The sequence below is a fragment of the Ixodes scapularis genome, unplaced genomic scaffold (assembly GCF_016920785.2).
Source record: "Ixodes scapularis isolate PalLabHiFi unplaced genomic scaffold, ASM1692078v2 PGA_scaffold13__105_contigs__length_92229423, whole genome shotgun sequence".
NCBI lineage: Eukaryota > Metazoa > Arthropoda > Arachnida > Ixodida > Ixodidae > Ixodes > Ixodes scapularis.
The window spans coordinates 14,597,829-14,669,917 of NW_024609839.1; the positions used below are offsets into that span (position 1 = coordinate 14,597,829).

General features: G+C 46.2%; 2 protein-coding genes across 2 annotated transcripts; both read right to left on the minus strand.

The window, feature by feature from the left end:
- Positions 1-29,712: 29,712 nt before the first annotated feature.
- Positions 29,713-30,444, minus strand: LOC115325651. The gene has a single exon (XM_040214471.3). The coding sequence runs from the start codon at positions 30,442-30,444 to the stop codon at positions 29,740-29,742; it is 705 nt and encodes a 234-aa protein (XP_040070405.1). The 3' UTR covers positions 29,713-29,739.
- A 750-nt stretch (positions 30,445-31,194) lies between these two features.
- On the minus strand, positions 31,195-33,165 carry LOC115326538. Its single transcript, XM_040214470.1, has one exon. The coding sequence runs from the start codon at positions 33,163-33,165 to the stop codon at positions 31,195-31,197; it is 1,971 nt and encodes a 656-aa protein (XP_040070404.1).
- Positions 33,166-72,089: the final 38,924 nt, after the last annotated feature.

A 72,089-nucleotide genomic window follows, 5' to 3' on the forward strand; every position in this document is an offset into this window, starting at 1 on the left:
GGGTCGTCTCATTAGTGAAACGAACAATGACGCCTGGAACTTTATCAGATCTAGATGCTAGCCGATGAACAGCGGATACACCATTCAAGGTCAAGTCTGGTACATCAAGCTTTTTGGCGGCTTCATTTACCTTGGCTAGCAGATCTCCTTTGTCTGCCTGGAGGATCCCTTGGACTTCTAGATTTAGTTTCCGGCTTCTCCATTCTGGGTCATTGACCTCCTGCCTTAGTCTTTTTATCTCCCCGTCAGCGTCACTTTTTTCAAGCGTTTTACTCGTTTTTGCAGTTCGTTTGTCTCCTTTTTTTGTTCCCTGACATCTTTTACCACTTCGTCGTATTTGTCCGAGAGTTCCTGCATAAACATTTTAATGCTCCCTACAGTTTCCTTAAAGTCCTAGAGACTATCTAATTTCGCAATTATGGTAGCGAACATGGCCGCCATTCCAGGCTCTATTTTTTCTTTGCTGCTCAAACTGCCACAACTGGATTTCACAGTTTTGCACGTTTGGCCTCGCCATGATTTGCGGATAGCACTGCACTTTGACCTAAACGTCGCGTCGGTGACACCGGAGCACGGGCTCACGTGATATGTGTATTCACATCCTGTACATAGGAGCCCTGAGTCAGCATCTGTCACTTCTTCATTACATTTTGGGCAAACAGTTTCCATACTTTCCAAAGTACACAGTCTCAGCAACAGCAGCAGCGGCAGCAGCGGCACGAAAAAGCCAGAATGCAAGCGTAAAAGAATTGAACCAACCTGCAACGATAGTATAGGTGCGATTAGTCCTCTGGCTGTGCGAACGTTGTACGCGCTGCCGCCACTGCTGATTTACTGACTCTGTTGACTTGGTGGCGGCGTGGCGGCGGTGAGGTACAATAAGAAGCGGTGAGCGAGAGAATGCGGGAACACCGCTGGGAGGAACAACCGGAGCGGTCGTTTTCGGAGGGAACCCATAGTTGGGCGCTATCTATCCCCATGCGAGTGAAGCGTTCGATGCGCCGAGCATAATGTGGCCACCGCATCAGGCAGTGAGTCATTACCTAAATGTTTTTCTTCCACCGTGGCTCACACAAAGTCAATTCACGGCATGACTTTGGGCCCACGTCAGCGATTTTCTTACGAGTAGATAATGTTGTATTCGGTTCCTGAAGGTGTATTCACACGGCTGACAAATTAAGGGAACCAAGTTCGCAGACCAGAGGAATGTGTGTATCACGTGATCTTGACACTCTTACAGATAAATCCGCAGGTTCGAGGACGTGACTCTATATTTCATGGTTACCGTGGACCGAAGTGAGGGCTGCAAGTTCGAGCTCATAGCTTCAGTTGCTGCTTTCGCTGCACGTGCTACCAAACAAGATCAGTACTTCCCAAAGTTGTGACCTTGCGCCCATAGCTTTCACTGCTTTCCAAGCTGCTAAGAAAGAGCCACCATACAGCGCACATGACTCTCGATTTGCACCCTGTCAGCGTCTGACCAATCTGCCATGAAGAAGGCAAAAATGAAGGGCCCCAGTGACGAAACGGCCTTTTTTATAATTTTATTCGTGGAAGAATTTCTTCAAATGCAATGCCTCCAATACGATCAGTATCGAAACAACGATATAAAGTGCCACTTCTGGCCTATTGATGATGGGATGTTGAAGAGGGTACACAACTGCCCAGACAACGGAGATGGTATTGGGGACGTCCTCAGCTGGTCGAGACGCCTTCGTCCCGACGAAGATGACTCGAAGACGTCTCGAAGACGACGAGAACGAAGACGTTGGCACCTAGGATAGAGGCCTCTAAAACAACACCGTAAATAGACATCGAAACAAAACACTCAGTTCTTCCCTATAGGTTTTTCCGCTGCGCAGCTGCACAATGCGACGACGAGGCTGAGCGCGCTGACGGCGTAGCCTCCGCCATAGGCCTCAGCGGCCGCAATCGCCGTAGCCTCGACATCAGCAGCCAGGCGCATCGGTTTCTCCGTTTCTCCCGAGCGAACAGTGTGTTTCGGGTCCTCGCCGCTCAAAAGCTGTGCGCTCGCTACCGAACTCCCTGAGAGATGTTCTGTGCTACCAGATCACCGCGCTCTAAATCTGCGACGGGCGCTCTATGGCTCCGTCATCGAACTGCCAGGCTTTGTGAGTATAGGTGGTATTAACTGGACGCCATATTTATTTGCGCTATTTAAAGTGCATGATCAGAACGAGACCACATTAATAGCCTGCTGTGACCGGCAATCTTGATGGTGTGGAATGCATGTTGCAAAAGAACTGTGGAATCTTGTCGTCAGCACGCGCTCAGCAGTCGTGCACAGAGCTATGGCCGCCAGTGAATCACCCGCTCGGAGCACGTGGAGCGAAAGCTCGCGGTGCAGAACCCAGGGATCCTGGGCTCAATCCCCACCGCTGCCCGTTTCGATCTAGATGAACATCGCACCGGCGTGTAGTCGTGTATCACTACTGCGTGCTGCACGTTAAAGACCCCAGGCTAGCGGTTGTACTGCACTAGCTAAATTTCACATCTACAGCGAGTGACTCGTCGCAACTGTGAAAGGGTGACCAACTACTCGCTGTTTAAATATCCACACCACCCCAATTATTTCAAAGCCACCGCTACGGTTGCTCCGTCGGCGTTGCACGCGTGCCCATGTTTCCTCAGCCTTCTCCTCCCTTTTTGCTTTTCATGGGCGGCGGTCCGCGCGGCCCTGCTATCCGCCGAATTCAGTCACGTGACGAGCCAAGCATTCCGGGCTGTGCAGGAAAGCCGGCGCCCCAGCCACCCGCCGAGGCTGAATGCGCGACTCTGCTACCGTAGCTACACTCCGTTCACTCTTAAGCTGAGACTAGAAGCTCCGCCTTCAGCACGAGCTTTCTTCCCTTGCCAACACAAGTGTGAACGCGCAGGCACGCGCAACCAAAGCGCTGTGTAAGCCAGCGAGCTCGCGCTGAAGGCGGAGCTTCTAGTCTCAACTTAAGGGTGAACGGAGTATAGAATGTTCGTCTTCAGCGCAAGCTCGCTGACTTCCGCAATGCTCTGGTTGCATGCGCCTGCGCGTTCACCCTTCTGTTATTAAGAGCAGAAAGTTCGGGCTGAAAGCGGATCCTTCTAGTCTTAGCCTAAGGGTCAACGCAGTATAGCTATGTACAGGAACTCTAGTTAGCTGCATATCAAGGAGTCAACTGGTGGAGCCATTTGCAACCAAGGGGACGAGAGGACATCTGAAAGCTGCGGCGCGAGTGATGTCTACACCTATATATAGACGCTGTACACACGAAGCACATGACGGCCGCCATTGCTGACCTCCTCTTGTCTTACCCACAAGCCAAGCCAATAAATCGGGCGTTGACCAGCTTCCCAAGGCTAATGCTGTGGAGAAAGACAGAGTAGTATCTAGAATGGCTATAACCTGCCCTGCTGTGGCAGTGGTGAAGCGAAGTAAACGTAATAGGTAGGAAAAAAATTAAAGGTCGGTTAGGGGGGCGCTTATGCGCAGGTGCTGCAAAGGCATCTTTTGCCGCTCGAGTAGAAACTTTGGCCTACTCGAACAAAAACAACACCGAAGCAGATGAAGAAGAATATTACGACGTCGTTTTACATTTTTGGTAGTGATTTCTACTTGTTTTTTTACTGAGAAAACAAATTCATGTGGTGTTACCAAACCGGTAGAAAATAATTAATCCACATTTCCTCAGTTGTGTATCTTGTTACTTCTCACAGATTTTCTGAGAGAGAAGTGTCCCAACCGCAACGGTTTTTCGAATTGGATGCAAGTCCCAAGATACACAACTGAGGAAATGTGGATTAATTATTTTCTACCGGTTTGGAAACACCACATGGCGAGGAGAGAGAAGACAATGACCAAACGCTCCCCACTCCAGAGCATCGGAGATGTCCAGTTGTCGGAACCAGCGAAGGAGGTACTTGTACAAGGACCTAAATATGCACTACCACCAAAGCTAAAAGCAGTCGAAAAGGTTGTGCTGGTGAGAAACATTGCAAATAAAGCTCAGGGTCAACACACTTCACAAATCATCAGTGAAGGAATGGACTGCCTTACCAACCTACGGAACCAAACACACGCCAAGATGAGCTTCACCTCAACAGTGCAGGAACTACGTAGAAAAGACCTCAAGCTGTGCACCTCCGACAAGGAGGGAGGTTTTGTGGTCCTTGATTCAGGAAAATATGGAGAAAAAGCACAGCAAGCCATGGAGAAGAATTTTATTCCAGTTGAAGAACAAAGATCAAAATCCACCAAAAAGGTCATCTTAAAAATACTGGACACAAACCATCTTACCACTCTCGCCACAAAGATAAAAGGAACAAAAGGAAGCCATTTATTTGTGTTCTTTTCAGATAAAACGCACAAGGAAGGTGTGCCGTTTCGCGCCATCGTATCAGAAAGAAACGCCTGGCAAGTCCATGTGCCGTCTTTCTTGGCTAAACATCTGTCCAACGTTCAACCACAGGACCCATTCAAGATCCTCAACTCTGGAAGTGTGATTGCTTTCCTCCAAGAGAAAGGGTGTCACATTACTTCTGGGTTTTCCATCGACATTGAAAATATGTATTATTCAATCCCACATACAAGCCTCCTGAAGATCCTCCAAAACACCATCGAGGAGCAGGGCACTTCGTCATTTCGAAACGCGGCTGGCATCAACTTGGATAGTTTCTTAGAGCTTCTAACCATCTACCTGAAGGCGACAGCAGTAGTACATCAAAACAAGCAGTACGTACAACGAAGCGGTATCTGCATAGGATCCCGGGTAGCTCCCTACCTCTGTGACATCTACCTCGCCGCATGCGGCTCTGCTATCCAAGACAACTTAAAAGATCCCCGAGTAGAGGCTATTTTTAGGTATGTGGATGATTTTTTAATCTTGTGCAACGCTCAGGTTCATGAAACAACCAACGGATGTCAGGAAGCAGTCATGACGTGTTTCGATCAAAGCTGCGCCGATCTTACCTTCACCCCACTGGCTCCCCGTTAACAACTGCATAAAATTCCTAGATCTCTCCTTAGAGTTTAGGAATAGACATGTATGCTGGAGATATCAGGCACGATCTTGCAAAGGATTTCTTCCTTTTAGCTCTGAACATACCAAAAATGTGAAAAGAGCAGTTGCGACCACAGCGCTCAATTCCGCCCTTAAGAGGTCATGTGAGCATCAGGTGCGGAGGAGTTTTGCGACACAAATCTCTAGGCTACAAGATGCAGGCTACCCTACGACACTTCTTGTTTCGATTTGTGAAAACATATGTGTAAAGATCAAGCGCCAAACTGAAGGAGATGGAACAACAACAACAAAGAAGCCTCGAACACCCCATGTGGTCGCCCCTTATATCCATGGGCTCACCCATCGATTAAAAAAGATTGCTGGCCGACAGGGCGTACAGGTCATATGCTCTGCGCCTAATAAGGCATACTCCATGTGCCGGAAGGTGAACAGGGAGGACAACAAGGAAGAGACAGGTTGCAGCACATCTCACAAGACCAGATACACCGAATGCACAAAAGAAGTCGTGTACCAGATCCCTTTGTCATGTGGAAAATGCTACATTGGTCAAACGGGAAGGTGCATTAACGACAGAACAAGAGAGCACGCAGCGTCAATGAAGGCCACCACAGCAGCAGGGCACCTCACGGCCCATTGTCGGGTGTGCACATGTGCGTCAAACCTTGCCAACATTGACATCCTGGCAAAAAATCGCACAAGGGTTGCTCGAGAAATTCTCGAGGCCCTTGCTATTGACGCGAAAGGGGATCATTTCGTGAGTGCACCGTCAATCGCGCTGCACCAGAAGGAATTGGTATACCTGCGAAGAGTCACACACTTGAAAGGCACATGAAAGAAGAGGAAGAGCGAGAGACGAAGGTTCAGATATAGAAGAACAGGAAGAATCTGTTTAGCTGTACACTATAGAAAAAGAAGATTTCATTAAAATAGTTGCTAGTCCAGCGGTGTGTCTGCCTTTTTTGTTCGTCTCTGTGTGTGTGTCCGTAAAACGTTCAGCTGGCACTTTAACTACCAAGAACCCCATTATCTTAGGAAGTGAAGCTCGTGCTGCAGAACCCAGGGATCCTGGGTTCAATCCCCACCTCTGCCCGTTTCAATCTGGATGAGTAGGCGTGCGGCCGTGTATCTCTACTGCGTGATCCACGTTAAAGACCTCAGGCAGCGGTTGTACTGCACAGGTTAAATTTCTGATCTACAGCTGGGACACAAGCTGCCCATTGAGACAGACTAAGTTCTAGGCTGTATAAACATATACACACCCCACTTTTTTTTTCAGAGCTGAAATACTTCGAAAACGCTATTCCTATTAGCTTTCAAGAACCAAACTTTGTGTTCTGGAGCAGCTACTGGCGGCGCATTGACGCATAGTTCGGTCAAACTGAAAATAATAATAAAAAAGACTGGAGTATTTTTTGTGTTTTCGAAGTGTTTGGCTTAGAAAGCAACTTTACCGAAATCAGGCACACACTCGCATTTGCAATGTGTTGCCAAGTGCCACCCCCCCCCCCCCCCCCCTTTCCCCCGACAGTAGCCCTTAGTGAATATAAATGCTCCCTAAGTCTGCCATTCAAACATCGGCCCATCTGGCCCACACAAAACTTATTACAAAATAGTGAGACTTTGTGAACCACGGACGGAACACTAGTTGCAAGCGGTTTTCGGTGCGCTGTATAGTGCGCTTAGATTTTGGACGGCTATCCCCGTCTCCAACCCTGGAACACGCTGGGTTCAATTTCGAAAGTGCCTAGGACACCACCGGTCCGCAGTACCGCCCTTCGTTTTTCAGTTTATGAGTCGTGAGGGAGGTACGGAATGATGACCATGCGTTTCTTGTCAGTGTTTGTTTGACCCTGTCCACACCTTTAGCCTTTTTCAAAAGGAAACTAGCTACCTCTGTCAGAGGGTCACCAAAAAGCGCGACGCCCTTGGTTTTTCTTTTTGCGCCCTGAAACTGTGGATCATCCTGTCGGTGATCTGCAGTTTCTTCTTAAAACCGATGACCAGTTGACGCTTCCCACTTTTCCCTCGCTTCCTCCTCTCCCCCCTTCTACCCTGTTCACCGCTGCCTGTTTCCTTTCCCCCCATGATCAGGAGGATCTTCTGCCTTGCAGAATCTCGAGCCTGGTCGTCGGCCCTGAAAGGGATACTTCAACGAAATTTGAAATATTCCCGTCGTGTTCCAAAATAGGTTGAATATGATCCCCAATATCCGTAAAAGACAGTCGAACGTTTGTATTTTGAGCCTGGTGGCTGTATTTTTCGTTATAAATGGCCCACTCGGGCAAGCGCTCGGAGAAGGCCCAAAGGAGACCGCGTGACATCCAACGCAATCGTGACGTAGGCCGTCTCGGGACGAGCAAAGCTAAGGCGAGGCTGACGTCGAGAGGATGGCCTAGTCGTTCCAGCCACCGAAGCGGCTGCTTTTGTAAACATTTTGAGTGACGGTTTAATCTTCTATAATCTTGTAGGGGGACAATAGCGACTTCTGCGAAGCACAGAAGGGATTCTAAGGAAGAGGGGAGTTCCTCCTTCCCCCTTCTCTCGTCGTTGCCGGAGGCGAGACAACCTCCGTCACTAGCTGTCAAGGTTCCTAGACGTGCATTACAAGCGAGGCGTTAGCGACATCCACCAGGTGCTCTTTGCTAATCGTTTAATTCGTTTAAAAATTCCTTTTCGAGACTTTTTTAACAAGATACTGGTATGTTCGATGTGATACTGCTCTTTTGAACACATATAGACCAAAAATGAGCGCCGAAACTTCGTTGTAGTATCCCTTTAAAAGCCGAAGGAAGACAAGCGACGGCAATGTCTCTCCTCGCGACATTTTACTCTAAAAATCGGTAGTCCAGAATGGGCTTTCCAGAAAGGGGTCTGTAAGACGAACGCATGTTTTCTTCCGGCTTAACGGCAGTTCAAAACATTGAAGCGCACCTTTTTTATGTTCTACAAACGTGAAACTTAGTTCTCGACCACACTTACTAAAATCATTCAATGCCTTATTCTAAATGACACCAAAATTGTCACCGCGGAAGAATCTATGGCATTGTCTATAGCCCTGTCAACTCCACCAAGAAAAATATCGCTCGAAATTTGCACCAATTTTTCCTCTAAATTTAGAGAGAAAATGCATGGACGGAAAAACTAATAAATTATTCGGATTAGAGGTTTCTGGTAAAATGTTTTCCACGCTTTAAAACAAGAAGTCAAGACATTAAAACTGAGGGCTTATTCTTTCTCGCTTTTACGAAACAACGTTCGTTGACGCTCGTGGACATTCCAGTTCTTATGCCTGAAAGTTAGATGTGGATGAGGATCAGGATTAGATGTGGACCTACAAACGACCTGCCAAGTTCCGAAATGTTTCCCTCTTGATCCTTCGATTGTGACAGAAGACCCGAACCATTAAGGCAATACTGTTGACAGTGTTCATTGATGACTTTGGCGAGACTAAACCAAAATAAAAATCAATATAAAAAAAGTGAAAGCCGTTTACAACTCCCTGTAAGGCCGAATTGGAGCGCAGCTCTTGAGGAGGAGGAGAGAAGGCTACTGAGGGGAGGGTAGACCCCTCCTCCTCCTCCTCCTTCTTCTCCCGTCATTCTTTAATATGCTTCGGGGGGTCACCTGACCTCGGGGGGAGGGGGTCACGTGACCTCTGGGGGGGAGGGTGTCGCGTGACTTCGGGGGAGGGGGGAGGGGGGTCACGTGACCTCGAGGAGGGGAGCCACGTGACCTTGGGGGGTCAGATGACCTGGGGGTCACGTGACCTTGAGGTGACCTTGGAAGGGGTCACGTGACCTCGGGGGGTCACGTGACCTTGAGGTGACCTTGGGAGGGGTCAGGTGACCTGGGGGTCACGTGACCTTGGGGTGACCTTGGTTACGCCGACGGCGACGGCGACGCAACTCAAGCCGGAAACGGGCGCCTAAGAGCTGCGCTCTAAAACTGAACTAAAAGTACACTGGTGAAGCTAAAACCCGTGATCAAACATTCAGCTTCCCGTTTATCTTTAGCCTACATATCATAACGAAGGTTGCCAAGTCACCCACACTGAAGTGATTTACAAAAGTACCCATCCAAAAATAAAATGATAATTACCAAATAGCCCTTTCCTTCATCCTCTTTGACACAAGGCACATCTTGACCCAAGGGGAGCTCGACATCCGTGCTCACGACATGACGAAAACGCACTTGCTCAGTCAGGTTAGTTACCTCAGAAATGTCAAATGTTTTCCCAGGCAATGATTTGTGGCTGCTTTTAGTGTTGAGCCCCTAGGACTTTGTGTGCACTTCATGGAGGTATTGTTGTTACTAGTGTTTTCACTACTCATATGTATCTGGTTTCTTGACTATTGTTAGTTTTCTCGGGTAACGGGGGACCTAACCCGGGCCAACTGACTTTCAGTGAGCATCTATAGAAACGATTCTCGCTACAATTCAGAAAATTGAGGCTTCACAGTATGAGATTTTGGCAAAAGTATCATCCTTAGAAGACGGAATGAAGGCAACTGACCTAACTGGTCAAGGGGCGTCCAAACAGGACACTACAAAACGCACGACTCCGACAAATCGTGAAAATGGAAGCGGACGCTTCCATTTTTACGATTTGTCGGAGTCGTGGAAATGTTTGCAGGAGTCGTGAAACTTTTTACGATCACGACTGCTCTCCTCGTCAGATTGACGTTACACGCCACCTGTATCTGTCTCACCTCGCCAACGCCCTCGCGTACCGCCGTCGCCTCGGCTCGAAGGCCAAGGAGGTCCGGCTTCGGGTGGATTTGGGACATTCCTGCGTCGAAGGGTGCGTTTCGCCCGCCTCGTATCTGCTTTCTTTGTCGAGATTCACTTTCGTCGTGATGGCGTCCGATGCGGCTCCGTATTCTGAGCGGAGGCCTTGAGCGATTCACCGACAGCCAACAAAGCGTGTGAGTGGCTCTCCGGACCCACGTGATGAGCAGAGCAAGGCCGCCGTGGAGGAAGCGAGGGGGAGATTTGACGGAGGGAAGTTTCCCCCCGGGAAGAATTGACGGAGGGAAATTTCCCTCCGACGGCCGGAAGCGGATCGCGGCAGAGCGCGGCACGATTTGCCGGAGTCGTGAGTTTTGTAGTATCCTGTTTGGACAGGCCTTTAAAGGACGCCGTTCCATCGCAGCGACTGACCAACCCGCCAGCGCCGGCAGCCGCTCCGGGGAAAACGCGCCCGCCAGAACAAGGGGCAAGTTCCAAGGGGACAAGCAAGGTCACACGCCAAAGTGCGCGGCAAAAGCCAAAAACGGCCGAGCAGTTTCCCCCACTAGACGCACATCCCGGGGGAAGGGGTGAATCATCGGAGAGCGCCGTCCCCCTGCACGGGGATTAAGAGAGCATCCCTGGAGCCGTTTCGGCGCCAACTTGACTGATTAGCGCCACTGTTTTTTGAGGTACGAATCTTCTCTCAATGCGACCTCTCAAACCTTTCAAGTGTGAAACGCTTTTTTTTTTTTTTCGGGGGGGGGGGGGGGGGGGGGGGTGGTAGGGGGGAGAAAACGCAAGTACGCTGCAGATGAACTTTTTAGAAAATAATGTGCCATGAACGACGATCAGTGCTATTATTTGCAAAGTGACGTTGACCAGCTTGTGTCTGGGCTCCCACCTGCTTTTCTGAAATGTATTCATTTGAATACGAGGTCTGTAAAGAACAATGTAATTTGTTTGGAAGAATTGTTTACTGAATTTTCATTTAAACTTTCTGCCATTATGTTAACTGAGGCTTGGAGTACGAGTGAACATGATGTGCTCAGGTTACGAAACTATACGACTTACTACTTAAACCGATCTAATGGACGAGGTGGTGAAATGGCGTTACTGCTCTGCGACAATGCTGAATGTCAGTTACTTGATTGTTACAGTTTGAGAACGCCTGACTATGAGATACTCTCTTTGTGTTCAAATAAGACAGTATATTCTGTTTGTTACCGGCCACCTAATGGAGACATCTCGATATTTTTAAAATTCTACGATCAATTTCTGGCCTTCGTTGGTGAAAACAAAAATACCTTCATTGCCGGAAGAGATTTGAACATCGACATGAGTAACAATAGCCAATCTGCCAGGAATTTTAACACTGCAGTAACATCTAATCGTTTTGTGAACATGATTAATGTTCCGACTGGAGTCACAGCCGAATGCCAATCCGTCCTTGATCTGTTTATTACAAATTCATTGCAGTCGTACGCTAAGGCTGGAGTTATAACCTGCAGCGTTAGTGACCATCTCCCTGTGTTCCTTTGTGTGGAAAGAACTCAACTAGCAGCTAACAAAGGCCCTAAAATTCTATACCAATCAATTACAGAGAAAGCCCTTGATTCTTTCCGCGTTGCATTGCTGCGGGAAAATTGGAACAGAGCAGATACATTCAGTGAGGCGAATGATGCTTACGATAAGTTTATTGACATTTTCAAAAAGCTATATACCGACCACTTCCCTATTAAAGAACGTAAACACAGTCGAAAAACAAGGAAGCCGTGGATTACGCTAGAGCTGCGTAAAGAAATGAAAGTTAGAGACAAGCTATACAGATACTTCCTGAATACTGGTGCACCTGATGATTTGAAGACGTTTAAACAGTACTGAAATAAATTGACAAAGAAGCTGCAATCTGCGCGGACAGAATACCACTCCTGTGCTTTAAGCGATAAAAACAATCGCCATGACGTGTTGTGGTCCAGACTAAACGAACTATTAAATCGTGGTTCTCCGTATGCTCCTATCTCGAAACTATACGAGTGAATGGAAGGAAATTGTCTTGAGCCGAATTAGCTGACGCTTTTAATGATTTCTTCGCAAACCTGACTACACGTGGTAACTCGTCGGCTGCTCTCGGATATGTGAGCATTCGAAATTACAAATGAATGTTTCTACAACCGGTCACCGCGCCTGAGGTGATATCAGTAATCAAAAGCCTAAATAACAGCAGTAGCTGTGATATTGATGGTCTCCAGATTCGGCCTGTAAAGCATGTAGCTGATATAATCGCGCCTATCCTCACTGATATATTTAACACCTCTTTAGAGACAGCTGTCTTCCCATCAAATATGCAAAAAGAAAAGATTACAGTACTTTACAAAAAGGAAGATAGAAATGATCTGGGAAATTATAGGCAAATTTCCATCCTGCCAGTTTTTTCAAAGGTATTTGAAAAACTTTTGCACTCGAAACTTTCGGGATTTATTGATAAGTATAACTTGTTGACGCCACACCAATTCGGTTTTTGTAAAAACAAATCAAGTGAACCAGCATTACTTGAACAAAAATAATATATACTCACACAATTTGAAAACAAAGCCATCGTTCTTGGTGTATTTGTAGATTTTTCAAAGGCTTTTGACTTAGTCAATCATGACATTTTGCTTGAAAAACTGAACTGCTACGGTATCCGAGGACGGGTTTTATTGCTTCTAAAGTCTTATTTATCTAATCGAAAACAGGTTGTCCAGATTAACAATATGCGCTCAAAGGCGCAACCAGTACTTTGTGGTGTGCCACAGGGCAGCATATTTGGGCCACTACTCTTCAACGTTTATCTTAACGATATTGTAAATAATAGCCCCACAGCCAAATTTATAGTATATGCGGATGACACTAGCATATTTTTCTCTGGCCATGACATTCATGAGCGTATAGATCGGTGTGATAATACAATGAAAACACTCGAGAACTGGTCGGCAGCTAATGCCATGCAAGTAAATGAAAAAAAACAAAGGCGGTTATATTCGGACTCAAAAACAAGCCCATTCCTACACATCAAGAAATCTTCATTAATTCACGTCGCATAGAAGAGGTAGATATTTCAGGTGTCTCGGTATTATATTTTCCGCCGACATGATATGGGACGCTCATGTAAACTACTTGCTAACAGAAATAGCGCACATTACTGGCATAATTGGACGTTTTCGATACCTCCTTAACGCACAAGTTAAATTGCTTCTTCATAATTCACTGTTTTAATTCAAACCTACAGTGTATTCATTTATTACAAAAGAAATATGTTCGCCACATCTATAACGGCCCTTATGGAACACCAAGTTCAATTTTCTTTCGTCGTTCTCGCGTTATCAGGGCACACAACTTATACAGATATCGTTTGAGTGCTCGCTATAAATTAGAAACACAGAGAAATATAAGTGATATACGAAATCTTTCCCAACTGCAAATAAAAACCTTTAGTTACTGTACAAGACACAAAGAGAGCTGGGTTGTCCCTACAACTCGACTAAACTTCGGAAAAGAATGTCTCCGTTATCTTTTACCATCCCTTTTAAACATCTATCACCACGTTCATTTTGATCTGTACACTTGCAGATATAGTGAACTTCGCGGAATGTACGAAGCGTAAAAACACACATGTGTATGTCTGTGTGTATGTGTATATACATGTGCGTCTATGGTTTTGTGTATGTACGTGTGTATAATATGTGTGTGTGTTTGTACGTATGTGCATGTGTATGTGCATATATATATATGTGTTTATGTATGTGTATGTATGCAAGTATGTGTATGTATGGATATGTGTATATATATTGTGTTGAAGCATCTTAGAATATTTTGGATAGTTTTCCCTTTCTTGTGTACAACTTCCCGATTTCTTTTATAGGCCAGTGCCATTCTTTTTTGATGTATTGCTGATAGTTGTCTGTTGTTCATTGTTCTGATGAAAGTACCCTGTATTAATATATAATTTCTTGTGTTCTTTTAAATGTCTTTCTCGCCACTGTATGTACCTGAGGGGGGCTGAGGACCAGTCAAGCTGCTTGGACAGCTTTTTTCCTCAGCCCCCACCATGCTTATACAGGGTAAACAAAATAAATAAAAAAAAATCATTTTACGACGGCTTACCTAACATACTTCGTAGTAACTCAAAGAAGTTTTGGAACTTGGTCTCGCCGAGAAGTAGCAACAATGTCATCCACCTTACAAACGCTAATGGAGACACCATCATGGAAAGCGACTGCCCCAGAGTTCTGAACTAACACTTTTCTTCAGTTTTTACAAACAAGTGTTTGGACAGCGTTCCCATCCTTCCCGGTGAACCCTATAAGGCCATACTTCCTATCACTGTTTACTCAACCGGAATAAAGAAATCTCAGTGAGAAAGGTAAATTTACATTATCTGCTAGTCCCGATAACATCAATTCTAAAATTCTAAGCCAAAGCTGCGGTCGCCAGGTCCATTCACGACCCAGTTATGGGAACACTCATAGGCCTGACGTGCGGATCAGGGATTACGGATGGGCGAATAATGCTTCGAATCCAGTAGAGCTGTCATTTATAGCTTCGATACTGCAAAGAAAGCCGGTATATTGTGTCTTTCTTTGCACTATTCCTATCAGTGATTCGAGACGCGGGCAGCTCATACGTGCGTCAAAATAAAATTGCGCATGGTTTCTAAGTGGCTCGTGATTGGACCTTGTGGCCCGTAGCTTTGGCCTTTGGTCCATCGTAGAAGTGAAACAAGCTATAGCGAGTTTTCAATACTTATCTTTACCCAATCACTATCAGAATGCTGCCTTCCCTCCGATTGCAAGATAGGAGGGTCATCTTAGTTCTTAGGCAGGTTAGTCGCTCTTCTGTGTCTAGTTATCGCTCAACTTATTTAACCTCTATCTCTTGGAAACTTCTAGAGGATATACTTTGCTCCCATATCACGACTCACGTAACAAGTAGTTCTTTTTTTTTTAAACAAAAACACGGATTTTAAAAGTGACTTTCCTGCGAGATTTGACTTTGTGAATTTATTAATGACTTTAACACTAACCTCGAACTTCATAATCAGACTGACGCCGTTTTTGTTTTCGATTTCTCAAAATCATTTGACCATGTCCCTCATCAACGCTTGCTCTCTAAGTTGTCATCTCTTCGACTTGACTCACTCACATTTGCATGGATACGTGACTTACTCTAATCTCGCGTGCAGCTGACGTCCATTAACCACCAAGAATATTCCATAACAAACCTGTCGTCTGGTGTTCTGCAGGGGTCCGTTTGAGGGCCTCTATTGTTTTTAATACCTATGTATGGACCTTCTTAACACTAGTTCCTCTAAAATACTGTAAACGACTTAATTTTCACGGGCTGAAAATTTCGCGAATCGGGCCAAAGCTGAAAATTTAAAATTATTCGCGAGTTATAATTTTCGCGGATCGAGTGTAGCTTCGTAGCGTTCACATATTGCCCGAATCGTTCGCGGGACTTATTTTTCGCGAATTGCAGGCGATTAGCAAAATTCGCGAAAATTAGGTCCTCGTAAAAATTTAGTCGTTTAGAGTACGTCTTTTTGGAGATGACTGCGTCGTCTATAACAAGGTAACAAGTGTGCAAATGGTGCAATGACTGGATGTCACTAAGCAAACAAAAAGGCAAACTAATTCGCTTCACTAGAAAAAAAAACTCTGTACTGTCCTACCTGGACTCCGATGTAATTGAGACTGTTACTATGTATAGATATCTTGGTGTGAGACTTAATCCAGACCTCTCCAGGAATGATCATAATAAAGCCATCACTGCTGACCCATCAAGAGCCCTTGGACTAATAAGACGTAACCTGCGATCCGCACCTCCCCTCGTCCTGGCGTACGATACGTACGCCAGATCTATATTAGAACATGGCGCTACTATATAGAAACCCCATTAAATTTACCTAATGAATAGTCTCAACGAAGTTGAAAACAGGGCTGCCTCTTTTATTTTGTCTACATATGAGTCTTCATTCAGTGTCTGTGGCTTGAAAGGCCAGCTAACTATGTACTCTTTGCAGCTCCGGAGAAAAGTCGCTAAGTTCTGCCTTCTCTATGAAATCTTTTACCACGTTCCAGTCCTTAAAAAGGAGTTGCTATCACTACCCGACCGAGTATTTTTGCGCCTTAACAAAACGTGCCACCAGAAGTATTTCAGGCTCTACAAACGCATTTAATCGATTATTTCTTCCTCAGGGCATCAGCGACTGGAGCAACCTTTCATCATCCATTGTCATCACGGTGGACCCAAATAATTTTCTATTTTGTATTAAACATCATTTTTCGTCTTACTGAGTAATATGATTTGTGTAATTCTGAGCAGTCCTGAGTGTTCAGTGTGTTAACTTTTTGTTTCCTTTGGTGTCCTTCAAGTATCTGCGTTTTAGTATTGCATAAATCTCTAATATTTCCCCTCCCCCTTATGTAATGCCCTTCACGGGCCCTTAGGTGAAAATAAACGAAATGAAATAACTTGGACAAACAATGAAATAGGGAAAAACAAACAAGAAAGCGACACAAACAGACACGCAGAGAGTAGATATCCATGCAGTCTGCAACACAAACTTCTTTGACCCCAATGTACCCGATCGTCCCTTCTGATGTCCCCCTGGGGCTAGGACCATGCGTCGCGAGGCTTGAACGACGTGTGTATTTGGCCCCAGCCGGTCTCTTCAGATGTGTCTCATTAACTCTGCACACAATCTATTCCGTTTCGAAGCGGACAAGAGAAAATAGTAATAAATAACGAGGGAACCAAAAATTAGAGTGAACGGCGCAAACACTAATCAAACAAATTGAAAAAAAAAAAGAAAAAAAAAGAAAGAAGACAGGATAAATATACCTTTACGAACGAGGGAAGGAAAACACACTCCGCTGAGATTCGGAGGAACCGCCCGCCGCCTCCCACGGCTTCATCCTTCGCCCCCCTCCCCCCTCTTCCGTTTTTCTTCGGCCGACTGATTGATAAATGATTCTTCTCACTAATTACTCTTATTAATGCCCATTCTGCACGTCCTTTCATCCCTCCTTCCCCCTTTTCTGAACCATGGCTGATTTAATTGTGCCTTACGATCAAGATATTTTCTCGTCGAGGTATGTGATTCGGTGTCTTTTTTACTAAATATATCTTTACAAGGTCAGGCGGTACGCACGTGTTAAAAAAAAAAAAACACTCCCTGATATAAGTTTTTTTTTTTTTTTTGTATCTTGCAATGATTCGTGGACACTGCAACATTGAGGGAGAGGTTTTCCGATCAACCCCAGTGAACAAGACCCCCCTCCCCCGCCCCCGCACCCTCTCCTCCATATTTGTCTTCTACCTTCATTTTGTTTTCAGATACTTTAATGCTCCCTAAGGAATCACGGTTTAAATTAGTATTCCATGATCCGCGGCTTAAATGTAACAAAGAAAGTGCTGAATTTTTTTTAATCCCTTTTTTACTTTGATGAGAGGAATAAACAGACATTCCTCGAGCATGCTTTTTTTTTTCTCAAATGTACCGTGCAGATGCAATATTGTAATTAATCAAATAATCAGATGCAGATTCCGTGTTGGAAGTTAAATTACGCGTTAAATTAGTTCTCATTTTTATACTGCCTTACTTTATTTTTGTGTGGTGTCATTACGGGCCAAGGATAATGGGCTTCTAAACTTCGTGTTTGTATTTTAGCGATCTTGTATTGTAACGATTTAATACCCTGCTGCTGCACAACGGGCACCGATAAACATTATTAACGGCGAAGCTCCTTAGGGTCTAGCTTTGTCCGTCCGTTCGTCCGTCCGTCCGTCCGGCGCCCGTGCTCACATAAAAAGAAAAAAATGTTTGCGCAGTCGACAGGATTCGAACTTGTGCGGAGAGACCCCAATGGATTTCTAGTCCATCACTTTAGCCACTCGGCCACGACTGCGGGACGAGTACGGGGCTCTGAGGTGTGGTAGTAACTCGAGAGCTGGGGATGTCGTGGATAAAACGTTGCATGTAGCCGCTCAACGTCTATACAGGAGAGGGCGCTGCGGTCAAATGCGCATATTATCGTGTTAAACTTTGCATGCATTGGCTCAACGTTTATAGTCAAGAGGGCGCTGCGGTCAAATGTTCAAATGCGTATATAACCACGTTCCATACCACATGTTCTCTTTCTGACATGGACCATTGACTTAAGCGGTGGAGATGCGTTCCATCGGCTTCTGGCGGATCCAAGCTGATCCGCTAGAAGAACCACTGGGTGTACCTTTCACCGACCATAAAGCAGTAATGATGAAGTCGAAACGCAACCCGGAACTCAGCACTACCTATGAGCCATAAAAAAAAAATCAGGACCATCAGCACTACCTATGAACAATAAAATCAGTATCATCAGCACCCCCAGAGCTTCGCCCCAATCAACATCATTCACCACGTGGAGATCCGGACATTTTGTTTATTGTAATCAAGTTTACGTCGATTTATTACGCTGTAGCCAGGCAGGACCCATAATTTCATCGTATCAGTGAGATACCGTTATTAGCATTTCAAAACAAAATATCTTTATGAAGACAAAGTTATCCATCCGATTTGTCTATGTTATGTTTGATTCATTGGCCGAGTAGATAAAGGAAAAAGTCGATTTCATTCAACGAGATAGTTGGAAAATAATTCAATACGAAATAACGTGTGTATTGTTTCGATAGACCAAGAAAAGAAGTTGTCCAGAGCTTTCTTTACGCGAAGAGAAAAATCAGGAAACCGAAACTACATTAGAATCATACTACACTGGAAGGAGCAAGTACTTAGCCTACTCTTGGCATAGTTTGGTATACTTTTTATGTGCATATGCATAATTTTGCGCTACTGCATAAGAATTCCTCCTCCTTAAATCCCTTTAATCTATGCTCTATTCTCAGTTCATATAAACATGACGAGTGCTATCAGAGAGTTTTAGGAAACCTTTTTTGCACATCCGATACGGTAAGATGGGCACTCCGGTACGAGCTGCGCATGCGCGTGTCTTGCTGCGGTAGCAGATGCGCAGTTTGTACCGGAGGGCCCATTGTACCGTATCGGATGTGCAAAAACGGTTCTCTAAAACTCTGCATAATGCTTTCGTTTCATTACGGTGCCTGAAGCGCGTCTACGAATCGTGCGTCCTATTCCGCTCTTGCATCCAAAGTGGTCCTGAACATAGAGTTATTACAATAAACGCTAGAGGCTCAGCTGGCGCTAGTGTGCTGTTGCAAATTGAAGCAGACAGCATGCAGTCAGAAATTGACTTCCGGTAACGCATTTCTATGGGAAAAAGCGAGTGCATTTCTCTCTGCGCTCGATTATAAAAGCAAATATCACGAATAATTTGTACGTACTAGGCACATTGGAACATTTCTCAGTCACGCAGCCGAAATAATTGGTCAGTTACAGCATTTTTATTTGAAATTCGCGGCATTAAAAACGGTGTTAAAACCGCTCCGTACGTGTATTTATGTGTACTGTCGGACACTGTTAGCGCGAACATGGCGTCGACGCTTTCCAGCACGGGGGATATACGTGCCAAACGAACGAACGACATGTGGAAAACCAAGAGCGACGGCAAGAACTACGCAGTAACACTGGGTAAGTAACTCCTTGTGCCTGCAGACGATCAAAATAAGTTGAAAGTCACGTAATACAGTCCGATTTGCAATAAATAAGTACTGCTTTATTCTTTCTGCTCATGAATATGTGCGAAGATGCTTGTTCTGTGTTCAAATCATCACCCGCACGCTCTAAATCTTCGCAAATAGGGGGAAGCCAGAGGACAGGTGCGCGATAAAAACTGCCCAACATAGGAAATAATAAGAAAACACACCTTTCGTTGCCCACGTACTTTATTCTTTACGTTTCGAACGTTTTTTTTAACCGCTCGTAGAGATGCACGACGGGGTCATTTTCATATAGTGAGAGGACAGGCATATTAGCAATATATAAGCACTAGCGGAATGCTGGCGAACTTTGAGCACACTCTACATGCCTTTCGATCGTTATTTTGCTTAGAATCGTCGCTGGTTTCTACATACCTGCCATGGAACAGAGGTTTGGGCCTGAAATATAGCGAAGTTTAACATCGTTCAGTGGTAAAGGAAAAATGCTGTAACTAAAGCAATTACACTTACACAATATTAATAAAGGTGCATACTACCCGGTACAACCGAAATAACAAAAGTTATTAATGTTGTTCTCCGGCGACGAGACAAAATTCACGCGCGTTTTCCCATAGGAATACACAGGAAGACTGGAAAAGTAGACTGCATGCTGTCTGCTTCAATTTGCAACCGGAAGTCCCATAGACACTAGCGCCAGCTGAGCCTCTAGCGTTTATTGTAATAACTCTATGGTCCTGAAATGGCAACAAAAGACGCCACAAAAACCGGACGAAGTGTCATCCTGTTCGATTTCGCGATACTAACAATTAGGCAAACAAATTTTGAAAAAAAAAAAGAGAAAAAAAAACACTCCTGGCTTTTGAGGCTTCCGTGACCTGTCGAGCTGCAAAGCGACTTACAGCAGAACAGACGTCTCGCCCATCTGCCTCCACTGCAGGGACACCGCCAGGGTCGCGCCGGCGACCAAGTTTCACTTTTAGGACGTCATCGGGCGAATATCAAGGGACCACACCTTTAGGACGCGGTGAACGCGCTGCTCGGTGTCTCGTTCGAGACACCGTAGTTTCTATGGATGCCATGGAATTCAGCCGGCTGAATTCCATGGAGCGTAGGAGCACCAACACTTTTGCCGGGCGGCGTTCGCTCCATCGTGGCGTCAGGACACGGGGTTGCTGACGCCGCACGCTAAAGCCGCTGACACATTGCTGATGAATCGTACAAAAGACCGTTTGCAGGCACTGCCTGAGACGTGTCACTTCCTCGCATAATAGTCACACTGCTCATACAGAAACTCTCTACAGGCATGTTCAAAGCATACATATATGAGTGAACGAAACCTGCTTCGAGCATTCCTAATGCCTGTCTGCAGATGACTTTATGTATGCAGTGAACAACGCGTGTGTTGTACTAGGCAAGGTTAGTATATCACAAAAAAAGTTATATAAAAACAAAACAAAAACTTTAAGCTTTTCCACTCTGGTGAAGAAGGAAGACCAGGGGAGCTGTACAATAAAAGGTAATGGCCGGCCGCAAGTCGGCAGGCCAGAGTGGAAAGGCTTCCGACATCTATGAGCGACGGCGGCAACGAGATACATGGCTAGCCACCGTCGCTCATAGATGGCGGTAGGTGTCCAGAGTTCGGTGTCTTCATTTATTTGCGGGGGACACGATCCTGGGGAAACTAGCCCTTAACTGCTCCGCAGTAAAAACAGCGCGAGATTATAACTCGAAAACCATATTTATTTCTCGACATATCCACCCCCTACATTGATACATTTCTCCCGTATTTTCACCAGTGTTCCAACACCTGTCGATTCCAACCATTTCTTCCACCTGGCGCACCTATGCCTACGTCGCAATCTCAACAGGACGACGACCAGTTCATTCCTTGTCAAAAACATTCGAGCGTCCTGGGAAGAATTTCTCATCCCAGTTGTGCACCCCTTTAAGCGATAAACACGTCTGACCGTAAACCTTTTGCACATAGCCCTTTTTCTCCATCACCCCTCCTTCACCCCCCCCCCCCCCCCCCCCTTAAACAAAAACGCAACTGTGGGCTGCTTTTTTTCCGAGCGCAGTCGCCATTTTGAAACTGAGCTACGCAGGCGCGTGACTGTTACCTAGTTACTGCTCAGAGAATACCATGAAGCTGGACTGTGTTAACGCCTATCAACATATTTGGAAAGTAATCATTACTCATATTACATTTGTGACTCACTGCCTTCTCTTAGTATAATCTTTGAGCGTGACTGCGGCTGCAAAGAACGCATCATACTGCAAAGTTCGTCGGGTTTTTGTTTTCGTATATTACCTACATATAAATTCATACAATAGCGCACAGACACTTTTGTTGACATCTTTACGATAATGAATGGAATGGCGTAGGTCATTTATGCATAGAAAAAAATATGACCCCGCATTGGGAGGCGAACTTCTCGTTCTACATTTCTCATTCCACCCCCCCCCCCCCCCTCCTTATTTTCTTGATAAAAACGCTCCCTCAAGCCATAGAAAAGCGTCGATAAATTCGTAAAAACGGCAAATCCGCAGCGAATGAAAGAACTATTTCATGAAGTTAGAGGAACGACGTCCACGGTGTAAATTGGAATAACGCGTTTACTTAGCAGGATATGTACAACGCTCACCGCTGCCTCGATCGTCTCGATGTTCTTTCTCCTCCCGCTTCTTTTCTGCACTTTTTCGTCTTCGGTCCTTTGTCGCGCGCACATTCCTCCTCCTCGTTTTCAATATTTAACACACTCCGGGGCCCGAGGTGGGAATTTCAAGGGGGTACAAACGCTGTACAGGCCTGATGATTTCACTCCCTTTGTGGCAGCTTTACCTTACATGCCCGCACTACACCGTCTTTGCCTTGAATGCGTCCCGTAATGACCCCAGTCTCCCAGAACAGTTTTTGTACATAATCATCATGAATTATTACTACATCACCTATTTTTAGGTTATGATTACGCTGCACTTTTTGGGAGTGAAAACTGCGGAGCACAAGTAGGTATTCATGTTGCCATCGTTTCCACATGTGCTCCATCACACGCTGTCGGTGAATCCAAAGATTAAGTATTTGTAGCTGAGCCTTAGACTCATCTGAAGCATCTGTTGGAGATAGAATACGACAACCTAACAAAAAATGAGACAGAGTCAATACGTCTGGCTCATTGGAACTGGAGTAAATGAAAGTGAGCGGTCGTTAATTCACAACCGCTTCGGTTTCAGACAGTAAGGTGCCCAGCTGTTGCAGATCGAAAGACCCCTTTCCCAATAATTTGCGAAGGCACGTCTTCACAATTCCAATGAGCCTTTCCCAGAAACCGCCCCACCATGGCGCTCTTTCTGCGATAAATTTCCACGTTACATGATGACTAGTATAGTAGTTTTTCACTTCATCTTCTCTCAGCAATTGGTGCATTGCAGCTAGTTCTCTTGACGCCCTTTTAAAAGTTGCAGCGTTATCCGAGTACACGACTCGCGGGGTGCCACGCCTGGCACAGAATCTTCTAAAAGCCATAAGAAAAGAGTCTGCCGTAAGGTCTACAACAAGCTCAAGATGAATGGCTCTAACCATAGCACAAGTGAATAGCACAAAGTACGCTTTCACTACGCTACAGTTTTTCACAAAAATAGGTCCGGCAAAGTCTACTCCCATAACTTCGAAGGGACGAGAGCTTAGGACTCGGTCACTTGGAAGGGAAGCCATCGGCGCACTTGCCGCTTTAAGGCGGAACCGGGCACAAAGTAGACACTTTCCGGTAACCCGTTTAACAGCCTGTCGTGCACGGGTGACCCAAAACCTAGCACGCAGTTCAGTTAAGGTGTCACCGACTCCTCCGTGGAGCACCGCTTTGTGAGCATGTAGAACAATCAGTCTAGTCACAGAGTGTTCACCTGGAAGTAGTACGGGGCTTTTCTCGTTGTAGGACAACATCGCGTTTTGAAGGCGGCTCCTAATTCGGACGAGTCCTTCGTCGTCAATAAAGGGATGGAGGTCTCGTATTGGCGAAGTATTTTCTAGGTTTTCTCCTTTCATTAGTTGTGGCATTTCATCTGCAAATGCTTCTCGCTGTACTTGACGTAACCATACGTTCTCGGCTGCTCGAAGTTCCTGGGCCGTAAGTGTACCTTCACGACGCGTCGTCGGTGAACGGCAGTTGTTTGCGAAACGCTTTATCCAAGCTGTCACCCTTGTCATTTTGGTCCAAGTGCTGTACTTGTCGGGGCTAAATATCGGCTCATTTGCCACGCTGACGATAACTGGAACATCACGTTTCAATTCCAATATCGTATCATCATCCACGTCTGTAGACTCGACGGCAGCAGTTATCCCAGGCCAGCATTCCTGTGCTCTTGATAGCCATTCAGGTCCTCTCCACCAGAGGTTGTTTGATAAAAGTTCCTTTGCAGAAAGTCCTCGAGTCAAGAGATCCGCTGGATTCTCATTTCCAGGGCAATGGCTCCAGTGAGAGGAATCCGTTGCTGTCTGTATTTCTGTCACTCTGTTATAAACAAACTGTTTCCACTTGGCTGCAGGACTTCGGATCCAACATAGAGTGACAGTTGAGTCGGTCCACAAGTGGTAAATCATGTTCCAATGCTTGTTTGCCAGCGTCTCTTTCAGGAACTTCATTAAACGAGCGGCTAGAACTGCCGCAACTAGTTCCAAGCGAGGAAGGGTGATACGTTTGATAGGAGCTACCCGACACTTTGAGAGCAAGTGTTGGACGCTCACATTTCCGGTTGCATCCTCGATCCTGAGGTAGGCCACTGCACCATAGGCACTCGAACTGGCGTCTGCAAACACGTGAAGTTGGTGGCGTGCAGAGTTATCAAAAAAGTTCTTCAACCCACATCTGGGAATCGAAAATGTCTGTAACGCCCTGAATTCTTAACACCATTCGTCCCATTCTTTCTGTAATGCTCTAAGCATGTCTTCTTCCCAGTCGGTGCCGTGTTCCCAAATCCTCTGGAAAAAGATTTTAATCCTGATGAGAAACGGAGACAACCACCCCAAAGGGTCAAACAGTCGCGCTGTCGTCTGAAGAACAAACCGCTTAGTGTTGTCTTTATCTTCGAGGAACTGCAGCACTGTTTCGACATTAAGGCGAAGCTCGTCGGTGTCGGTATTCCATAAAAGACCGAGGACCTTTCTAGCTGCCGAAGCCGAAGACGGTGCAACTTCCTTTCCAATGTGTCGTTGAAGCGCCTCGTCGTTTGTGGTCCATTTCTGAAGCGTCATGCCAGCTTCCTCAAGGATAACTTTAGCTTCTCTGTAGACGCGAAATGCCTCGTTTGAAGTCGAAACTCCCGTGACTAGATCGTCCACATAAAAGTTCTCACAGAGTAGCCTAGTTATGTTTTGAAAAGCTACTTCCATACGCTTGAAATGATGCTGTAATGTGGCAGTCAGTAGAAATGGACTTGCCGTCGTACCAAAAGGTACGCGAGTCATTCGATACTCTTCCACTTTAGGCAGGGGATGGCCTGTCTTTGGCATCTGCTCAAACCACAGGAATCGTAGAGCGTCTCTGTCGGTTCCTCTAATAGATATTTGAAGAAAAGCCTTTTGAATATCTGCCGTGAGACCTATCTTGTGCAGCCTGAAGTTCACGAGCGTCTTCACCATGTCATTGGTCAAATTCGGCCCTTTCTCCAGATGATGATTCAGTGAAGCTACCCCAAGTGCATGGGATGAGGCGTCAAAGACGACTCGCAGTCTTGTCGTTGTTGATGATTCTCGTACCACAGGCTTATGAGGCATGTAGTAACACTTGTCAGGTATGCTTTGGCCGTAAGTTATCTTCTCTGCATGTCCATCCACTTCGTATTGCCGGACAGCTGCGTCATACTGCTGGATCATCTCTGTATCTGTGATGAGCCGTCGAACCAAGCTGTGTAGCCGTTTGACTGCAACCGTATGGTTGTCTGACAGGTCCACGTTAAGGTTCTTCCAAGGAAGAGCTACTTCATACCTTCCGTATTTAAACGCAATATCCTTGCTGAATTGTTGGAGAACTTCGCTGTCGCGACTGAAGTTCGTTGAAGCGTCAAGTATTCCAATGCTTTCGAGCTCCCAGAATTGCTGGAGCGTGTCGGAAACTACTGATTCGACGCCGTTTGTTTGGAGGGCACAGATGTGTGTTCCAGCTTCTGTGAAAACACCGCCGCCAGATGTCACGGGTCCTTGGAAGGTCCAACCGAGCTTCGTGTTTATAGCGGCCAGGCACTTGTCCTCGCCATGCAAACAGACTTCGTTCAGGAGGAATTTCCCTATCTGGTCTGCTCCCACAAATAAGCTGATACCAGCTTCTCCTTTGAGTCCAGGGAATAACAGAAAGTCAGCAATATACCGTCCTTCCTTGTTCAGCCCATGGACAAAAGAGTGTGCAGCGGGAGCTTCAATTAATTCCTCGCAGATAAATATAACTTCAATTGCTTCGATTTCGTGTTGAAAATGGCTGAACTGGCTCATCGCGGCGACTTGTACTAAGTTGTATTTCCTTCGTGGTGCTCCGTTAGATCCTCCAAAAGCTTTGATCGACAAGTCAACTGTTTTTTCCGTGCGTAATCCCAATTTCCTCGACACGTCTTCTCTTATGAAAGTTCTCTGACTCCCGTTGTCGAAGACTCCTCTGATGTAGCACGACTGGCTTTCGTTCAACAACCAGGCTCTAAATGTCTGTAAGAGCACCTGTTTATCCACTAAGGTCGCGGATGCATCCTTGGTTGCCGCGTGCATGATGGCGCTCTCTTTTTCGCGTGAGCCTTTCTTTGCTTTGTACATCGGATCGCAAACAACTGTAGCGTGCCTGCCCCTGCATTCTGAGCAGCGTACGTTTCGGCGGCAGTCTCTCGCCCGATGTCCAATAGCAGTACACTTAAAGCATCTACTTGCCTTTGCTAGCCGACTTTTCTTCTCCTGCAGATTGATTTCAGAAGAACAGTTCTCGGTGTTGTGCGTTGGCGAAAGGCAAAAAAAAAAAAAACCAGTCACTTTGCTGTTTAGCCGCGTCACTATGAACTACCGCCACTGAAGGTAGATGGCTGCTGTATGAGCTTCGTGTGTCGTCAGGTAGCCTTCGTTTTGTAAGTGCGACGAGCCCAGTTTTCTCGCGGGCTTCCACTTCTATACGCAGATAGTATAAGAGTTGTTCAAGCTCTGCTTCTGACGACTGATTTTCTCTTGTGTTCTCTTGGAAACTCTGTCGTTTATAATAGTCAACAACGATGTCACTTGGGATTGCTTTGGTGAGAACCTCTAATAACATTGCTGCGTACGACAGCTCCGGCAGACCCAGCGCTTTTAGGCCTCGCACGTTAATCTGTACGCTGTCCAGGAGTTCCCTTAGTTCAGTCACGTCACCAAATGACTTGACTGGCTTCAGCGTTCTTAGGTTGGCAAGGTACGTTTGCTGGATAATATTTACGCTTCCAAATCGGTTTTTCAATATTTCGATTGCGACGCAGTAGGATGCCTCGCTCTCCTGGATTCCTGCAATGGCTTTCGCTGCGGGCCCACTCAGCAGAGTCTTCAGGTAGTGGTACCGATGAATGTTGGTCAAATGGTTGTTTTCGTGAACAGTATGGCAAAACATTTCCCAAAAGGGCTGCCATTGGGATACGGTTCCGTCAAAACGAGGAAGCTCTAGTTTGGGAAGTCTTGCACCTACCCGCCCTGGACCTCCGTGATCGCCGTGATCATTCTGTTGTGCGCTCGGAGCAAGTGGTAAGTCTTCGTTTTGTTGATCGATTCCTCGAGCCGGTGGGCCTGGAGCTTGGAGCGATTCAATGTGATGGCGGAGCAGCGCCAAGCTTGCAGCTGCGTTGTTCTCGTATTCGCTTACCGAAGCGAAATCCTCTGCAGTCTGTTCGTCCGTGAGGAAGGCCTCTAGTTGCTCGTTGAGCTTCTGCAGGCCGTCATTGCAAGTCTTCAGTCTATCGTGCAAAACCCGTAGAGCAGAAAGGCTGAGCTGGTTGGAGTCGATGAGTTGTCTTGCTTCGGTTCGTAGACGTGTATGCAGAGCCCGCTGGGTGGTTCGTTTGCTTTTCACGCGTTCCTTGTCGTTAATATTGACGATCTTTCCTCTCGGTTGGGTCAGTAAGGTAGCAGAGTCCCGGGTTTCGGCACCAATATTTCATGAAGTTAGAGGAACGACGTCCACGGTGTAAATTTGAATAACGCGTTTACTTAGCAGGATATGTAAAACGCTCACCGCTGCCTCGATCGTCTCGATGTTCTTTCTCCTCGCGCTTCTTTTCTGCACTTTTTCGTCTTCGGTCCTTTGTCGCGCGCACATTCCTCCTCCTCGTTTTCAATATTTAACAAGAACGAGCCGACGTTAAGTATTAAGCAATTTTTCCATCAACCTCAGGCACAGATCAGAAAACGTTTACTGCGTTTGCATCCCACCAGAATCATTTCAAAAACAGAAGCACGCGTCAGTTGGTTTAACTCACACATACACAAAAATATACACAAACACAAAAAGGAGTAAGCGAGCTTCTACATGCTGTCAACGCTTTTCTCTCTTTTTGCCGTCGTTTACACCGGCCTTCCCGGGCACCCCGTTAGGAAGGAAATTTAATTTTGCGACTCTGTTGCGATAAGAAAAAAAAAAAGAAGGATGAAGCTGAGGTTCATTTCCCTCGCTCTCTATTTCCAGACTGCGTTTTGCGGTGTCCGTTTCTTATTTTCAATTTTTTTCGCACCCCCGGGATGCACTTGCTGCCATTTCAATCATCCCGAACTTAAAAAGATACCTCCAGAGCGTACAGGGAAGCGGTTAGCAGCCCCTCCAATCGGGCGTCATGAACGAGCCGCGTCGAGGTTTTTCCTCGACCCGGACAACCACTCAGACGCCGTCACTCTGAAGTCAGAACGCAGCCCACGCTACACGATTCTATGCAGCCACTCCAAGGGCGACAAGGGCGTCTCTCCACGCCCAGCTCTTCGTACCTTTCTGTGTTAGCCATCACCCCGGTTAACCCAATCACGCAGAGGAAACAAAAATTCGTTAAAGACACTTAAGGCCACGGTCCCACTGAATGTGGCAGTTTAGGTACTTTTTGGCAGGTCATTACTCATCTCCTTTAAAACACTGTTTTGTGGGATTGATGTCATTCGAAAGGCAATGCAATCCTCTTTCATTTGATATTATGTATGTGTTGGTTTTTACTGCTCATGCGCGTTTGTAGCGTTGCGAATATGATGGCGCGGACCCTCACTTGCTCCTCTAGTTCATGTTTTATGAACGATCCATTAAAGATAGCACGGTTCCAATATAGCAGTTTTGTTAAGATGATGTCGGAGCAGAATGTAACGATGCACTTTTTTGGTATTTGCACTACTTTGTTTTTTTCATCCCTCCAAATATTGCCCTAAAATCGACATTTTTCAGCACAAATATGTTTTTAACGACAAGCGCCAGGGCAATGAAATTAGCTACAGATGTAGTGCTTATAATTGGTAATATGCAAAAAAAAATTTAATGTTGTGTAAAATTTTTTTGTTTAGATATTTTATATCAAACGTAGCACTTTTTTCTGCTTCGAGTCATGGTACTTCAAATGCCGCTGAGGAAATACTTAAACTATCATAAAATCTTTTATAACATTTAGAGCTACAATGGTTGCCCAAGAGGTGGACGATGGCTTTTTTTTCATTTTCAAAGCCATAACGCTCCAGGAGCCCTTCAAACTTACCTGTTTTTGAGGCATATATTCTTTGGACATCGAACAGATTTATTGGCATCTAATAACATTTATTGTTTGGAATAGATATACATTGCGATGTATTAAATTTCCACAATGATCTTGCTTTGGTTTTTTAATAGGTGTAGAGCTCAGCTAATTTTAAAAACAATTAAAAACTGTTTGGGTGTTTTGTTGCGCTACCTGGCGGATGGCAGACAAACTGCTGATTTCTAGTGTTCGAAAAAATTCCGAAGGCGGCGTTGGCGTCTGTATCATCATCAATCTCCGTGTCTTTTTACCTTCACATTTAAAAAATATATTGGAAGATTTACTATCGATAAATGAATGGTTTAAGTACTGGGCCAGGTTAATAAATCTAAGACAAATAATTACACACGCGTAGCGTGATATAATGAGTTCATTTTATTTCATTTCATTTCATTTATTTGGCTCAGGAGAGTCGGGAGTACAGCAGAAAGGCCGAAGGCCCATACCAGTTGGTCTGCAAACACCCAAACTAAAGGAGGGGGGGGGGAGGGGGGGGGGGGAAGAAAGCAAAAGCAACAAAATACTTTTGACAAATACAAGTTAAAAAAAAAACCAAGACAACAACAATTAGATACTTGCACAAAGGCTATGTGAGCGAATGACGGAGATGGCTAGTTACTCTATGGCAGAAGTCCTTCACTTCGTCTCGTGCCGTGGGTGGGCACAAGGTGAAGCTAGGTGGCAATGATCGCCAGTGCGTCACAGTCCTCACAACAAAAGACTGGCGATGCCTCTCAGTTCTGGCTAAGATAGGCTGCAATGAACCGGTCCGATTTTTCCTTAAAGGGAGCACAACGCCAGACTGGCTTGAGTTCAGAATCAAAAGGTTGGTCAGCAGTCGTAGGGAGGCCACCTCTCGCCGTAAGGCAAGTGGGTTCCACCCAACAGCTTGCAGTAAATCGGCCGTTCGCATTTCCCGGTAACGTGCTAAGCGTGTGTCGCGCCGCCTAACCAAGGTGGCGTAGGCGGCCCGACGCTGGACGCTCTCCAGTGCCGCTACAAGGTGTTCCTGGTGGGGGCTCCATATGGGGCAGCAATACTCAAGTTGAGGAAGCACAAGTGCAGTGAAGAGATATCTTAAGGTCTCGGGTCCAGCCCCCTTGGTTACACGGAGACAAAATCCGAGCTGCCGACGCGCCCTCGAAAGTACCTCTCCAACGTGAGCGGAGAAACGTAGCTGGGCGTCCAGGGTGACACCCAACAGCTTTGCGCTTGATGTCCACCTCAGGGCAACACCATCAAGGCAAAGACTAGGAGGGGCCAGGGGTTGCCGGGCGCAGGATATCACCATAGCCGAGCACTTGGCAACATTTAGAGGGAGCCTTTTCTCAGAGGACCAAGCAGACACTGCATCAAGGTCATGTTGGAGCCGCTGTTGGTGAGCAAGGCTGGAGATTGGGTGCAGAAGAGTGACATCATCTGCATAAAGCAGGGGCTTGCAGTACAGGGATGTAACAATGTCATTGATGTAGACGTTGAAAAGTGTGGGTCCAAGCACACTGCCCTGAGGAACACCGGACAAGACCCCAACTGTATCAGACACTGAACCACGGAACACAACTCGCTGAGTTCGCTCACATAGAAAGTCTGTCAACCAGTTGAGGAGTTCGCCACATACGCCAAAAGCACGGAGCTTGCATATGAGGATCTTATGGTCTACTCTGTCGAATGCCTGCCGGAAGTCCAACTAAACAAGCGCAGAGGGGGTACGGCCATCCAGGTACTCACTGGCAGTGTTGACGAGAACAGCCAGGGCCGACTCGCAGCTCCGACCGGGCCGAAAACCATGTTGATACACAGTGAGTAGATTATGCTGTTCGAAGTGAGCAAGCAGTTTTCTGTTTATTACACGCTCCATGGTCCTGCAAACTACGGAAGTCGTGGAGATGGGGCGGTATGATGAGGCCGTGTCAGTCGGCGCCTTGCCACCTTTGTGTACAGGCGTTACCACGGCATGTTTCCACTGCTGTGGCACCTTTCCCGCCGAGAGGAAGTTGCCAAAAAGCCGAGTAAGGACTGGGCATAATCTGGTGGAGCAGGCTCATAGGAATGCAGGGTGAACGCCATCAGGTCCTGCACTTTGGGAAGCGTTGAGGCAGCGCAGCGCTTCTTTAGTGTCGTCCTCTGTGATCACTTGCCTGGTAGGTACATTACAGTCAGATGTTTGGGCACTGGGAGTGCCGAGAGCTAGAGGCACATCTAGGAGAGCGTCGGAAGCCCATACAGAGGAAAAATGGTCACTGAACAGCTCAGCAATAGTTTTAGGGTCACTGAGAACCGAGCCGTCCCTTTCGAACTCTGGGACAAAGGAGGACCTGCGCTGGCTCTTGATGTATGCCCAGAAAAGCTTGGGAGAGCGCGCAGCTTTCTCGGCGACCACGCACAGGTACTCCTTGTGGGCCGTATACACCAACTTTTTCAGGTCTCGTTGTGCTCTTCGTGCTGCAGCAAGGACGTCTGGACGATTTGTCTTCTTGGCTTTTCTGAAGAGTTTCCTCTTTTTGTGGGAGAGGCGTATAATATCATTGGAGATCCAGGGGGTCCTCCGACGGCCGGACAGATGCTTGGAAGGCACACAATCTGCCTCAATGGCGCTCATGATGTCCAGCCACATGTCGTAAGCTTCATCTACAGATGGAGTGTCGAGGACCAGACTCCAGGGTGCGAGATGTAGGAGGCTGTTCAGGTGCGGCAGGTCCATCCTGGAGAAGTTCCGTACCATTTTAGAATAATGGCCAGACTTCGGCAGCGTCAAGAGGCTCGAAAAGCGGATTGCGTTATGGTCGGACCCAGTCAGGCTCGGTTGGATGGAACAGTCAGTTATGAGGGGAAGGTTGCTCACAAACACGAGATCTAAGAAGGACGCTTTGCCTGTGATCGACCTGTATGAGGGTTCACCGCACACCTGAACAAAACCAGACGTTTCCATAACATCAAGGAGAGCATCGTCGTGCGGGCTCAGCGGGACAGGTGCAGAGAGGTCAGACCAGTCTATGTGAGCGTTAAAATCTCCAAAGACGCAGACACAGGAGTAGGCCGAAACGTCAACATGTGCCAGAGATTGCCCCAAGAGATCGTAGGAGGCAGCTCGCGTGCTAGGTGGACAGTACACGCAGCACAGCAACATCTTGCCCTTCCGATGTGTAACTTCGACAAAGACTGCCTCAAGGTCCTCTGACTCCAGGTCGCGCCTCCGACGGCAGGGCAGTCGATGGGGCACCATGATCAATACACCACCCCCATAAGACGCACGGTCCCTCCTATAGACGACGTGCCTGGCGGTATCGATGAGCTGACCGTCGTGGACAGACGGGTCGAGCCACGTTTCGCAAAGACCAAAGACTGTGTCTGGATCCGCCTCGACCAACGCTTGGAAATCAAGTGTTTTGTTTTTCACTGAACGGACGTTTGAAAACCACACTGCGATGCGGGAGCTCCCAGGTGAAGGGCCGACCGGAGCCGGCGACAAGGCGGGCTGCTGGGGAGCGGTGTCCGCGGGCTGGCTGCTCGGAGCCGGAGCGAAAAGATCGTCATCCAGGGGTGGGAGTGCACAGACTCCGCAGTACCACTCGGTGGATGAAGAGGAGAGTCTCCTGTAGGCTTTAATTGACAGCAGCTCACACTTGCGATGGTGCCAGGAGTCGCATCCGTCGCACTGCAGCGCAGCCACATTCTCGAGGACCGGCCGGTCACAGCGGGGGCAAGTGGGCCGCGGCCCAGGATTGGGAGGAACGTCTCCGGCGAGGAGGAGGAGCAAGGTGACGGGCGCTTGCTGGAGCGAGCGGGCCGAACGGGCTCTGAGGGCAGTCGTTTTTCCAATCCCAGTAGGCTTAGCCCATCCCACGGCAAAACCGGCATCACGGGGGGAGGCGACCGCGATGTGCAGCCCAAGTGGTACAGGCAGGCGGGCGAGACGTTCATCGATACTCGAGATAGCAGGGCATTGCCGGCGAAGGCTTGCGAGTACGAAAAGATAAAACAAAGTACGGAGACACGCAATCTCGGACGCCATGTTTGAGGTATCTTCTTCTTTTTCTTCTCATTATTCGATATGATTGAAATCAATAAACAATAAAGACGAAGAGGAAAATAATACACCCGAGTTCACTTCATGCCTAGAGTCACTATATGAGCTATAAAGTATCAGCACTCCGTTCCCCAAAATTGTTTTGGGCGCCGCCATTTTGGGCCTTTTTCAGAGCAAACGCAACTGCCGATCATCATGATCCAAAAGTACGACCTCCTCAGTATTAGATGCGGTGCTAGGAAGCTGATGCAATATGGCAATGCTCTGTCGCGGGTTGTTTAAACATTTGTGGGGGACGGAAAATCGTTTCCTGTGATTTTAGATAAAGCTTCAGGTAACTGGCAACCATGATTTTAAGCCACAATATGGCCAAGTGTCGTTACTCTGAACCGTAACTAATTTACGGGTACATGCGGGAACAACGATGAAGAGGCAGGTGTAAAAAGGTAGTGGCTTGTGGAATCCACGGGACTTACGTCATGGCCCCTCCAGGTATTACAAGTTTCTTGAACAAGAGCATGAATAGTGTCATTAAATAAGCTACGCGTCAGAGTAGCGACACTTGGCCATACTGTGTCTTAAAATCATGGTTGCCAGTTATTTGAAGCTTTATCTGAAATCACAAGAAACGCTTTTCCGTCCTCCACTTTAAACAGTGTGCGACAAAGCAAAGCAACATTACATGAGCTTCCTAACACCGAATCTAATGCTGAGGATGTCGCACTTTTGAGTCATGACGATCGGCAGTTGCGCCTGCTCTGCGCAAGCACCAAAATGGCGGCGTTCACAACACTGTCGGGGAAGAGAGTGCCGATACTCTAAGCGCAGCTAATTTATTTGCTCTAGTTCCCGGGAAACTCCTTTTCCCTGACTGAAACTGAAAGTAATTATGAATATTACACCATTATTATAGCGTATTTAGTTATAACCAACTACACATAAGGAGAGGAGGAAGCGACCGGGTAGGAGAAACGCGGGTTTTATGTGCGACCGTTCTAACCGTCTCAAAAGAGAGAACGCGCGAGCTTGCGCTGGTTTAAAAGAAGGCATCCAAAGAAAAGAGGCGGCACGCTGTGTTCTTTGTTAGTATGCGTCTAATTGCAAATTGTTGTGTGTATGTTTATACAGCCGGAAGTTAGCCTGCCTTAGTGGGCGTCTGGTGTCTCAGCTGTAGATGAGCAATTTAGCCAGTGCTGTACAACCCCAAACCTGGGGTCTTTAACGTCCACCACGCAGTAGTGATACACAACCGCACGCCGGTACGATGCTCTTCCAGATCGAAATGGGCAGGGGCGGGGTGGGTTCTGCAGCGCGAGTTTTCGCTCCACGTGCTCCAAGCTGGTGTGCGCTAGACCATGCACTCGGCCACCGACCCCCCCCCCCCCCCCCTTTCTTGTGCGTCTAATTTATATACAGGTATAAGTATTTGAAGATCGACGATGGACGTCGATCGTCTCGAGGTAATGTAACGTAATAACATTATATAAATAATAAACTTGTTAAAGGACTGAACGACTCAATTTTTCAATTCTTGGATTGTAATATGGCGGTAGCTTATTGTACTTACAATTGATGAAGAGCAATATGAGGTGACGAGGTAATGGTTAAATGATGAGGCTCTATAAGGATGACGACATAGTGGGTGTCGAACCGCAACGTACAATGTCAGACTTGTTTCAAGCATCGTGTACCCAAAGACTTTCCTCACTCGCAACAGAATACGGTAGAATCAATGAGGATGCTGCTTTACAACTGTACGTGGAACAGGAAAACTGCACTGTGCAGAAGTACAGCTTATTCGCTAATATGAGGGACGGATTTCCAGCAGCATTCCCTGATTGACTACTTGGAACAAATGGCCTCGTTGACGTAAAGTGTCCCCGTTCGAAAAGATTCTTGAAGCATACTTAAACCGCAAAGGAGTATGAGGCGAAAAATAAGAAAAAAAGAGCCTGGTGTGGAAGGTCCAAATCATCACCATAGCTTCTACTATCAAATACAAGGGCAATTACACAATACACAAAGAGAGTTTTGTGATTTAGTTATATTTACACTCAAAGGCATTGACATCCAACGTATTCAGAGAGGTGACACCTTCTGGTCAACCTAAATAGAGCTTTTTCTACTCAAGTTTTACATGGAAGGCCCGACTTCCGCTGAAATTCCTTACGTAGACGAGTTGCTCGACCGAATGAACTGAAATTACTCCCGATCTGGGAATCTCTTGATCTTCGTTTGTAAGCCATAGTATCATGAGATCGAGGGGTGTGGCTCTTCGTCCGCCGGATATTGCTGCGGCGGGTGTTTTTCCCGTGTAAGATGAGACCGTCGCGTGCTGCTGGAACAACCTGGCGATTCTTCATTGAACTGCTTCTTCCGTAAGCTTCAAAAGGGCTTTTTTTTTCGCACACCATCTGTTCTGCATGCCCATTAGTTGCAGGATGGTTTGGTGCACTAATGTGATGCCTGATGCCAGTTTTTTTTCTTCACAAACTTGTTTATTTTGTTTGAAGCAAGATTTGACGCGTTATCAGAGAAAAGTATTTTGGTAGGGCTAAAGTAGGTAAAAGAGACCGTAGAACGTCAATGACGTGTTTGGACGTTGTGGCAGGCATCGTGTAAGCTTCCAGCCACTTAAAGTACACACTAAACATTATAACACCCATAATCGTGTAAAAAGGGTGTAAGTTAGGAAAAACACCCTTCTTACACTTCATTTACACGATATTTGAATATCGGTGGGTGTAAAAAGGGTGTGCTGATGTTTTTCATCCCTTCCACACCCTTTTTACGACCTCGCTTATTGCGATGGCGTCTGAAATCGTGTAAAAAGGGTGTATGGGCGAATTATACGCCCTGTATTAACACGGTGTGAAAGGGGCGTTATGGTGATGCCAGTCTAATACACCCATGATTTCATATCCGTTAATGCTTATTGCTTTGCTGAAACTGTTGCTGATGTACGGCGGTATAAACATCCAGTATAATTAATCGCTACACGAAGTCGCGTATGGTTAGGAAGTGATGGAGTATAGTTTTTGCAACTCCGATCGAACTCTTCGTCCGAGAGGAGCCGAAAATTAGGTGTCGCGTGTGCGTCAGTTTCATCAGTTCAACTTCGACTTAAAAACAAAACATCTCCACTCGCAAAAGATGAACGAAGACGTGTCAATATACAACCCAAACAGCACACAGCATTGCGCCGATATAGGATCAAATATGAAAAATTGCGCCGTTACCATTTTGGTCCAGCCAATATCTGTGAAAAAAAGGATGGGTCGCGGCGACGCCATTCTGACATACCGTAGGCGATGCCGTTTTTGGTTGAGCGTCAAGATTCCCGGATGAATGGCCTATGCCGGCGAGGTATGTCTATTTCTTAACCGCCTAAAATCCGACGTTAAAAAAGAAAAGAAAAACAAGATGAAGCAAAACGGAATCTGCTTACTTTTAACCAGAGAAAGACCTCCTGCGCTGAACCACTGAACAATTTATGGGCCGTGGCGCCCTCATTTCGTGTATTACAAACTCACCTCACTGGCCCTCGCACTACTTATAGCACCTTCACTGAGATTTTATTTTTGTGTGTAGTTCTAACGAAACAATTCCGCAAGACAATCGAAAGTGCCGAATTTATGACACCCCGGCTATAGTACGCGATCCTTAGTTGACACCAAAATATCTATAGTCGGTTACAAGTCAAGAAGGTAGGAGAAGCTCCTCCCACAAGTGTGATCCGCCCGTTTCAAATCTCTCCGCAGTCGAAAGAAGAGTTCACTGGAAGCGCTCCTTGTTCCGCTTCAATGGATTCCCACTTGTCTCCGATCCCACTTTTTAAGAAAGAGACCTTTGTATTCATCGGAGACGAAACCGAGCCCCTGAAAGCAGCCTTTGTATCCTTCGGGGGGAAGCTAATCCCCGAAAGTCGTATTTGTTTCCGTCCGTGGGGGGAACTCTAATCTCCCTCTCGTGACTTCCACAATGCTAAGTCAAAGTCGAAAGATAAAGCAAATATGCACAGAAAGGCAAGACCCTCCTCGCGCGTTGTCCGCGACGTCACGGAAACGGTGGGACGCTATTGGATGCAAAGGTGGCGGAGGGATATCTGATTCCCTTTGAGGGGCATTTGCCGCTACCTTCTTAACCTGTAACTGACTATAGCCTCCCGACGCTTTTTTTCCTTTTTTTTTCTTTTTTCGTACGGGTGAAATTGCATCTCTTGTTTCATGCGTTCGAATTTGTTTTGTGTTATTTATTTCGTGATTTCGCAGTCGGCATCAGAGCACGCACGCCACTGCGTGAAGCAAGTCCTGACGTGTCCCATTTTGCGACCCTCCTTGGGCAGCCCAGGTGGCTTATACAAAGCCGCAGAGGGAGATTAGCTGCTTTGTCCACCCCTCTTTGACCTCGTCTTCTGATAAGCCTCCACACCTTCTTTTGTGTCTTCGTGTGGCTGTGAGCGAGTGCGAAGGCCGCTTCTAGCAAATCAGAGGGGTGGTGTGTAACACGTGACCCTTCTCCGTGGGACAGGGACGCTTGGACTATAATATGTCACGTGACTCGCTCCGACGCGCTGATGGGCTCACTGGGGCCGAAGTCTTTGCCGTATTCCAAATTACGGTGAGTGTAGAGGAAACGTAGGTCCGGTTTCTAAAAAGCTTCCGTCAGGCGTCAGTGTTCTTCTGTTTTTCGTGCGTTGCAGTCGCAGCCGTGGTTTTTCGTCTTGAACGGCCGGAATACGTTCATACTAATTTTTTGGTAATATTTGTGAATTTCGTCGGAGTCCATAGAATTATTGTGCTGTGTTTGTTGGACGCGTTTCGACAAAGAACTAACTGCTCGTCGGCGCTCGGGAGACTTCCGCTGATTGTGATCAACCGCCTTCATCCTCGACATTGTGTTTGCGTAGTTTTGTGCTGCCCTAGTCGGATTGTGCATCTATCACGACAGAGAGCTGCTCATCGGCGACGGCGAGAGTTCCGTTGAATGTGAGCAACCGCCTTCATCCTGGACGTTGTGTTCGCGAATTTTTCTGTGGTGCCCGAACCGGATTATGCAACTATCACGGATTACATGAGATCGGTGTTTTATTTGTAAGTACTCTGCAAGCATGCTTCTGGTAGTAGTCCTGCTTCCGTCTCAATAGACCATTTTACTGTTTACAAGCATGAACTGCTGCTTACGCCTCAATCAACTCCCGGTCGTTCCGTCTCTGCCAGCCTGTCGAGTTTTGCCTACGTCAGCAGAGCTAGAAAGCATTAAAGTAGGTTTAGGCGAAGGAAAGCCTTATTTAAAGTTTGAGTGCATTTATTTTAAGCCTCTAAGAATTTTGTAGCTTTGTCAGAAAAACTTAACACTAGGTCACAAATGCCAGCATTTGAGGTTTGACATGGGTTTCTCGCGAACTCGCGAAAGAAGAAGATGAGGTCCATGCACGTTTTTTCTGGATTCAAAAAATAAAGTGTTCCACATGTTTCAATTTGTTAGCAATCATTTCTCCGTGAATACTTTTTGATGAAGCGCTGTGTTACACATTTAGTATAACTTCTTGTACCTGAATGAAGTGAGAGTTACTGCGCAGACGAGCTGGTGAAGGATCATGGTGAAAAAAACCCAAGACTAGGACAAAAAATCGGGACAACACAACACGTCTCAAGACATTTTGAGACAGTATTGTGTTTTCCCAATTTTTTTGTCACTAGTCTCGGGGTTTACCCACCATGCTCTTCTAGCTGCAGTACACGTTTTTGGTAGGGTGTACTGCTGCCATCACACCCTAATAAAAAGGTGTAGAGCAGAATCACTCCTTTCTGTGTAGGGTGTAAGGGATTACACCGGTTTTTGAGGGTGTGAGAAATAACACCATTTTTCTAGGGCGTTTTTGTACACCAATAAGGGGGTGACTTGTGACCCATGCCATTTACACCAATAAGGGCGTGAAAATGTTTAGTGTGTACGCATCGCTCGTGACTCCGCAGATGCGGATACGTTTCGCCACCCACCGATTGTATAGTGGATTGTTGGACTCAAGGAAGAGTTCGAATCTTTCCAGAAAGTTAGCCTAGGTGCCAGAACTTTTGTCGAAAGCAGTAAGTGTTCGAAACGTCGACAATGTCGGTAGCCACATGTTGTGTTTGACACTGGACACTTACCATTCTCTGAAAAGAAACTTGCTTGTTCGTCTGCCACGAGTCGTCCGATATCAAGTAATCACCGCAACACCATCTCCCGACAAAAACGCATGTCCATAGTTAGCAATCACGTCAAAGTATAAATTCCCGAGCGCTCACAACTTGCCGCCGCTAAACGCCGTTCATTCGTAGCGTCATAATTGCAAATAAACGTCCTGCTATTTCTTATGATGGTTCTCATCATATTCCTCCTAACCTGTACTTACAACATTATGTGTGTCGGTACTGCCGAAATTATTGCAACGGCGTTTGTTTTCTGGGAACTATAATGTAACAATCTTTACAATATCTTCCGGATCCCGTGAAACACAATATTTCGTGACGTTATTTCAGTCGTCATTATAATGGCGAGGTAAGTACCGTAAATCGCGAAGCAGTTTACTTGACGTCCGCTTCCACTGATGTCTTGGAAGATTGAGTCTACTGAGCGTGCATTCCTGCAGAAGAAATTTTCATTAATAGACTATTAACACGTCAATCAACATTTGATTCCTTCTTGGTAAGATTTATTGCGAAAGCCCGTGACAACCGCCGAACCGCATCTCCCTATATCAGAGAACAATTTATGCCCAGCCTGACATTCTCGCATACATCCGTTTGCTGGGCCACGCTACTTGAGCTAGCTGAGCACAGCTGGCAGCGGCGCGAGCAAGGCCACGAGGGGAACGTGATGGTGCTCGAGCCATCCCACTGTGAACCAATGTTTCGGCCACCACACGGGTGCGTGTCGCCATCTATTGGTTGAACTAACGCCTTGTTCAAGATGGCTGCCGTGGGACCGCAGCCTTAAGACTGCTTGCGTGTAAGAATGCGAAAGCATTCCTACACGCAGCGCATTCCCTCAAGCAACGCGCCATGTCTTCCTTTTTCACGCGGCGCTCCGGCGGTGACGTCACGCTCCCCCACTGCGCAGGCGCGGCGAGCTCCGCCGGCTCCACGGCGGCTTCCGTGACGACGCATTTGCGTTGCTGCGGTTTTCTTTGTGTTTTCTTTTCAGAGGCGTGTCCGCTTTGACCTTGCGCGCCCCCGCCGACTTCTGTGCCGAAGCGTCTGATATGGCGTGTCGCAGTCAATGGGAAGTTATTGCTCGTTTCGCTGCTAGAGACAACGCCGTCTTCGCTCCATGGGACCAGTGAATGCTTTCGTATTAAAACGCTGGAGTGCATGCGTGATCGGTTTAGGCGGTGATAGCGACAGGGCAAAAACGAACGAACGTCGTAAGGAGGCACTTTCGCGGCTGCTTGATTTGGCTCAATGATAGCGTAGCGTCGGTTGAGGTCGGATTTGGAGTGAAACGGAATGCATCGATACCGCTTTCGATATGCCCTTGCTGATCCCGCTAGACGAACTCCATCTATAAATTGCCTTGCGCCGTTACGAAAATCGATCTTGACGTTCGAGGGAGCTCCTATTGTGGTCCTGCGACCTCTAGCTGTGCTAATCCTATATGGAGACTCGCGATTTATGAGCTCTCCAGTAACGCGCTGTTTGTCATCAACTATACCTAGGACGTCTATATGGGCAGGTATCGACGTTCGTCGGCGGAGAAGAGCTCACGGGAGATAAGCTCGCCGGAGATAAGCTCATAAGAAATAAGCTCACCGGAGATACACTCACCGGAGAAAAACTCTCCGGAGGAAAACTCTCCGAATAAAAACTCTGGAGAAAAACTCTCCGTAGGAAAGCTCATCGCAAAACCGTCCGATGCGGAGAAAAGCTCGCCGGCCTTTTGACAGATTCAGAGAAAGCTCACCTGCGAATTTGTAAAACGAGCATTTACTCGACTGAAATATGTTCGCTTAAGGTGCAACCCCACCCTTGGTTAGTGTGATTCTGAACCAACAGATGGCGGTGGGATTGCCTTCCAGGCCTGTACATCAATGCGAGAAATGGTGTGTGGTGGCGCTTCCATACAGTGGGGCATTTTTATATAGACGCTTTGCAGCAGCTGTGCATGGACGCCGCCATAACTGACCTTAATTTTTTGTTCCGTCTTATTTCGTTTATTTCACTTCATCTTTACCATAGCAGGCCAGGTTATTGTCAAATTAGATTCAACTGTGTCCTTTTCTAAAGCATCGGGCTTTGTAGAGGATCGTCAACTACCGTTTCAGTTGCTCGGCATCTCGGTAAGACAAGAGAAGGTCAGCAATGGCGGCTGTAATTTGGCGCGTGTGTAAAGCGTCTATAGCCTGAATTTGACATCCCTGGTCCCTTGATTGTTTTTTTTTCCTGCACGAGCTTTCTTTGGAACGCGCACAGCTGCGCCAGTTCTCGTGCAAGGGTGCTCGTTGCCTACGCTCCGAGCTCACGTCTCCAGCAAATGTGAGCAGAAAAAAACGCGAAAAGCGTCCTGGGCCCAATGGCGAGACACATGCACAACAAGACTACCGACGCATTGAAAAATATAAAATTGCCTGTGCGCCGTTATCGGAAATTTCAGAGACCGATTACATATATTTCAATGTGATTACATTTATATTGTCAGGAATGAAGTTGACGAGAGGACAAACAGTGAACTCACAGAACTGTGAATTGAAAACTAAAGGTTTAATCGACGAACTTGTGTCAGACAAATAAAGTAAAGAAAGAGCGTCGAGGCAGCAGAATAGCAGGCGGCGATTCGGCAACGTAACAGAGAGCGAGAGCGAGGCTGACTCGACAAGGTCGTGGGCAGTTGCTTATCTACAGTGCGTCACTATCTTTAAAATTCGACAAAGAAGGTTCGAGCGTCGCGCGCTCGCGGGGCGGAGATGAATTGGCACTTTCGAGAACAAGAAAGCAGGGCGAAAATTACGTCTGGTGCAAGAATGGACGCGAATCTTCTAGAAGTCTGTGACCGAGCGTTGCTTTCTCGGCTCTGCGGGCGGCAATATGACGGGCCGGCACTTTTGTGGTGCATGTGTTTGGCTCTTTGTGTATTTCCAGGAAAACGTGATGACATAAGAAACGGGTTTCCAAAATTCTTGCTTGAGGAAATAACTACCTAAAAAATCAAAACATATGAACTTTTTCTTGAATGAAGAAAGAATAAAACAATTAAAACAGGGACAACACAACCACCAGTCCACCTTAGTCGAACATGAGAGAGGGATTTACCGCCAAAAAAAGGGAGTTTGCATCGGTTCATGTCTCGCCCCTGTTCTCAACGAATTATTCATTTTATTCGTTGACAGAGCTATAAAAGCACAACTAGACATCTCCGCGCCTGGTTGCCATTTTTCAGATATGTAGACGATTACCTAATCATACACCCTGCTCGAACTTCTCCAGATAGCATTACAGCTGTTTTTTCCGCTTGTTCGTCAGGCCTTACATTCACGAAGGAAGAACCATCGAATAAAGGTCTTCAGTACCTAGATTTGCGGCTTCATGTCAGTGCCACTGGACTCTGCTGGGCCTTTCAACAAAGGTCTGCCAAACCTGTCCTACTGTTTTCTAGCGCCCATTCGAAGTCGGTAAAACACGGTATCATCAAATCATTGTTTTCGTCATCCTTCACGAAGTCTTGCTGTCATCTTTCATAATATAGCTTCAAACTGCAGCACATGAGGTTCGTCAGGGCAGGGTTTCCCGTCGACCTTCTCCGATCTGTAATGGAAACGATGATTCGCGGGCCTGATCGCCAGTCACCAGCCACAAAAAAGAAAGCCCGATTCGCCGTCATTCCTTACGTACACAATTCAGCCCACCGTATAAAATCCATTGCTTCAAAGTTCAACACGAATGTTGTCTTCTCGTGCCGCATGCGTCTTAAACAACTCTGTCAACAGGTGAACAACAACCGGATTCCGATTGGCTGCACTGTCATACACGAAAAGAAATTCATTCCATGCAAAGAGAAGAAAATTTACTCCAGCCCCTTCAGCTGCGGCCATCAATACATAGGACAGACCGGCAGATGCACCAATCACAGACTCCGCGAACATCACAACGAAGTTTCTAAGGCCTCTCCAGATTCTCATCATCCCATAGTCATACATGCCCGTTCGTGTTCGCATTGTCATCCCCTCTTTGATGACTAAAAATCCGGGGGGGGGGGGGGGGGGGCGGGGATATGACAGCAGATTCGGCAGGGAAATCATAGAATAATTCGCCATGACCACAGCAAAAAACAACGCGTCAAACCCTTCCCTCCTGCTGACGAAAACTGAGGTTGAATTTTTAAAATCCGAGATAACCCTACCACCCTGACTTGCACTTCGCTTTCCTTCTCTCCCCCTTCTCTCTCCTACTCCTATTGGGTATAGTCGGCTGCTCGCTGTTGAAAGTTTACTCGTCTGTTGCTAGTTTGAAGATGTGGTTGGTGTTGTCCCTATTTTAATTGTTTTATTCTTTCTTCATCTATGACTTTAACCAACAGGCTCTTCTCCCAAGCGAACTCTTTCTGGGGCGGTCATGTGTCTCATTCAGGTAGCTGGGTGTTTATTTGGTCCAAAACCACGAGACTGGAAAACACACACACACAAAAAAAAATGACACTCGAGTTTAGATGTCGAGTTTGGTAAATAGGACTGGTGCGGGAGTTTTAATAAAAAAAAATGCCTAGGTTAAAAATTAACTCCCAGCAATAACTGATAAGAATTAATTTTAATACGAATCCAGTGGTAAATGCAATGACTGACCAGGAAAAGATTTTTGGTCTTTGGATAGCTTTTGAACACAGTTTAAGCGATGTACAGGGTGCCACAAAAAATACATTTTTTTTTACCGCAAGAATAAACTAGGCATCGCTGAACGCTCATTCCCTGCTCAAAGGTAGCGCTAGAGGTCACACCACATGTCAAAGTTTCAGCGCGATCCGATAATTTAATCAAAAGTTAAAAGTGATTTTCTGAAAAGTTCAATAGAAAAATGGCGGCCGACGGAGTTTTCGAATACACGGGGCTCTATGGGCGCCAGCAACCGATAACGGGCAAAACTGGGCTCCATTATCCCATTGAAATTTTCAGAAAATCGCCTATAACTTTTGAATAAGGTGTCCGTTCGGGATGACACTTGGGCGTCTGGTTGTCACCTAGTGCTACCTTTGGGCGGAGAATGAGCGTTAAGCGAGGCGTAGTTGACTTTTGCGGTAAAAAAAACAAAAAACTAACTATTTGTGTGACATGCTGTACCAGTTTTAATTTGGTGATTTATGCGCGCAAGTAGTGGTGTTTAAAAATGAAAAAGATGCATACGGGTACGATTTGACGTTGTATAAGATATAGTTAAGGTTCCGCGTTTTCGGTTTCTATTTTTTTTAAATTTCTGCGTACTTTTTTCGGAGTTTATTTTAAACTTCAATTTTCGGTTTTTTTCGGCGTATATTTATGTCCACAAAAGTTCATCGGCTTTTTTTGGTGAATATAAAATAACCAGCAACGGACACCGGATCAGATGATCCTTGTAGCTCTGACATTTTTGATCACTCAAAAAATAACAGCACAGATATATTGAAAAAGAAATGGACACTTTATTTGGAAAATGTGTGCAACTGTAAAAGAATCAAGTAAAAAGAAAACACAGAAATAAAAAAAAAAGAAGTCAGATATGAAGCCTGCGCCCAAAAAAACATGGAATTTCACCTTCTGTATATCAGAAGTACGTGATATTATTAAAGTACACACACGCGTGCTTTCTCAGTTTTTCCGCGTTGATCCGTACTCTTTCTTTCCTGTTAATATGACCCTGAGCTTCGAGAATGCCCTTTCAACGCTAACACTGGACACTGGCAGGCTGAGGATATGAAGCGCTGCCTGAGCCTAAATCGGCCAATCAACCAATTGTGACCGCCAAAAGAGACACGGTCCGACGTTTCAAATCGCAACACACAATGCAGACCTTGCATCAAGTCAGTCTTCCTTACAACGAGTTTGAAAACACGCTCGTAAATGGCGAAGTCGTGCGCCATTTCAGACTTCACGTTCCGATCGATGATGCCCAGACTAAACCAAAACGTCGTAATGGCATTCGTGTATCCCATACGTTCGGACACGTTTCGATAGACACTGTCGTTCCACTTTTTCGCCACGGCTCTGCAGTTCGACTGGAAGGTTAAAGTGATATTTTCCCGTTAAAACTAAATTTTAGAAAATAGATTCGACGTACTTTTATTGGTTTTAAAACCAAAATTCCGAAAATGAATTCGGCGTTCTTTTATCGGTTTTTATCGGTTTAAACCGCAAACTCCGAACCCTAGATATAGTGTAAGCACGGACATGAAACGCTGATTAAGAATGAAACAGCCCTACATTATACACTAGCATTGAGCGTATCGAAAGCTAAGGGTGCATTAAAAGCTAAAGCTTGAACACTTATACTGCTCAGGCCGTTATATCTAAATGCTCATAGTACTTCATTACCCTCAAATTTGGTGAGAGTTGTCTCCTGATTACTGACAACAGAAAGAAGGAAACTTTGGGTTGATAGAAAAGCTCCCCCTGCTGACAGCTACCAATCATCTCGGCGCCGGTTATGAGTATTCACTGCATGTCAACGGTCGCGTGCTTAGAACGAGTTTTTCCCACGTGATTTTATACAAGCGCGATTGTTCTTGACAAACAACATAGTTTACTCACGCAAATGTCCACATATGAAGTTTAGAATATTTTGCATTGATTGTGGCACACGTGGAAAGTTGCATAGGTTTTTTTTACAATCTGCGAAATGGAATGCTCCTGGGTTACCTTGGTCTCCAATGCATGGAGCGCACAAAAGAGCACGAACGGAATCGCAGTGGGAAACGAAAACCATAATAATAAACAAGCGTGTAATCACGCGATAACTGAGGGCGTTGCACATATACAGAAGGTAAGCTTTGTTTCCCTAAATACATTACCTTTAAAGTATTTGGTTTTATTGTGCGAGCGAAACGGAACATGCAAGTGCGAGCATACTGCCCTGAACTACACTTCCAGTGAACAAGCGCACCATCCAAAGCATCGAGCTCGTTTTTATAGCTTTTGGTGCGGTCAAACCTTTGAAAACACAATTATAATCAGTTCTATTATTTTAATTATTTTTTATTAGGTGCGCCTGTGTTTTTTTGTTTTTGTTTTTTATGTTTTTGTTTTGTTTTTTGCTCTCACGTGCCATTTTCTTAGTTATATAATATTTTTCCAGAGGTCGGACCACTATAGTCTGTTTCATCATAAGTAAGAGCCGCATAATCAAAGATGTAGACAAAAAAAAAAGAAAAAAAAAGAGCGCGAACACGCGAACACATATGAAAAATGTAATGTAAGGGCGCATTCAAAATTAGTCGCTAGTTTTTTAAAGAGCAGGAGTTTTGTAGGGCGACATCGTTACCCGTCGTAGATTATAAAAAAGTGCAGTACAACTGCTAGCTCGCATCTTTGATATGCATTACCCAGTATAGACGCTTTACACACGGGCCAGATTACAGACGCCATTGCGGACCTATTGTCTTACCGAGATATCAAACCACTGAAGCGGGCTTTGGCGAGCCTACACAAAGGCAAATGCTGGGGAAAAAGACACCGTCGTATCTAGAATGCCAATAACCTGTCCTCCTGTGTTAATGATGGACCAGAGTGAAAAACATAAGCGCAAACAAAAACTGAAGGGCGGTTATGGCGGCGCCCATCCACAGTTCCTTTAAAGCGTCTATATGTGATACACGATTGCGCAACGCTTTATAGGATGCAGATGGGCAACAGAACCCAGGGTCCCTCCTAAAGCCCCTTGATAAAGGCGTTTTTTACAAGCACAGCCAAACATTGTTGTGGCACGGGTTGTGTAAACACGCAAGACACGTGCCACGAGCGGGGGCTCAGCCTCCATTCGCTTTTAAGGGCCAGTCATTTTAGTGATGTGCCGCCATTTGCCTCCAAGGGCCGCTCGAGACACGGGCCTCGAGCACTGACACATTTGACGTATAGACGCTTTGCAGCAGCTGTGCATGAACGCCGCCACAACTGACCTTCAGTTTTTGTTTCCTCTGATTTCGTTTATTTCACTCCATCATTATTATAGCAGGCCAGGTTATTGCCACATTAGATTCAACTGTGTTCTTTTCTAAAGCATCGGCCTTTGTAGAGGATCGTCAACTACCGTTTCAGTTGCTCGGCATCTCGGTAAGACAAAAGAAGTTCAGCAATGGCGGCTGTAATTTGGCGCGTGTGTAAAGCGTCTATACTTGAAAGACCAACGCAAACACATCGAGGGGCTTTAGTCTCTACAGGCGCTACAGGTTCTGCAGCGTGAGCTCCGTGCTTTGAACGGAGTTCGCACTCGCGCATTTCTCCACGTGCTCTTATCTGCGGTACAACAGCACACTCGGCCAACGATGCCCCAACGCACTTGATTTATCCTGTGAGCCAAACCAAATGAGCAATGCTTAGAGTATCGGCACTCTTTTCCCCGATATTGTTGTGGGTGCTGCCATCTTGGTGGTTAGTACAAATCAAACGCAACTGCCGAGCGTCATGATTCAAAAGTGCGACTTCCTCAGCATTAGTGTCGGCGTTAAGAAGCTCACGTAATATTGCTTTGCTTTGTCGCGAACTGTGTTTAAACATTTGGGGAGGACAAAAAAGAGTTTCCTGTGATTTCAGATAAAGCTTCATCTAACTGACAATCGTCATTTTAAGCACCAAGACGTGTGTGAAGCGTAGCTTATTTAGTAGCTCTAGTTTAGCCCGACCGCACAGGCTCAGAAAGAGAACGAACTACTTGACCTCGCGCTCTGGGCGCTGCTTCAGTAGCTACATCCAACGTTAGCTGCATTAGCCCGTATCGTTGGCTGCGCTCCGAACTAAAGTAAAACAAAGCAAATATTCAGATCTTAGGGTTTACAAGCCGAACCAACAAAAATCACTTAACACGGCCCAATGAAACAAAATTGCGGGTTTATTTTCAATAACTGGAGATATTTTTGACGTGCAGCCGAAATCTCAAATTTTCCGCCGTCAGATTGTGAGCACTTCGGCGATATTTAAACCCGACAGATATGGATTCATGGGCCAGCGCGTTGGCTCAGAAACACTGAGACGTTTTAATGTTTTGTGTGTTGTTTTAATACCATTGCCACTTAAGAGCCACATACGTGTTTTTTGAAACAAAATACAGTCGAACCATTCCGACAAGCATAGTTTGATTGCGAAAATGATTTTTGAAAGTCACAAAAACAATAAATGTTTTCGCATACGTGGCGGAATCGCTTTCATGGGGCCCATTTCATTGGGATTGCGTCAAACATGTGTACCGAAGCACTATTGAACGCGCGCAAAAGCAGCTGTGGTGCACCCGCAGCCTCGCGCTTGTTGTTCTGACATTTCTGGCTCGCTCATTGCGGGTAAAGTCACTGGATCCTGGGAAAGTAGCGCCATTGCCTTCCCTACCTGCTAGCCGGGCACAAACAAATACTAACATACAGACGACCCAAATTTCGCAAGGCGATTGGCTAATCGGCCTACGTTGCCATGGAAATCGCCATCTTGGTCCATTTAAATCTTCGAAGCTTCCAGGGGGTCGTTCTAAACCAGTCGCGCCAAGATCACCATGGAGCATCATCGTACTGGAAGCGTTCCTCTTCAATATAAGAGTCTTTGGCACTTCGTATGCGATCAACTTATTAATCAGGCCCATCTCCATGGATCTCTTACAATTATATTGTTCTTCTTGCGCATTTCAAGACAGTAAATTAATTTTTCAGTGCCTCCAAGTACCGACACAGCATCTGGTGGTGGTACGAACGTGTACGCCTGTTTCGCCGGTGTGTTGTTAGCAAAATCTCGGTATACAAAAACAACTCAATAAAGCTACCCGTCACCGGCGAATCTAGATAGGCTCACCAAGAACGAAGGGGTCAAGGAGAAATTGCTCATTTCATGGACCAATATGGCGACCACACGCGGAGCTTGGCGTTACTTTCTCAGGATCCAGTGACTTTAATTGCGGGCATCCAGGCATCTGACACCCTGAGACCTGCCGCTTTTTTTGTCTTTCACGTGGCGTTCCAAGCGGCACACGACGGAAAATGCACATCAAGCTGTTCTTGAACACGTGTCGCCATCCGTATTTTATAATAAGAAACTGCAATTTGCCGTAACTGAATGGAAAACGTTTGACGTTTCATAACATTCTTAACGTGTAATATATCAATGTGAAAGTTCTGGAAAATGTAGTATCGATGGATGCTTTATAAATTAATGTCTCGTTATTTTGATTAGTTGACGTGATTTCGTTTTTATAGCACCATAAAATAATGCCATTTTAAACTTTATTTTTACCTCAAAATATACATTATTGGCACAGTTCGTTGCTTACTTTTTTTAATTTATTACATCCAACCGATCGCTCACGTTTAATATCGTGAACAATGGGACGTTATTACTCGAGAAATAATTTGTTCAATATTAGAAACTGTGGTCTATTAAAAGCTAAATAATTAACTAACAACTAAAAATAATTGTAATATTGAGACATTAAAGTATTGTTGAAAAGGAGCTTTCTAATTTGACATTAAGTTTATAATTCTAAGATACATAGAAAGAAAGTTATAAGCCGTCGAAAAAGCACCAAAACGTCATGCACGGTGGGGTTGCACCTTAACTGAAGTATGTTCGGATGGCATACGCGTCTGCGGTCATTCTGCATTTCACTAATACATAATATACTTTTAGGGGCGAAGCCCCTTAAGGCCTAGCATGTCCGTATGTCCGTCCGCCGTCGGGTGCACGTGCTCCTGCTCGTGAGCTCACGCGCTATCGTGCTCATGAGCACGTGAGCACGTGCTCCTGTGCTCGTGTAGGCGAAAATCAACAACAACAACAACCGCATCTTTACGGGGTGAATGATGTTGATTGGGGCGAAGCTCTGCTGGTGCTTGAAAAAATTGGGTTGTGTGTGTGTTTATACAGCCTAGAACTTTGTCTGCCTCACAGGGGCGACGAGTCTCCCAGCTGTAGATGAGAAATTTAGCCAGTGCGGTACAGCCGCTAGCCTGGGGTCTTTAACGTGCACCACGCAGTAGTGATACACGACCGCACGCCGGTACGATGCTCATCCAGATCGAAACGGGCAGGGGTGGGGCTCGAACCCAGGATCCTGGGTTCTGCAGCGCGAGTGCTGGTGCTTGTCTGCGTAGACGGTGAGCCGCAGCATACCGAACCTTTCGTTCGTTTTGATCCATGTCAGAAAGAGAATGTCTGGTATGGAACGTGGTTATATGCGCATTTGAGCATTTGACCGCAGCGTGACATGGATGAAAACGAGCGAAAGGCTCGGCATGTTGCGGCTGAGCGTCTACGCAGACAAGCACCACCAGAGCTTCGCCTCAATCAACATCATTCACCACGTGGAGATGCGGTTTTTAAATATAGCGTAATTACACAAAATCAATTGAGGAATAAAACTGAAATAGAAAAAAATCTCCAAACCGGTAAGTAAAGGATAGCCGAAGGAATATGAAACCGTGTAGTAGGCTACAGCCTGAGTAGCTCCTTCCTGAATTGTTAGGCGTAAAATTACCTTCCATGTACTAGTCGCGGTTACTACACACACAGCGAAAAAGTACACCCCTGGACGTGTAAACCGTTGTCCCAGGGCGAACTCCCCAAATGGTGTTCGTTTTACACGCGAGGCTCGGTGTATTTCGTTTGCACCCGAGGTCTCGTGTAAATTGAACATCTTTGAACGTGTACTTCGTTCTGCGATCACACGTCTAGAGGTGTTTTTTTACAATGGCGGCCGTTTGACGCAAGACGGGTTCTACGAGCGAGGCCCAGCGCTTTACACGGCTTTTCGCCGCAGCGAAAGCGTAGTTTGCACGTGTTCGTTCGTAATCGTCCATACGTGCTGAACTACCGCAAGCATTCACCCCCAAGCGCCGACGCCGTATCCATTACGGCGATTACGCGACAGTGGGAGCGACCATCGACTGCATCCAGCAGCGTGCTTCCCCATCGAGCAGGTCTCGTTCGCGTGGCGGTTCAGCCGATCGCCGAGGCCTCAAGCCGGTTGCATTGTCACCGACGCCGGGTAATTTCCACAGCAGTTATCTTTTCGCGACCACAGACATTAACTTTATTGAAAAAGCCCGTTTGCCGCGAGCGAAGACGAATAGCTCCGACACCGACCCCACCCGACCCTACCCGACCGGCGTTACCGACGTCCCGCTCACCTCTTTACCGCGAGCAAAGTTGTACGCGACGTTTCGACGTATCCACTCATATCTCGTGTGTACGCAAATTTTGCGGCTTTTCGGGTACGAATCGGCTACCGAAACGGCCAGCGAACGAAGACGAACTGAACGCCGGCGCTATGCGCCATTTAAACACGCGGTTACTTTTCTACTAGACTGTAGCTATGTGGTGTGGTTTCTTACACATAAATGGACTACGTACAAACAAAGCTAAAATAAAATTGGGCGGCAGCTTGCGCCACCTAGTGAGTATGCGGAAAACTACAAAAATGAAAGACATTTCGGCATGTGACACGCTCGAACACGGACGGCAGCATACCAACACACACACATCACAGCACATACCACAAGATCAACATACAAGCATCTACATACACAAACAACGAACAGAGGCACTGACAACCCGACACTCCTACTCAATTGTAATAGAAACCCGCTCGGTATATATAGCAGACTTTTTGTTTCAGACGAAGGTCCGGTGACACCCCCCCCCCCGTATTTTATATGAACGTAACGATATTACACAATTATTACTTATATAGTACGGCGACATAAATATAATTTGGGACGGTACATATTTCTCTTAGTCTAGATTATAGCTAAAAGACACCCTATATTTAAAAAAAAATGTTTCGAGCTAGCCAAAATGTAGCAAAATCTGGTTTCGTTTTCGGAAGTTCGAGCGCTCAAGGCTGGAATGCGCTAGCGAAGTGTGTGCTTGCTTCTGTCAAACTATAATCCATTGTATGACGCTCTCAAAGCTGCTGGCTGCAGCCCCCGTCTTGGTTTAGGGTTTGATTTACACGCGCTCCCATGGAAATGAAATTATGCGCGCTCGAGTCGATATTATTGATAGCGTGAAGTATAAACCGAATGTAAACGATTTTGCGAGCGACGAGAACAGCGACGGCGACCCGCTTCGATGACGCTCGGTCACTCGCGCGACGACGCAAGCCGCATGAAAGCGGAACAATATTTTCTAGAAATCCAAAAACCGAGTGACGCGACGAGTGATAGTAAGAAATCTTCGTAATACGTCGCTGACTCGTCGCTGTCGCCGTCGCTCGCTAAATCGCTTTATGCAGTTCAGCCTTTATACTCACGCTAGTGCCGACCTGCATTACCCGCTGAGCCCAAGCAAGCGATAAGGATATTCAAATATGTCACAACAGTGGCGTGCATGCATTCGCTAAGAAAACTATTATCTCAAATTCCTGCATTTTGACGTCGGGATCCGTTACTTGTTCTGCTGTCACCTTGGCGAAAGGGTCACTAAAGAGAAACTGGTCAGAAATTATAAAAACCTTATCTAGCCACTGTTAAGCACAAAAGCACTCTGGAATTTCATATAAATAGTTTAGAATAAACCGAACACAATCGGTAACTTAATTTTCCAAGCATAATATTAATAAAAATTACTTAGAAAACAATGTATTTTTAAGGTGTTTCAAATAAAAAAAAACTGAAAAAGGAGCCTTATTTCAGCTGCACTATCACGTAAATACTTTGGGAAAAAAATATCTATTGAGAAGTAGGTTTTGCAATCTCTAATCTGCTTCTTTCAACTTTCCAGTTACTTTATGCGTACTTGCAGATTGTATCCTGAAAAATCTAGACAAAATTGTATAAAAAGTAACAGTCTATATAAAATTTATAGCTTAATTAAATTCACATTTGTTTGATAATGTTCAATCTTGAATATGAGTTTTAAATTTCACATATATTATTACAAATGATTGAATTACATGCTGCTTGATGCATGCTGTGCTGCCCCCCCCCCCCCCTTTTAAATATATATATCCTGTATATTTGCTGGTTAGTTGTTGTAAACCTCTTAATGTCGTGTTATTTGTTTGTTGTTGTCGGTGTGTGAATGCATATGTTGTACCCCACTCCTACTTGGGCCTTCAATGGCCAGTAGTATCCTCTAAATAAAATTAAAAAGAACAAGTGAGCAGTAAAAATCTGGAAGACAAAAGTAAACAAAGAGCCGTGCAAAAAGGCATTCAGTATATGAAACAGATACAGATATGGGCCTCTGGCGGTCCATCGGTTCAGCCTCCACACCGCCTAAAAACGGCAGTGTTGCAATATTACGAACCAGCGCACAGGTAGACAGTTACCCAAAATCCAAACACAAAAAACTCACATCAGCGCTGTGCGAGTGTATATTTTTGTGTATTTGGATCTTGAGTAACTGGTCTACCTGTGCGCTGGTTCGTAATTATGCCGTACCAACTCGCCCAATCTGCCGTATTAATAGTGTTGCAAAATACTTAGATCAACTATAATGCTAATGACTGCAGTGTATAAAAGCAAGCTACTCGTCGGAACGAGCTTGACGGTACGAGAATAAAGAGAATGTTTTCACAGTTAAACTCAGAGTCTGTTGCACCGTCTCTTCCGTCCTCAAGATCGAAAGTGCTACAGATTGGTGACCTGGACATGATGATTGACTCCGAGCACCTGCTATCCAGGGGAATGTTCTTCGTGGCCAAGGGCACGGCAATGGCTCTGCCTTTTCGGACGAAAATGCAGTAGGCACATATTCAACTTTCTCAGCCTCCACATCTGCAGCGCCTCCGCAACCACCTCTGCTCTGTCGCATCTAGCACCGGCATCTCCCAGCAATGGGCTGCGACCACCTTGCTTGCCCCACCGGCTTGGCAAGTGAATATTCATCGACATCTTCACACTGTTCACAAGGCACGTTGCTAGCCGACCAGGGTCTCCTCATCGTTGCCATGTCAGGCATTTGCTCTCAGTTCGGTTCGTCATCTTAGAGGATGTTGCATCGGCCCCGCAGTCGGCCGGCATTCCCCTTTCAGTCCGAGGCTGTACACTCCAAACTGATCGAGCAGGACTGAAAGCACGACAGGGTCGATTTCCCCCGTCTGCTGCCTCATCTCCTGACCTCGGCGTCAACTACCATGCACGGCTTCCAAACGCTCTCTTTCCTGCTCTCTAGTATGTCATCCTGCTTGCGGTACATGTCAACAGCAACGACACCTCTCTGGAGCCGCAATCACTTCAACAAAATCGTGCCATTCCTCACAGTGCAGAGCTGAGGGCGATAGCTCTGCGGCAGTCTATCGGTTCAGCCTTGGCATCGCCAAAGATGACAGTGCTACTCATACTCGTCACCCGAGCTCAACGACATGAGAATAAACAGAATGTTTTTATTGCTCGGAGTAGGTCGCAGCATCTTTTCCGTCCACAACATCGTATACTCTATAGGTAGTAAGCAAGAGACACACTTCAGATGAAAAGAACAAATGCTCAGATCACACATGCCGCGGGTGTCCAAAATTATCCATCATGTTGAATATTGTTTTGGTTTTTTAAATTCTAACAGAAGACAAACATGATTATCGCGCAATCAAAATGAATACTTACAAAACACCAAAGTCGCAGTGTAAGTGCTCATCGCTGAGCTGCGGCTGTGGCATATATGTATTTATTTAAAAGTGCACCGATGATAAAACCTTCAGGTTTGGCAACAATACCGAGATTACAATGGTTGTTGTCCATTATAAAATACAAAAGAAATAAAAAATACCGGAAACAATGCAAGGTACAAATCTGCACAACAGGCTTCCGAATTAAACTACTTTGTCGTACTGGAGTTTGTTACAGTAATAACGGCTTTGGATGGGCTGTGAGGACAGAATTCACACTGAACTGGGTGCCTTGGTGACTATCACCAGTGTTGAGGAGTTGCCACTCCAGAGTTGGAACGATTCCGCACTTCCACAACCCTGGAATCGAATGCAAATAAAATGGTGGCAGCACTGGAATGGAATGGGAATGAAATTAGTAGTTACATTTTGCCCAGAATAGAGTAGGAATGGAATAGGCTTTGTTCTAATGCGAGCTGCTTAGATGCCGTCAAAGGGGCTTTCGAAACGGCATTATTGCACTTAGGTAACTGACGGTTTGGTTATCTGACTGCTTATGTTCCTTCGAGGATGAAAGTGGCAACCCCAGTGAAGCAACCCAAACTGTAGAGTTGTAGGCTGACAAGGGCAATTTACTCGATCTTAATCCAGGGTAAGGGTTTTGTACCTCAGCGTTCCAAAAACTACCCGTGCCCAGCACTTTTCAATCTGTTAACGTAGCAGCTTGGGCGAGTTGGTTGCACATGATAACACACACCACAGCGCACTATAGCAAATAACACTCACACCTTACACACGAAAAATAAAGCAAAATTCAAACAAACCGCGCTGACTGACAACTCTTTTTATATAACTTTGTCTTCTTCAACCTCTAGCACCACCGAATTTCCCAATTCACGCGCACCGATCTCCTAGATGCCTAAAAACGTTTTCTCTTTTTCTGTCAGGTGTAAAGATGGTGTACTTATACAGTTGTTATAGTTCCTGGCGATATGTTCTGCTTCGATAATTTCTCGAGTTAATTGGTTTCTGTTCCTGCCTAAAATTGTACAGGATGGCAAGTGAACGTCGCACCCACAATCCCGGCAGTGTATGCCTAGATGCCCTGAGTTGGCTCTGGAGCTGTTGTTGTTGTGTTCCCGGAGCCTATCGTTAAGGCATCGTCCGGTCTGACCAATGTACACTTTCCCGCACGAAAGGGGAAATGAGTACACCACTTCATCGGCACACTCAACGAACCTGTTCTGATGGTTTTTGGTGCAGCATACTGTTCGGTGGAAATCAGGTGAATTGACTTGTTTACACAAGTTGCCAAGCTTATTGGGAGCAGTAAAGACGACAGTGATGTTGAACTTGTTTGCAATTTTCTTGATTCCATGGGAGAACCTGTTGAAGTATGGAAGCACGACAGGTCTCGTAGATCTTTCTCTGGCTCTTGGTGTGACAAGTGATCTCGTATTTTTTGTTTTCAAGATGCTCTCAGCAATCGATGTTAATAATGACGTGGGATATCCGGCGGATGTTAATCTGGAAATTTGGGCATCGAAGCTTATTGAAATAGAATGCTCGCAAGATTTTTGAAGAGAGTTACTTAGACATAATTAGACGATTCCTCTTTTTACTAGCTTAGAATGTGCCGAATTGTACGGAAGAATTGTTTTTTTATTCCTTGGCTCATATTTCCAGCATATTAACATCCGCCGGATATCCCACGTCATTATTAACATCGATTGCTGAGAGCATCTTGAAAACAAAAAATACGAGATCACTTGTCACACCAAGAGCCAGAGAAAGATCTACGAGACCTGTCGTGCTTCCATACTTCCACAGGTTCTCCCATGGAATCAAGAAAATTGCAAACAAGTTCAACATCACTGTCGTCTTTACTGCTCCCAATAAGCTTGGCAACTTGTGTAAACAAGTCAACTCACCTGATTTCCACCGAACAGTATGCTGCACCAAAAACCATCAGAACAGGTTCGTTGAGTGTGCCGATGAAGTGGTGTACTCATTTCCCCTTTCGTGCGGGAAAGTGTACATTGGTCAGACCGGACGATGCCTTAACGATAGGCTCCGGGAACACAACAACAACAGCTCCAGAGCCAACTCAGGGCATCTAGGCATACACTGCCGGGATTGTGGGTGCGACGTTCACTTGCCATCCTGTACAATTTTAGGCAGGAACAGAAACCAATTAACTCGAGAAATTATCGAAGCAGAACATATCGCCAGGAACTATAACAACTGTATAAGTACACCATCTTTACACCTGACAGAAAAAGAGAAAACGTTTTTAGGCATCTAGGAGATCGGTGCGCGTGAATTGGGAAATTCGGTGGTGCTAGAGGTTGAAGAAGACAAAGTTATATAAAAAGAGTTGTCAGTCAGCGCGGTTTGTTTGAATTTTGCTTTATTTTTCGTGTGTAAGGTGTGAGTGTTATTTGCTATAGTGCGCTGTGGTGTGTGTTTTCAATCTGTGTTGTCACGTGACACGACCCACCGGAGTAACTCGGATCTATTTGGGTAAGATTTGGAACACAGCCATAGTGTCGTTCCTGGTGCTGCGAGATGCAACCATAAGGCTGTTGGGACCATGTGTGATTACAGCACCAGTTGCAGGCCACCAGGCAGGGACAATGTCACACCGCCCGCACTTCGTTAATACATGTGACTCCTCACTTATTATGTATCTCGTAAAAGTGGAGGACATATACGGTTCTTTTGTGGAAAAGATGGGCGACTTAGTTTTCCTCCCTGTTACGAGGCTTTTACACCTGGTGGTGCGATCAATATCTGCAGTGCCCCCATACCAATTGCCACTAGTGCTATGTGCGACCAAAGCTCAACCTAGTAAAATTAATGATTGCGGGTAGGGTTTTGAATTTTGCAGTTGTCTACGCATTTCACAACGCCAGCTTTACGCCGACGTTATTTTCCGGTAACTTAGTACTAGCTGTCAAGTGCCATTTTCACAATTGGGAGGGATTGAGAGGAATGGAATGCAGCAGTTCAGCCATTCCAGGAGTGGGAATGGGCCCAGTTTTTCCTTTCCAGGAGTTCAAAGGAATGGAATTAGTATTAGAAAATTCTAATTCTCTGCAATGGTGTTGGGTGGAATGGGGAATCTTTTGTTTGTTTGCACGCCTAGAATGTTTGAGATGACTCGAGAAGCTTGTTTGTTCGGGCTCGGAACCTTCTAGATACCTACGGGCTTACAAAAAGAGCTTCGCATGGCTGCTCGAGTCAGTCGTCCTTTTGTCGCTGTCAAAGTATGTGCGGTCTTTGTTACTTTATGTTTCTCGGCACAAGTTCGCTGCATTTAACATTGATCTGAAGTTTTATTAATCAAGTTTGTTTTTGTTCATGACATATTGGTGGATGTGCAGGGTAACGCAGTCTATGCCCATAAAGCGTACCATCTGTGAACACGATAACTCTGAAGACGACGATCGTGAAGGCGACGTCCATGAAATCATCCGAGGACGACTCCAACTCTGACACCAACAACGACCTCAACTATGGCCTCGGAAGCGACCCGGACAATGAACTTGACAAAGCCCCTGGCTACCACACTTAGACGAAAACATCATGAGGACTTCTAGGCTGATGATGAAACGGACGACAACTCCAAAGACCAAACCCGGCTACAATGTCAACAACCAACCTGACAACGGCCTCGATGACAAACAGTCTTCAACCGTGGTGACGAGACTGATGACGTCACTGATGATGACCCAGGCGAAGACTCAAACAATTTCATAAAAGACGATCCCGACTACGGCTTTGACAGTTATCCAAGGACAATCCGGACGTTGACTTTAAAGGTGTACTCCGCCGATTCTTGAGCTACATCAACTAACTATATTTTCTGACTCCCAGGCCTTTACCCTTTCTGGAATGCTATTTAATATTGTGAAATTCATAATAGTTATTGCGAAATCGGCAAATGAAAATGATGCAAAAACAGACATTCAAATATACCCGCCCTTTTCAGGGCCGTGACGTCAGTGGAAGTTCAGCTTGCCAGTCGGGCGAGTAGTCTAAAAAATAGAATATGCCAATTATTTGTTCCGTGCTGGAGCGCGGGGACTGGAGCGAGCTTCCAAGGCATTCATTTGACACCATGAAACTGCTTCAAATCAGTTGGGAACAAATTCTACAGTCCAAAGAGTGAACCCCTGCACTTCCAATGACGTCACTTTTTCATTGTTGCCAGTAGAGACTTTCAGTTTGAAAAACACGGTGAGGACCGAAATTGTAAATTCAATAACTTCGTGAAAAAAAATTATTTTGACCTAATATTTGGGATACTATTTTGGCGATGTTGTTTGGCGAGTTTAGCAAAATTTAAAGCAAATCGGGGACCATGAAGAAATTAGCGGAGTACACCTTTAAAGGGCAACTCCGGCCAAACTCAAAATTAAAGAAATTACTGGTATCGCTGTAGTGACACAAAATACGACCCCAGCCAAAATATTCCGTCCGTGGGATGCCGCATACTCAACTAATGCCGATAATAAAAATGTGACCCGCCGCGAGCCGCTGCACCTTAGCGGTCGGCTAGCGGGTTGCCGATCACTAAAGCAACATTGGGCCGCGACGTCAGTATCGTTCTTTTTTTCCTCCAAGCGTTACGCGGAGTGCGCTTCTTTGAGCCGCTACCACCGCTAGTTGGACTTGTGATTGTCATGTTTAGCCATTGCTTTTATCTGTAGCCCGTGTAGCTTCGGTATAGCCTTTTGTTTATTTGCTTGTGAGGACTCAAAGACTGGTTTTAGCGAGCAACTCGTAGCGCCCAAGACTGCCCAGCTGTTCCTCGAAGGATGCCGAGTAGAACTTGTAGTGCTGTGGGCTGCTCAAACAACCCGCTGCACAACCCGGAGGTGCTTTTTCACAAGTTTCCAACGTACCAGAAATTGAAGAAGGTGTGGGTAAACGCTGTTCGACGAGTGGACTTTGGCTTTTACGCGCCCAAGGAAAAAAGAATGCAAAAACAGACATGTACAGCCCTAACGCAGCAGCCCGTGCCGGAAAGCCTCAAAGCTTCGTGTCTGTTACTGACCCGCAGCGCGAAAGCGAGAGGGCCCCCAGTACTGTACTTCACTGGCAGCGCGTCGTAGAGCAACGCCGCTCCATCCACGGAGCCCCGATGACAATTTAGGCCTAGCGACAGAGTACGGAAGGCTGCACACACGGCAACAGCCGCTGAGTACGGTACTGAACGAGTTCACTCGTTTTCCAGTCGCTACCTTTTGGGTATACTAGCGACAAATACGGCATGGCACACGCATGGCGGCAGCGGCCGCCGAGTACGGCACTGTACGAGTTTACGGGTTTTCCAGTCACTAGCTTTTGGGTATACGCACTAACTCTTCCTACATGTGCTGGATATCTACCACATATACAGGATTAAAATAAAATCAGCTTACCTCCTACCTTTAGACGGCTAGCGCAACAGAAGTAGCTGCTGATCAACCTGCGTACTTGTTGAACGAGAACGATCCTGACGTCACGTTCACATAGCGGCTGATTTCTAGTGCTGCCAGGGCCTCGAGCGGCTAGTTTCGGTTTTGTTGGCCGTGCCCCAAACAAAACTTTGAGGCGTCCATATCTTTAAAACTACGCACAATAACGAGGAAAAAATTACACCTTGCAATTCAGGGACGCTGACTGCACTAAAAACAGTCATAATCGCAAAATTGAAAGTATGGTCCGGAGTTGCCCTTTAACGACAACCACGACTACAAACTTGACGGCGACCTTGATGATGAACCCGATGACAATACCTACAGCAAGTGTGGTATCTGTCACGAAGACGAACAGGACGACGACGCCTGGTATGTCACTCGACGAACGGAGGAAGTTTGCCAGCTTGGTCGCATTTTGATGCAAGCCACAACTTCTTGACGATGACTGCTACAATCTTTGTCACCACGACGCCCAGTTTCAGCCTGGCTACCCACTGTGAATCTAAACACCAATTCATCGTCGCAGCAAGGAACTGTTAAAGTGGTGCTTCGACCTCAAGGCTATTCGCTACATGAGACCTAAGTTGTAAGTCGTTGTAAGAGATCAACATTGTCACGCTGCCCTCTGCGACCCGTAGGCGATTCACGTCTTCCGACTCAACTGAACTAGGTATGCTCGGTAGGACTGTGAAAATCTGCTATTTACGAGACTCTGTATTTTGACCTAGTCTTGTTTAAGCTGTTAATTTAATTTTGTGTTGCATAAAGACGATGAGTCTTTCACAAGAGGGGAGTAATGCCACGTGCAAATAGCCGAGTCAGCAGCGTGATCGACTCGCATGCCGCTGACCCCGCCAGCGCATGTCCTTTCTTTTGTTTGCGTGACTGGAATGATGAGACGACTCTAAATTTTTTTTGTTCGAGCTCAGAAACTTTTAGATACCCACGCGCTTACAAAAGTACCTTCGCTTGGCTGCTTGAGGCAGTTGTCCTTTCGACACCATCAAAAGTCTTTGTTAATTTATGTTTCTCAGCACAAGTTCGGCGCATTACACACTGATTTTAAGTTTAATAAAGAACTTAGAAGTATGTTTTTGTTCGTGACAATATTTAGATGAATTTTGATAATTCAATCTTCTGATATTTCAAACTAAAGTGTGTGGCTTCCAGCTCCCGTTTGCTCAAGTGCTAACCGCGGCTAAAGTTAACCGCAGTACCTAGGAGAGGCATTTTGAAATCACGTGACTGGCTCGGCAGGAATGCAGGGAAACATGGCGGTGCCCCGGTGAGTGAGCGCCGCTCGCTTTGAAACTAATATGTCGTTGTAGCTGCAATATTGGGCGCGTTAGTCAGCAATGAATGGTGCCAGAGGCTTTCGCTTTGCCTTACCTCATTTAAATCGCAAAGCATGAGCATATGACCTCGCCGCATTTTTTAGATAGTCTTTCGATTCTGTCCATTCCTAAGCCTAAATGAACGCAATAAATGTTAGCATGGCAATGTCTTTGGAAAGTGGATTGCCTTGACTCAATCGGCCGGGTATTAATAGCACACAAAAGCAGACAGCGTCCCAATAGACCATATTAGACCTTTCTCTAAATTTCCCAAGCACCGAGGTGCATGCTACAAGTGTAGTTTCACGCGTTGCACGTGCTGGCGTCTGAAGTAGTAACTGTTCTAAAGCAAAAAGTCTAAAACAAATTTTGTCTTGCACATGCGTTGGTCAAATATTTATTATGATTATTTACTTCGAATCTTTTATAAGAGGAAGGCCAGTGCGCGCGGACCGCAGAATTATACTTCCAGCGTTCTTCTCGATGCTTGGGTAATTTAGAAAAAGGTCTATAAGGATGCTGTTTGCTTTTGTGTGCAATCAATGCCCGACCGATAGAGTCAAGACAATCCGCTTTCCAAAGATGTTGCTAAGCCGACAATTACCACATTCATTTAGGCTTAGGAATGGCCAGAGTCGAAAGACTATCTAAAAAATGCGGCAAGAGCCTTGCTCATGCTTTGTGATGAAGTGAGGTAAGGCAAAGCGAAAGCCTCCTGCACCATTCGTTGCTGACTAACGCGCCCGGTATTGCAGCTACAACGACATATTAGTTCCAAAGCGTGCGGCGCTCACTCACCGGGGCACCGCCACGCTTCCCCGCATCCCTACCGAGCCAGTCACGTGATTTGAAAATCCGTCTCCTAGGTACTGCGGCTAACTTCAGCCGCGGTTAGCGCTTCGAGCAAACGGGCCCTGGAGTTTGAAATAATAAGAGTCGACTGTAAAACACCATTTTTGCTACCCCAAGTAGCAATTTATTTTAGTGTAATTTCTGGAATCTTTTATTCAGACCGAACACTTCTTTTTTAATAAGCTTGTCGGCATAAAATTTAGACTATTTTTTATAGCCTAAACGTAGCAAGCGTTCAAAACAAATACAACCTAGTGCATCAAATACACAGAAAACACAATATTAGCAAATGCTACTTTTATTGAACACATCTGGAGTTTCTGTTGGATACATACAGCGCTGTGAAGAAGTACACCATTCTTATATGAAAATAAGCTTCCCACCAGTGAAATTTCTAAAGTTGGACAGCCTTGTTGTAAGTCAGGCACGTTAAAAAGAACCCTGCCCAAGTTTTCATAGACACTCTTACAAAGTTGTTTCATCCGTACAATAGCGACTTTAAGGTATATGTGTAGAAACTTCCCAAAGTGCAAACTTTATGTGAAGAAACTGCATTTCAAAGTTGACGTCCTCGCAACCCCCCTATCGGTAGCTGCTCTACCGGCAACAATGAAAAGAACTATAGAAAGACCGCTGAGGCCACATAACGTAAGACATGGTGTCCAAGATTCGCCATGGACAGCATTGTTGGTAGTTGGACTTGTTTGTGCTCACTCTTTTACCCAGTCTGTCGATTGACAGCTATTTAGAGTGCATGATAGGAACTATTTGTGCTGTAGACATAAAAACATGTACATGTTGCCCCCCCCCCCCCCCCCCCCCCCCCCCCCCCCCCCCCCTTTGAATCTGGCAGGCGAGACCACTCGAAAATGTTTGAGTAGCTGTGTAGAACTGACATGTTCTAACATTCTGATGACACAATTATTCATATTAAAAGGTATGCTTAACCGAAATTCGAAGCTTGCAAAACAACACTGGGGCGGTAGGCGGGACGCTGCAAAACCCCCAAAACATCACACATAGATCATTATTTCTAACGGATGGCCGTATTTTTGGAAACATGTGGGATTCAACAAGGCCGACGAGACATGTGATGTCGCGATTCTCATTCCCTCTCCTCTAGGCTTCATCCCCTTAAGCAGGTGAACCGAAGCGGGAATGAGAGAAGCGAGGCCGCTTCCCCTCATTCTAAAGTGTACCAGGAGAAGTATGATGTCACATTTCTTGTTTGATTGTGCCCTTTCCTTTCCAAGAATACGGCCATCCGTTTGAGATATTAATGTATGAGTGATGTTTCGGAGTTTGTAGAGCTCCCATTCAAAGCTTCCGCGGTTTTTTTTTATGAAATCCAAATTTTGGTCCAGCATCCTTTTAAACAAGCTTTTTCAAATATTAGCATAATGAACATACAATTGGACAACTTGCTAGCTCACAACAGCATCCTCCCGATGATGCCGTACAAAGGTTCTGTCACACGCACCAACCGAGGGGATTGCTGCAAGTCCATCCACCCTCAACTTTTAGTCACCTTTGAGACTGAAGAACTGCTGTATGAGGCCCGTCCAGCCACTGCGCACACAAAGAGAAACACGGGAAATAACACTCAGTGACGAGCAAAGTCTCTGGGCGGAAAGCCCTCCATGACAAATGAGCACTGTTGGGTTACGGCAACGGCGTAATACACAGGTTCTGCTTCTTGGATGCCTTCACCGCTGCGGTGGGTGGTCGTAGCTAGTCGTAGCAGATAGTGTCACGTTTGTTGCTCATACCAAAACACCAAAGCCGTGTAGTATTCTTGTTGCCGAAGTTCATAAGCCTACGTTCCCGGTCTACACACACTACACAAAGCCAGCCACGAGCAAAGCTAGCTAACCCCGTTTCTGCTTCGGCGACAAGCCGCCAGGGCGGTGACACCGCCGCTGAAACTTCTGCCTCGGCTCTTCAAACCAGGGCCCCTCAGTGCACAAGCATGACACTTGCTAGGCTGCTCTGCCTGTACCAAGTGACACGTGCCCCCATGTTCCCTCTCATAATTCTTCTGACTGTACGTGCCCCGTATTGTACACGGCCATACTGTGCACATGGCGAAAGTTCCCTTTTGAAAGTGCTCCACGGTCGGCTTTCAATGCTGCGAACACATAGCACATGACCACTATAGGTGACGACACTTGGGACACTTGCCATCCGTCGTTGTGGCGCAAAGTCGCTTTCTCAGTCGTCCTCACAAGGGGCAAGGAAAGGCAGGCACTGCATAAAAAATCAATACATATTATAACACTGGCTGTGGCAAACTACTTTCAAAGATGATACAGTCATGTCTTCTTAATATGGACACCTCCGTACTATAAAAAGATTTTTTTTCTATAATGTAAGGTGTTTATATGAGAAAATTAAATTTAAAACAAAAATTGGATAACAAGCATAACCAAACAAACAGTTTATTCAGCTAAAAGATAATGAGATGTGAGTTTGCTCTATCGCTTTAGAGCCGTTTAACATGTAGCACTACTGTCGTTTACAAGAACAGATACCCAGGCTGTAAAGTGATGATCGGCTGAATAGCAAAAGATGTTGCCCTGTATGCACAAGCCGGATGTAATTGACACTTAGCTGCCGGCAGTTAGGATCCTATAATCTTATGATCGCAGACGGGAATTACATCTGGTGCCTACGGCTGGAATAATGTCTCGCTTCGTAATAGAAAAAGCACAAAAAAACACAGGATGGAGAAACCGGGTGTCACCAATTCAGGCTTCTCTTCATTTTTTTAAATACTTTTATGATCTTTTTTTTGGACCACTTTAAGTGTTGGTACGGTCAAAAAGGGGGAGTGTGGTGCCACTTTTAACCTCAGTTCGTCCCGTCGTAGTTCCTTTCTAAGTCCCCAACGAATTCCCTCGTTTGCGGAATGGGTTTTTGTTAACGGGCGACGTAGATCATCCCAGGTCACAGTTTGTGGCTTTGACCTCGCGGACGGAGGGGTGCGTATGCTGGCTCGCGTATGGTGCCGATTTGACATGCAGGGGCGCCGCCGGGATACAAAGATGTTTACGCTGGCTAGCGCGCTTTCTGAAGGCGGCGGCTTTGCTCAGTCTGCCGCCTGTCGTGTTCTATGTATCGGCGATAATTGATGTTTTTGGACTCGTACGGGGGAATGGATGGGCACATATGTTTGGTTGTCTGAAAAATGTAATAGGTTTTGCCATTTGGGTCGTTGCTGTGTAGCTTTGTTTTTCTTGAAAGTTGACTGACCCGAAAGGCGGGGAAACGGGAGGTTGGTCGGTAGACGAGCCTATAAAAAGGGGTTCGGCAACGAGGTAGAGGGGCTTAGAGTGATAAACCGGAATTTCGGAAGTGGCACCCCCCCGGTTGCCGCCATATTTTACGCAAATGTGACCACTCGTCACGTGACCTCCCAAGAGCCGTGACGTCACAGGTAAGATGGCAGCGCCCAGAGCTGGCGGATGCGAGTTTGTTCGGTGCGCGGTAGCCGTGATGTGCAGCTGCCTTCCGACGACTTCGGGCTTCTTCGTGCTCGCTGACGCAGGTATAATGTGAAAATATGAAGGAATGAGACTTTATACCGTTTTTGCGCAAGATCGCTCTGGATCAGCTGGATATTAACGCCTGTGAGACAGCATCAGCTCTGCATCGCCGTACCGGTGCTTGGATTCCGGGATGTGTCCGAGGATCGATAGAACTTTGAGTGCTTTTAACATGAAATTTTCGTTCTCTTAGCTTTGTTTGAGCGTTGAAGTATCTGAGAATCTACGCGAAATGTATACGTCGCGTTAGGGCCTAAGGGAAGTTGTTTCAGCCCTCCGTCACCGAACAACCATAGCAACTTTTAGCGAGGAAGCTCCTGCGATTTTAACCTTTTGTGCTAATCCACGAGTCTACATTCGATCGCTTTTCTTCCTCTTTTTTTTGTGTGTGTGTGAGTGCGAAGTGCACTATTATTTTCAGCTACGAGGTTGGCGTTTTATTGAGTATGGGGAAGAATAAATCGTTGCAGGCACCTGCTTCAAAGCTATTCGACTTGCTATAAGAACAACTTTTTTGGTGCATGCATAGATTGACTGCGCATTTTTTCTGTTTTTTAGGATTTATTGCAGCTATACTCTTTTCCATCAAAGTGCATTGTATTAGTCGGTCAATTATTTAATTGTTCTAATTACCTGGATAAGATGATTCATATTTGTGTTCATCCCTTGCCTGGAGAGCAGTCTTGTTGACAAATGTTGACTACCATTCCTTTCGGTCTCTTCAATAGACTCTTTTTAAAAGTGTGGGCTGTCTATACTTCGCATCACTGTAACTTGGAAAAGGCCAACCGCCACAGCCCCCTCGAGCCAATCAGAGAGACGGAGCGAAGGTGTGTGACAAATCTGTGCAGACGTGCACTCTGGTGATATGCTGTCATGTGCCTCTCTCCAATGTGTGTATTGACTCACCGAGACCGTAGCCTTTGCCGTCTGCCAAATTCTGATGAAACAAATTGCAGTAGCTACTACTGTAATTACCCCAGGCTTTCATACTTTGGGTATTTGTTCGACAAGAATGTTATGTCCGCCATCCCTGTGAATTCGGCTCAGCACCTATTGGACTCGAATGCTGCATTGGCGTTCGACGTGAACTGGGGCCCATTCGTGTGCTTTGCGGCGAAAAAAATGGTGACGGTTGTGTTGCTTGATAAGGTTCTGCAAAGGGTCTATTGTGTCATACATAGAGGAAGTGTCATGCTATATAACAATGCATCAACACACACTATTAAACTATATGCTCAGAGGTGTGTTTGTTTTTCCAATTAACAAGTTACAGCAGTGTGCTTTAATGCTATTATCATGTGTGTAGTTTTAAGTATCCTCTCTGCAATGCCTACGAAGGCCCCTGGAAGGAATAAATTAATAAATAACATTTTCACATCACTGGAGTTGGTTTTCGGATGCACCGCATGTTCAGGAAAGGTTGAACGAGTGCAGCCCCTTGCAAGAAGTCTGCCAGTCTGGCATGACCCCTTAATTAATATTGAAGGGTCAGAGAAGCGAGTGTCCTCGTAAGGTCCAGAGCGTGCAATGGACACAATTATTGGTGTGTAGACTCTCGAGGCATGAAGGCAAGCGGAAATATGTTTATCTGGTTAGTGTATCAAATATGTTTATTTCCACTTGATTACATAATTATTGATTCTTAGTAAATGGTTCCATAACGAGTTCTTTCTGCGACGGTCTCGTGTCAGGCGTTCAGTCGTAGTACCTGCGGACCTTGTTGTCGGATGACGCTCCTGGCACGTCGGTGTTCAGTTTGGTCGAGTGGCAACTTTGACCGACTGATGCTGTCTTGTAATCATACGTCATGTGCACTGAAACTGCAGGGCTGGCTTCTAATCCGAAAATTTTCCTGGCAGTTTTCGGCATCAATGTAGCAAGCTCGGGCATGTATTGCTTACGTGGCTGTGCCTTTTGCTGTACCGTTGACTTGAAAGCTGGCAACAATTTTTGTTTGTTATCCAAGTCTGGTGATGCTTGCAGTTCACTTTTGAGAGCAACCAACCATTCTATTCCTTCAAGTCACTCAGGGGCATTCTCCCTCAAAGTTGGAAATTGTGTGCTTCGTGGAGTGGACACAGAAAATTGGTGTCAGCAAATTTTTAGGTATTGTCCTTGGACGACAACCGACACCAAATCCACTGTCACTGCGTCGCTGCTCACCTGCTTTGTCGTGCTTACCTCTTGTTGAGGTGATGGACATGAGGAGCTTTGGGGTAATCAGGGATTCAGAATCTTCGATTCAGCACCTTCGGCATCAGGGACAAAGGTCGCCGAAGGTAATCCTTAATCTCTTGTGGTCGCTCCTCGAGACGTAATCGAGGGTCGTTTGGCACGAACCCTCGCCGACAAATTCATTGGTATGGGCTGCTTTGGTAGACATGGTCGGCTTCATGCAGTGGTAGCAAAGTGGTTTTCGGTCGCACATTCGCATCACCTACGTTTTCCTCAATGTACTTTGTTGAGCACAGTCCTACACACGATGTCGGGAATGCTTCGGCGTTAGAGTGTCTCATTGAATTGGCATTGAATACTAAGGGGCAGCCGGTGGCGGTCGTCGTGCCATTGTGGGGTAAGTTGTCCTTGGTTTGTCAGATGCCGCTTCGCTCGCAGAAGTCTCGGTTGAAATACCTGTCAAACTTGTTCCGAAACAATCTCGGCAATCAAAATAAAAGCCGGGCAACTGATGGCAGGAAGTAGCTTCCTGATCTCCTCCCAGACAACGTCGCGGGTGATGTCGTGGATGCCTGGGAGGCTGGCGTCGAAGTAGTAGCTGGACAACTCAAGTGTTGAGACGCCGGGAAGTTGTTCATAGTGGCAGGCTCGGGCATGCAGTGCACATTCCATGTTGGAAGCCTCAGTGATATGAACACTTCGACTGTTGTTGGGGGGTTGCGGACAAGGCTGCAGAAGGTGTTGTCCCTCACGTGAGGCGCATGGGATTCTTAGGTTCTTGTCTTCTGTAGCATCAAGGTCGGCGTGGGCGTGGGCGTGGGCGCTCGATCAAGCGCAAAACATCCTCCACGAGTGCGGTGGCGCTCTCATTGGGGCAGTGTCCTGGACAGAATCAAGAATGCGGCTCTCTTTCGTTGATGTTGGCTGACGGATGCGCGCTTCAGCTTGATCTTGCAAACTTCCCATGACGTTAAGGAGGACCCATGGTTCTCAGACCAGCGCCGGCAGTTGCTTCCATGAGAAGTATAGGTTCTGCAGGAGCTGGTTGTCTGTCCACCCAATGTGGCGGGCGACACTGTCATGTTGTTCAATCCAGTCCTTGACGTCTTCATACAGCTTGCGTGAAAAAGCGTCGGAGTGTGATTTGCGACGGGCATGCAAACAATGGTGGGAGGGGACACGGTTTGCTGCTACAGGTTTGTCATTGTTGGCTTAGTCAGCTTCGGATTTTCTGACAGGAGACCGAATTCCGGTGGTTTTTCCTGGTAGCAGCAACTGGCTCGGATTTCAGGTGCTTCCTGGTGTATTTCCGAGGTTACTCCTTGTGGTACTCGGTCGTCTTGCGGTTGTTCTGCGAGGCTCGGGTCAGGACTGCCTACGGCTCGACAGGGGTATAAGACGCAGAATAGTCCGCCAGCCGTGTCCCATTATCGGGTAACTCGACTGAAGAGCCGCCGGGTTCACACAGAGTGAAGGGCTACGGGTAAAGTGCCCAGCACCTCCACCTGAACATACGATTACAGCTGAGCATGACCTGCAGTGTCCCAGAATAGTGAATATTGATAGAAGATAGGACTGGAACAAGGATCCGTGACAGTATAACAAAACTAGCAGAAGAGAATCTATCCTGACCACTGAAGAAGCTGCATTGCTTTAGTGGCATTCTGTCCGAATAAATCCTCTCCTTCGGGGTTTGGCGATTGCCGTGGACGAACTGAACTGAAATGGATGTGGGACCACTTTTCTGGTAATGAGCCACTGCAGACTGTTGCCACAAAGCGGCGTGAGCTGGGTACGTAACGCTCGGTGAAATGTCCGGACAGCTTGCAATTCGCGTAACGAGTGTGGATGAAACGTTTGTGTTGACGAAACGTGTGACAGACCGGCGGGATTAATGCCAACTACAACACCTGTGCTCCGTGAAAGTGCACATCTACGCCGGAACAATTTCGGAAGCAGCACAGCATCACCTAAAGCATGGCACAGGAACTACCAGCTTGAAGGCAGCTCTTCGGTGCGCCGCACACCTGTGCTCCGTGAAAGTGCACTTCTACGCCGGAACAATTTGTAAGCAGCACAGCATCATTCAGCACGGCACGGGAACTACCAGCTTCAAGGCAGCCTTCCGGTGCGCCGCACAACCGAAGTGAGCCCTCGGTCATTTGATCGAAGCTGCACCACGATTGCACACCGCCAAGCACGACTCACGCAATTTCCTTCGCTAAACTGTGTATCCAAATATATTGCACACGCTTCACTGCAAACCTCGAAGATTCCGATGGTCAACGAGAGCACAGAAACGTCGCCTTAAATTTTATCCTAGCGGTATCCGAATCAATCTGAGGTCTGAGCAACGTAGGTCAGATTGTCAACAGCGAAATGCACACCGTTTCTCCGTATTTTCACGTTATACCTACGTCAAACACCACGCTGAACTCTGAACTCGCTTTCGACCGGCCTCATATGACGGCTTCCGCGTCTGAAATCAACTCGCCGAGACGAACGACAACCAACAAAGCATCCGACAAGCTCCGGCCCAGCTGGGGCCAGCCGCTGCATGGGCGCTGCCATCTTTCCTGTGACGTCACGTATTTGGTTTGGTCATGTGACGTGTGGTCAAATTTGCGTACAATGGCAGCCTCCTTATGGGGGTCACTTTCGAGTACAGACCGGAACCCCGGTTTATCGCTCTAAGCCCCTCTACCTCGTTGGGGTTCGGGAACAAAGAAGGTAGTACAACCCCAGAGCTGGCCGGGTCGCTACTCAACGCGGTTACTCCCTGCAGATCAGTCTTGGAACGTGTAATTTTTGGCTTCTGCCCTGCCTGTCGGACAAGTGTTTGAGTTTGTTGTGCTGAAGCGTGTGTGGCTGTGTGGTGCGCGGTGTCGACCTCATCAATACGTTCTTCGGCCGACAACTCCAGACTACGGACTGCTCTCGACTCGGCACCTACCGGAAAGCTAAGCCTGGTTTTCTAGGACTTGTCTACTGCATTCTCTGGCTCTGAAGTATGAATTGTTGAATGTTGGGAAGATTTTTACACAGTGCTACTTTCTGTCGCGACTATTTTGGGGGATTATCCCATGTGTGTAGCGGTAACGTTCGAGCTCCATCTCGGTTTGCTCTCGTTGTTGGTGTCGGGTTTTCGTCACTGTTTTGTTGGCTTATTCCGGTTTTATGAGCGTCGAGTCTTTTTAGTATTAGTTTCTGGCTCGCAGGGCTCCATAGCTTTGAGCTGGAGTGTGGTTTGTGTTGAGTGCTCCGTTGCCGTGTACAGCTTAGTTTTTCACTTTATTAAATCTAATCTTTTGTTTGCTTATCCCCCCTGTGTCATCATCTTTCTCTACTTATTATACACCAGTTGTGGACCTAGCGCTAGTCAATGGTCGAACTTAGCTCTCCTGTTCTTTTCCCGTAATTTCTCGTTTATTCTCAGAGTGGATCATTGAATTATTTTTATTAATTTGAACCCCACTCCGTGACACCGAAACAGATGGGAAAGCACCACAACGTATTAAACTCGTCGAACATTAAATGTTCTTGAATTATACCTCACCCATGCTTGCTACGTGATGAAGCCCAAAGGTTAGTTCAATGCCAATCAATATTAAATGTCTTTAGATGGGCACCTGCTGCCCGATCATGGCCTTTATTGCAAAGCACTGTTCACACATTTGCGAGACCTGCAGTGCCTTGTGGAATGGTGGGCGATACTTGCCGTTCAGCAAGGCACTGCAAGACAGATCAGGCTCAACTTTTGAATGTCGACGTGCTTACGGAATGCTGCAGCAAACC

Bases quoted from the DNA above. Each gene is read 5' to 3' on its own strand.
- LOC115326538 (XM_040214470.1), bottom strand. From the start codon at position 33,165: ATGGCGTCCGAGATTGCGTGTCTCCGTACTTTGTTTTATCTTTTCGTA.
- LOC115325651 (XM_040214471.3), bottom strand. From the start codon at position 30,444: ATGGTGATATCCTGCGCCCGGCAACCCCTGGCCCCTCCTAGTCTTTGC.